We start from the raw sequence: 60,948 nt of genomic DNA on the forward strand, positions 1-60,948 counted from the left end.
GTGGGCCCCGCATATCTAGTGGGCCGGCCCTTTTGCCTGTTGACCGATCAAACGAGTGCATTCGCCCCGGCCCACATGCTTAGTGGGCCGGCCCATTTAAATTTTGACCAGTCAACCTTAGAGGTTAGGCCCGGCCCACGTAACTAATGGACCAGCCCAGCTGTATAGTTGACCGGTCAAACTAAGTCAGCTGGCCCGGCCCGCAAACTAAATGGGCCGGCCCGCTTAAGGCGTGGCAGGCCTCGTGTGGGCCTACCATCTACCACGGGGTTTCCGCCGGTTAACGTCGTTAACTGCCAGTTAACGGTGTCCGCCACGTGTCAGTTTGCATGACGTCAGCAGTCAACGAGCTCCCGAAAACACATCTGCAACGGTCCGATTTTCCGTGGCGGAAGGGCGCCCGAACGCGACGGACCGACAAAAACGTGGTAGGACTTTGCCTGACGCTGTTTGGACCACAGAACCCATATCGTCGGGTTAGGCCCAAAGGCGACAAAAAATGGCCCTTAGCGGACGATTTTGGGATGTTGTCTATTTGAACTTTTCTTGTAGTGGCTGGCTGTGTAAAAATGACAAATAAATATCTCTCAGAAGACATTTTGAAGCACCGAAAATTGTCGTTTTTAAACAAATAATAGAAAATGTCATTCTTTCACGAAAACTTGTTTCAAACATAAAATGTGCAGGTACAGCTAGATTTTTTAGTTTTTTTTAAATAAATATGTTTTTTGAATAATGGGTGTATCTACACTTATGAGTGAAAAATGCATTAATTAGTCTTAGGATCTTCGTATTTTACCGCATTGGTGCTCATCTATTATATTTGTTTCACATGATCTATGAAACAAAGAGGAGGATTTGCAACCAATGCAAAAGGGGCCATAATTGGGAGAAATATAGCTAAAGTTTTTCTAAAAACTTGATGTATAAAGTGAGAACCACCATCAGTAATTAAAAATATAGGTAGGAAAGATGATGTCCTTAAGCATTTTCATTGTTGTAGCATGGTCAGCACTTTTGTAGGAGTTTCTTCCACACATTAAAAATGTGATTATGCTTTGATGTGGAGGCCGGGAATGGTCCCATAAAGCTAAATCCCCATATATCAAATGTTTCAAGAGGTAGTGAATAATTCATAGACATTTCATTTCTCTTAGAAATAATTTCCACACATTGACAATTATCACAAGTTTTAACGTAAGTAGCACAATCTTTGAATAAAGTAGGCCAAAAAAAAAAGCCGGATTGTAATACCTTTGCAGCTATGTGGTCTCCCACATGGTGGCCTCCATATGGACTATCATGTCAATCTGTAATAATGCTTTGCTGCTCAAACTCAGATACAAAACGTATAATAATATCATCTACACTCTTCTTATAAATAAATAGATCACCCCAGAAATAATGTCTAAGATCATAGAATTTTTTTTTTCTTTGTTGGTAAGTAAAATGAGGTGGTATAACTTTTCAAACAATAAAATTAGAATAATCAGCTAACCATGGAGAATCTATTCTTGCACGTGACACATTAATATTTGCAAGTGTTCAATAGCAAAGCTATCATTAATAGGAGTGGATCTAACGGAATATTTTTCATTCTAGATAAATGATCAGCTACAGGATTATACTCGCCTTTCCTATCAACAATATACAAATCAAATTCTTTAAGTAATAAAATCAATCCAATAAGCCTATGCTTAGCATCTTTATTATTCATAAGATATTTAATAGTAGAGTGATCAGAGTGTACTATGACTTTAGAATCCACAATGCAAGATCTAAACTTATCACATGCAAATATCACACCTAAAAATTCATTTTTAGTAGTGCATAGTTTCTTTCGGCGCCATCAAGAATTTTACTAGCATAATATATGGCATTTATCTTCTTATCAACTCTTTGTCCTAACACAACATCTACCGCATAATCACTTGCATCACACATAATCTCAAAGGGTAATTTACAATTAGGTGGTTGAATTATAGGAGCACTTATCAAAGCATTCTTTAAAACATTAAAGGTCTCCAGACAATCATCATTAAAAGAGAATGGAACATACTTTTGCAAAAAAATGGTAAGAGGCTTCGATATTTTAGAGAAGTCTTTAATGAATCATCTATAAAAACCGGCATGCCCAAGAAAACTTCCTATACCTTTAATATCATGCGGGTATGGTAGCTTCTCTATGGCTTCTATCTTCGCGCGGTCCACTTCAATACCTCTTCCTGAAACTTGATGCCTGATACGTCTCAAACGTATCTATAATTTCTTATGTTCCATGCTAGTTTTATGACAATACTCACATGTTTTATATACACTTTATATCATATTTATGCATTTTCCAGCACTAACCTATTAACGAGATGTCGAAGCGCCATTTCCTGTTTTCTGCTGTTTTTGGTTTCAGAAATTCTACACACGAAATATTCTTGGAATTGGACGAAACAAAAGCCCAGGGTCTTATTTTCCACGGAGCTTTCTAGAAGACCGAAGGAGATATGGAGTGGCGCCACGAGGTGGTGACCCCACCAGGCGGCGCGGCCAGGAAGGGGGCGCGCCGCCCTAGGGTGTGGGCCCCTCGTGCGCCTCCCGACTCTGCCTCTTCGCCTATTTATTCCCTCCGTCGCGAAAACCCTATTACCGAGAGCCACGATACGAGAAAAGTTCCAAAGACGCCGCTGCCGCCAATCTCATCTCGGGGGATTCAGGAGATCGCCTCCGGCACCCTACCGGAGAGGGGAATCATCACCCGGAGGACTCTACATCACCATGATCGCCTCCGGACTGATGTGTGAGTAGTTCATCCTTGGACTATGGGTCCATAGCAGTAGCTAGATGGTTGTCTTCTCCTCTTGTGCTATCATGTTTAGATCTTGTGAGCTGCCTATCATGATCAAGACCGTCTATTTGTAATGCTACATGTTGTGTTTGTTGGGATCCGATGAATATGGAATACTATGTCAAGTTGATTATTGATCTATCATATATGTGTTGTTTATGATTTTGCATGCTCTCCGTTGCTAGTAGAGGCTCTGGCCAAGTTGATACTTGTGACTCCAAGATGGAGTATTTATGCTCGATAGTGGGTTCATGCCTCCATTGAATCTGGGACAGTGACATAAAATTCTAAGGTTATGGATGTGCTGTTGCCACTAGGGATAAAACAACAATGCTTTGTCTAAGGATATTTGTATTGTTTACATTACGCACAGTACTTAATGCAATTGTCTATTGTTTGCAATTTAATACTGGAAGGGGTGCGGATGCTAACCCGAAGGTGGACTTTTTAAGCATAGATGCATCCTGGATAGCGGTCTATGTTATTTGTCGTAATGCCCTAAGTAAATCCCATATTAGTCATCATGATATGTATGTGCATTGTTATGCCCTCTCTATTTGTCAACTGCCCAACTGTAATTTGTTCACCCAACATGCTATTTATCTTATTGGAGAGGCACCACTAGTGAATTGTGGACCCCGGTCCATTCTTTTACATCTGAATACAATCTACTGCAATCATTGTTTTCTGCTGTTCTTTGCAAACAAACATCATTCTCCACACCATACGTTTAATCCTTTGTTTACAGCAAGCCGGTGAGATTGACAACCTCACTGTTAAGTTGGGGCAAAGTATTTTGATTGTGTTGTGCAGGTTGCACGTTGGCGCCGGAATCCCTGGTGCTGCGCCGCACTATACTCCTTCACCAACAACCTTCACGTGGCCTTCATCTCCTACTGGTTCGATAACCTTGGTTTCTTACTGAGGGAAAACTTTTTGATGTACGCATCACACCTTCCTCTTGGGGTTCCCAACGGGCGTGTGCTTTACGCGTCATCAAGCTTTTTTTCTGGCGCCGTTGCCGGGGAGATCAAGACACGCTGCAAGGGGAGTCTCTCACATCCAATCTCTTTACTTTGTTTATTGTCTTGCTTTACTTTATTTTATTTTCTGTTTTGTTTGCTTTCTTTATATAAAAAACACAAAAAACTTAGTTACTTGCATTTACTTTATTTACCTTTTGTTTATTTCATCATGCTTTCCCCTAAGTTCACTCTGAAAGATATACCAGTAGGGCGTGGGTCTATCATTGGAAGAGATAATATAGAAGAATTCTTCACTCATGTTAGTACAGTTAAAGATTTTGAAGATAGACACTTGGTAGAACTTGCTCCTACTTATGAAATTGCTACTGCCTCTTTAGTACACATGTTGGAAGCTAGATTTGTTAATCTCAACCCTATAATGCAACATATGTTTCTTACACTCTGTGATATGGAAGAAGGAGAAAAGAAATATTTTCTTTTAAAAACCCTTCTTAAAGAATTTGGTGATGTAGCTAGAGAAGCTAGGAAAGTCTTTATTCAACATAAGATGCTTGGCTTCTATACCAATTTTGCAAATACCCTTGAAAAGATGGAAAAAGATAGACTAAAGTACACTAATAAAGTCAATTGTGAGGGGGAGATTAAAGTACCAATACCTTGTAAGCTCTTAGGAATGCATGAGGCACTAGAAAAGAATTTTGATTGGATTGTTCCTGAAAATTTATTTGAGGAGGATAGTAAGCCTAAAAGTAATGAAAGAGGAGCCTCTGAAACTTACATAGATAAGATACAATGCATTGTTGAGAAAGCTCCCAACTCCTATGTTGATGTTTCATCTCTTGATAATACTTGATTTACACTTTCTGCGCCTAGCTGAAAGGCGTTAAAGAAAAGTGCTTATGGGAGACAACCCATTATTTTACTTCTGCAATTTTTGTTTTATATTTGTGTCTTGGAAGTTGTTACTACTGTAGCAACCTCTCCTTATCTTTATTTTATTGCATTGTTGTGCCAAGTAAAGTCTTTGATAGTAAGGTTGATATTAGATTTGGATTTCTGCTCAGAAACAGATTTCTTGCTGTCACGAATTTGAGTAGATCTCTCTGTAGGTAACTCAGAAAAATCTGCGAAAAATCATGAGTATTCCTCAGATATGTACGCAACTTTCATTCAATTTGAGCTTCTTCATCTGAGCATGTTAATTGCCTCGAAAAAATTCGTCTTTACGGACTGTTCTGTTTTGACAGATTCTGCCTTTTATTTCACATTGCCTCTTTTACTGTGTTGAATGGATTTCTTTGTTCCATTAACTTTCAGTAGCTTTGGGTAATGTCCAGAAGTGTTAGGAATGATTGTGTCACCTCTGAACATGTGAATTTTTGATTATGCACTAACCCTCTAATGAGTTTGTTTTGAGTTTGGTGTGGAGGAAGTTTTCAAGGGTCAAGAGAGGAGGATGATATAATATGATCAAGAAGAGTGAAAAGTCTAAGCTTGGGGATGCCCCCGTGGTTCATCCCTGCATATTTCAAGAAGACTAAGCTTGGGGATGCCCAAGGCATCCCCTTCTTCATCGACAACTTATCAGGTCACCTCTAGTGAAACTATATTTTTATTTCGTCACATCTTATGTGCTTTACTTGGAGCGTCTGTATGTTTTTGTTTTTGTTTTTGTTTGAATAAAATTGGATCCTAGCATTCTTTGTGTGGGAGAAAAACACGCTCCGCTCGTTCATATGAACACTGGTGTTCTTAGCTTTACTTTGAATGTTCATGGCGAAGGTTGAAAACTGCTTCGTTCATTGCTATTTGGTTGGAAACAGAAAATGCTTCATGTGGTAATTGGTATATGGTCTTGAATAATTTGATACTTGGCAACTGTTTTGAGCTCTCAAATAGATCATGTTTAAGCTCTTGTATCATGTACTTTGAACCTATTAGTGGAGAATTACTGTAGAGCTTGTTGAAATTTGGTTTGCATGATTGGTCTCTCTAAAAAGTCTAGATATTTTCTGGTAAAAGTGTTTGAACAACAAGGAAGACAGTGTAGAGTCTTATAATGCTTGCAATCTGTTCTTATGTAAGTTTTGCTGTACCGGTTCATACTTGTATTTGCTTCAAACAACCTTGCTAGCCAAAGCCTTGTACTGAGAGGGAATGCTTCTCGTGCATCCAAAACCTATGCCATTTGTGTCCACCATACCTACCTACTATGTGGTATTTCTCTGCCATTCCAAAGTAAATTGCTTGCGTGCTACCTTTAAAACTTCATTCCTTGTCTTTGCAATACATAGCTCATGGGAAAATAGCCTTAAAAACTATTGTGGTAAAGAATATGTAGCTTATGTATCTTATTTCTTATAAGTTGCTTGTTGAGCGGTAACCATGTTTCTGGGGACGCCATCAACTATTACACTTTTGTTGAATATCATGTGAGTTGCCATGCATGTTCGTCTTGTCTGAAGTAAGGGTGATTTATCATGATTAAATGGTTTGAGTATGCATATTGTTATAGAAGAACATTGGGCCGCTAACCAAAGCCATGTATCATGGTGGAAGTTTCAGTTTGGACATTAATCCTCAATCTCTTATGAGAATATTATCTGTTGTTGAATGCTTAAGCATTAAAGAGGAGTCCATTATCTGTTTTCTATGTTTTCCCGGTATGGATGTCCTCAAGTTGAGATTTATCAAAAACGAGAAATCAAATGCGATCTATCTCCTTGGACCTTTGTACAGGCGGCATAGAGGTACCCCTTTGTGACACTTGGTTGAAACAAATGTAATGCAATGATAATCCATGGAAATCCAAGCTAATTAGGACAAGGTGCGAGCACTATTGGTATTCGATGCATGAGGCTTGCAACTTATAGGATGTCTTATGCATAACACATATGAATTATTACTATCGTTGACAAAATTGTTTCTATGTTTTCAAAATAAAAAGCTCTAGCACAAAGAGTAATCCCTGCTTCCCTCTGCAAAGGGCTTTTCTTTTACTTTATGTTCAGTCAGTTTACCTACTTCTTTCTATCTTAGAAGCAAACACTTGTGTCAACTGTGTGCATTGATTCCTACATACTTGCTTATTTGCATTCATCATATTACGTTGTGTTGACAGTTATCCATGAGATATACATGTTGAAGTTGAAAGCAACTGATGAAACTTATATCTTCCTTTGTAATTGCTTCAAAACCTTCTATTAAGAATTTATTGCTTTATGAGTTAACTCCTATGCAAGACTTATTGATGCTTGTCTTGAAAGTACTATTCATGAGAAGTCTTTGCAATATGATTCAGTTGTTTAGTCATTGTCTTTACCATTGCTTCGAATCACTTCATTCATCTCATATGCTTTACAATAGTATTGATCAAGATTATGATAGTAGCATGTCACTTCAGAAATTATCCTTATTATCGTTTACCTACTCGAGGGCGAGTAGGAACTAAGCTTGGGGATGCTTGATACGTCTCAAACGTCTATAATTTCTTATGTTCCATGCTAGTTTAATGACAATACTCACATGTTTTATATACACTTTATATCATATTTATGCATTTTCCGGCACTAACCTATTAACGAGATGCCGAAGCGCCAGTTCCTGTTTTCTGCTGTTTTTGGTTTCAGAAATCCTACACAGGAAATATTCTCGGAATTGGACGAAACAAAAGCCCGGTGTCTTATTTTCCATAGAGCTTTCAAGAAGACCGAAGGAGATACGGAGTGGGGCCACGAGGTGGCGACCCCACCAGGCGGCATGGCCAGGAAGGGGGGCGCGCCGCCCTAGGGTGTGGGCCCCTCGTGCGCCTCCCGACTCTGCCTCTTCGCCTATTTATTCCCTCCGTCGCGAAAACCCTATTACCGAGAGCCACGATACGAGAAAAGTTCCAGAGACGCCGCCGCCGCCAATCCCATCACGGGGGATTCAGGAGATCACCTCTGGCACCCTGCCGGAGAGGGGAATCATCACCCGGAGGACTCTACATCACCATGATCGCCTCCGGACTGATGTGTGAGTAGTTCATCCTTGGACTATGGGTCCATAGTAGTAGCTAGATGGTTGTCTTCTCCTCTTGTGCTATCATGTTTAGATCTTGTGAGCTGCCTATCATGATCAAGATCGTCTATTTGTAATGCTACATGTTGTGTTTGTTGGGATCCGATGAATATGGAATACTATGTCAAGTTGATTATTGATCTATCATATATATGTTGTTTATGATCTTGCATGCTCTCCGTTGCTAGTAGAGGCTCTGGCCAAGTTGATACTTGTGACTCCAAGAGGGAGTATTTATGCTCGATAGTGGGTTCATGCCTCCATTGAATCTGGGAGAGTGACAGAAAGTTCTAAGGTTATGGATGTGTTGTTGCCACTAGGGATAAAACAACAATGCTTTGTCTAAGGATATTTGTATTGTTTACATTACGCACAGTACTTAATGCAATTGTCTGTTGTTTGCAACTTAATACTGGAAGGGGTGCAGATGCTAACCTGAAGGTGGACTTTTTCAGCATAGATGCATCCTGGATAGCGGTCTATGTTATTTGTCGTAATGCCCTAAGTAAATCCCATATTAGTCATCATGATATGTATGTGCATTGTTATGCCCTCTCTATTTGTCAATTGCCCAACTGTAATTTGTTCACCCAACATGCTATTTATCTTATTGGAGAGACACCACTAGTGAACTGTGGACCCCGGTCCATTCTTTTACATCTGAATACAATCTACTGCAATCATTGTTCTCTGCTGTTCTTTGCAAACAAACATCATTCTCCACACCATACATTTAATCCTTTGTTTACAGCAAGCCGGTGAGATTGACAACCTCACTGTTAAGTTGGGGCAAAGTATTTTGATTGTGTTGTGCAGGTTCCACGTTGGCGCCGGAATCCCTGGTGTTGCGCCGCACTACACTCCTTCACCAACAACCTTCACGTGGCCTTCATCTCCTACTGTTTCGATAACCTTGGTTTCTTACTGAGGGAAAACTTGTTGTTGTACGCATCACACCTTCCTCTTGGGGTTCCCAACGGGCGTGTGCTTTACGCGTCATTACTACACCTTCCATTACCATAAAATGGCACTTCTCCAGTTTAGGACTAGGCGTTGATCCTCACACTACTGCAGAAATTTGTTAAGATTGAATAGGCAATTATCGAAAGAGCACTGGCTAGTAGGAAAAAGCCTACCTGTCGCGTGCCAATTTGGGCTACTAGCCACGGGTGGTGGCCCGTAGCTGGTAACTCGCTAGTGGTATTAGGTGCTAGTCGCGTGCAGGGCCAACACGTGGCTAGTACTACCAGTTTCCATCGTGTGCGCTCGACGACCTCTGCCACTAAGTTTATTGGCAGCGTGCAGAAGGCAAGCGACTAGTATTCAGCATCTACGCCGCTGCATATTGCTTCTAGCATATCCCCTAATTTACACAGCAAGCTGCAAACATATATAACCATTACCAATCAGCAACACATACACAAATATATAATGATGCCCTCGGTTCCTTAGTTGTGCTCAGTTTTCCCCAGCCTCTTAACTTTTCCTCAGTTTTCTCCTCCCTCTAGTTTGAAACCCCTCGGACGGGAGGGTTGCCGTCAGGTCAGAGGCCTTACCGTTACCGTTAATCTGACGGGTGGGGCTGCACAGAGGGCAGTTCCTCTCTGATCGTCTCGTGCTGATGGGTAGCTATCCATTTGTCGCTGATGCGTGGGCCGTTTTATTTCCTGATTGTATACGCGGTGCTGCCAATGACAAATGGGGCCGCTCTATAGGGCTGCCTCAGCCAATGACCAGTGGGGTCGTCTATTTTTCAGGAAAAGACATATATAACCGCTCTGTGTGGCTGCCGCAGCCAATGACCAGTGGGGTCGTCTATTTTTCAGGAAAAGACATATATTACCGCTCTGTGGGGCTGTCGCAGCCAATGACCAGTGGGGTCTTCTATTTATTTAGAGAAAATCATATATTCCCTCTCTGTGGGGTCTCCGCAGTCAATGACCACTGGGGTCGTCTATTTATTTAGAGAATATCATATAGAGCCACTCTGTGGGGCCGCCTCAGCCAATGGCAGGTGACTATTTTCGCAGCTTAATCTAAAGTGAATCTTATGCTAAACATGGTGCTTCCCGACGGTGACCTAGCAGTGGCGGCGAGCATAGCTGTTCTGACCATGCCGATATCGGCATCGTTTGGAGGCTGTGGTTCTCGAATCATGGTGGAAATTGCGATATAATTTTTTAAATGCATAATATATAGGAAAATAGCTAGATCTCTAAATCGATGCATATGAAGCTACATATATATTCTTGGTCATAATCCCCTTATCTAAAGGGGATGGATGCATGGCTTCACGTCGTCATCGCTTTCATCGTCAGTATCTTCGTCGTCCGAGTAGTAGTACTTCCTGCACATTGTTCCGTCGAACACCTTCACTGTAAGCTTATAGGAAGTGTACGAAGCAGCCGAAATCCACACCGTGCGCGATGGCGAAATTCTCCCAGCCCTTGTCGAGGTACATCCGGCCTTGACCGTCAAATAGGACCTCCACGGTCCAGAGACGAGGACCACCGTCAGCTGCTCGCAGATACACCTTAGCTGGCTCCTGGCCGTCAAGATAGTCCGCAAACTTTTTTGGGAGTGCCTGCAAAGAGATCGAGCGTTTGAAATTAAAGGTTTTTTAGAACATGCCCATAATTAATCACATGCATCATATATGTGGGAACGCGTACGTACCTTCTTGACCAAAGGGTCTTCATAGACGACGATGAAGAACTCCTCTATGATCAATGGCAGTGTTGACGGTGGTGGTGGCAATGATGATGATCCACCACCCCGGCCGCCCCTTCCCCTTCCCCTTCCGGTCCGCATCGAGACGTGGAAGCCATGACAATGGATCAAGTGTATGTGAACGAAGAAGAGAGAGGCAAAACCTATTGACACAAGGGATGGCCATTGTGGGTGTTTATAAGGGAGAGATGACCGTTGTAGGGGTTTACACAATAAATTAAGGAGGAGGTGACCGTTGTGGGGGTTTACACAATAAATTAAGGAGGACATGATCGTTGTGGGGGTAGTCATCTAGGTTTTGTGTTTAGTCAAACTTTTTAAACTTTGACCACATATATAGGAAAAAGTAGTAGCACTTATGACACTAATTTAGTATCCCGAGATTTGTTTTGAAATGTAGTTTCAAATTATACCAAAATCTCATCATATATTTGACTTAGTACAAAAGCTAAAAGTACACTTATTTGTGGACGGAGGGAGTATATCTCAACAAAAAAGTAATGCGGACTATCTTGACGGAAATGGAACTTCGTGATATAGTTTATCATTTTACCGTGAAAAGTAATGCCTAAAAGAAATTGTAATTCATGATAGTTTATCATTTTACCGTAATGGCTACAAGAAATCGGTGATTGTTCATCATTTTTTGCGTGGAAAGTAATGGCTACAAGAAATGGGTGATGGTGTATCATTTTTTGCGTGGAAAGTAATGGCTACAACAAATTGGTGATGGTGTATCATTTTTTGCGTGAAAAGTAATGGCTACAACAAATGGGTGATGGTGTATCATTTTTTGCGTGAAAGGTACAAATCGGTGATGGTTTATCATTTTTTGCGTGAAAAATAATGCCTAAAAGAGTTTATAATTTAGCTCGAGAAAAATAATGCAGAAAACCAACCTTTAGCGTACTGGGTAACCGCCCTTTAGCATACATAGAGGGTGGAAGCTAACCGCCGACAGAGAGAGAGAGGGTGGTGGCCCCGACCAGAGAGAGATAGGGGTTATCCTGCCCGTTAAATCATACGATCAACGGTCGGCGGACACGATCCGCGTGACATGGGCTAGACACAAAAAATGCTAGTATATGACTCGAGGGTATACCTGAGTATATCTAAATTTCTAGGGTTAGACTCGAGGACGCGTGTTGCGGTGCAGAAGTGGAAGACATGCCATTGTTGACGCGTGTCGCGGTGCAAACATGCACTAGTGGACGCGTAGGACGCGGATCGCATTTAGGACGCGTAAGCCCCTCTCTCCCTCCCTCTGCACACAGTACGTCTCATTCTCTCTCACGCACGAAACCACGCCTCTCATGTCCCATCAACTTCTCCAAATCGAAGGAAAAACCCCAACCGCCGTACGAGCCCTGCCGGCGATGGAGAAGAAGAATGCCCCGGCGGCCATCGCCCCCGAGCCCGTCGCCGCCGAGCCCGTCGCATCCGAGCCTGTCACCTCCGAGCCCGGCGCCTCCGAGCCCGTCGCCTCCGAGCCCGTCGCCTCCGAGCCCATCGCCTCCGAGCCCGTCGCCGACGAGCCCGTCGCCGCCGAGCCCGACGCCTCAGAGCCCGTCGCCTCCGAGGGCGGCGCATCCAAGCGCGGCGCCTCCGTGAGCTGGGCCTCTCTCATGGTGACGGATCACTTCACAAGATCGGCGAATGCTTACTGGCAAATGAGGAGTACGTGGACGCCTACTCTGCTATGAGGAAAGTCTGTAGAAATTGGCGCTCAGGTTTACCTGAGCCTGACGTGCACCTTCACGAATGGATCATGGTAGACCACGCCCTTCCACGAGCCGCTGAGTTCACCTTCCTCCAACTCGGCACATCCCGCTACGTCACCATAGATCTATCGGAAGTTCGTGCAAGGTTCAAATTTCTCAAAATTCCTCCATATCTATAGGGTTAATCTATTCTTATTTTCAATCTTAGTGTTGAATGTTATCTTCATCAATATATTTTAGATACTACTTCGTCGGCTTTTGCCGTGGCGTCATCGTGCTTGCCCAGAAGAACCCGCTGCACAAGATACGGCTTCCGAACCCACTCACAAAGGCATCGAACACTATGTTTGAGGCGCAGATGCCATCTGTTTTTCTGAATTCAGTCGCTGTAATCAAATCCCCGACTATGGTCTTCGTTTGCTCACATTACCCGAACGAAATTAGTTGGGTCGATGAGAGCACTCCAACTAAGGATATATATGAAGATAGGGGAGATGGAAGTTTTTCGATGGAGAACCATGGTTTGCGTTGCATTACCCCGTTCAATGGTGAACTGTATGCAATAGCTGTGGATAATTTTGAGTCCGAAAGAATAGTGTGCACCAATGTACTGATTGCAAAGCAGCCACATGAAACCTTGTCAAGATGGAGACACTAATTTCATTTCCACAACTTGGAAATGACAAGTTCTATCTTGTGAAGTCGGATGGTGATCTGCTGCTTGTGTTGTTGGACAACATGCTTTTGGAGTTCCAACCATTGGTGTACCGTGTGGACACTCAGAGCCGCTCTCTCCATCCGGTCAGTAACATTGGCAGTCATGCCTTCTTCGTGCATTATATCCGGTGTATCTCCGTTGACACCAGAGTGCACCCGACACTTCGACCTGGCTGCATCTACTACGCCGATTTGGGTTATATCAGAGAGTACATTCATGATACAAAGGCCTAGGATGAGTGGCCACGATATGTGGATAGAATGGGAAACTACGGTCTGAAAAATGAACACAGGCCATACCGTCTGGAGGATGTATTGGCCGCACACTGCAGATGGAAGAAGTTCAATGAATATTTCCTTGGGATAATGCACGAATGGGGCGACGAAGAAATATATGAGCAATGAGGAATCTTCTAGCTGGCCATACATTGCGTGCGTCTTGTATTTTTTTCAGCTTAGTTTGTCGTGAACATTAACAATGTTATTGGCTGCTTTTGGCTAATGTATGCAGTTTATGTATTATACTTAGTTTTCTGATTATGCTGCTGTGAATTTATCATATACTAGCTTCTAGATTTGCTGCCATATTGGGCAAAAAACGAGGGTCAAAAGGCATAAATAGAAGCTTCTCTAGATTTGATACTAATTTGGTGAAAAAGACAGAGAGAAAGAGGGGAAAAGGTGCTCTTAAAAGGGAAAATGCCAATTTGGGCCGAGAGAGACAAAACCCAGCTCCTGCTCACGTGCAACCAAACGCTATCTCGTCATGTCCCACGCGGTCCCTTTCTACCAGCCCCACGCGATGCGGGCCCACACGACACGGCCCCACACGTCAGCACGGAACGGTCAACTAAACGGGAATCCTGCCGTCTGAGCTGCTTCTGCGGGTTTCAAACAATAACTTGGGGAAAACTGAGGAAAAACTAAGGAGCTGGGGAAAACTGAGCACAACTAAGGAACCAAGGGCACGAAAATAGAAATCCCATATATAATAGCCAAGTAATCAAATCATTGATAACACTACAAACTCTTCGCAAGTGATCAATTCATTACATGCAGTGAGCATAATATATAGATCCAATAATTACACTAGCTAAAGCCTACCAGGCTAGTGACCAAGTCATTATATACAATGAGCACAATAGCAAAGTGACCAAATCACTCCTCCGGCTCCACGGGTGGGTAATGAACAACGACCACGTCGGAATCCCTTGGGTCGTGGAACTCATTATCAGATGAGGAGGCGTCGCTTCGTTGTTTGTAGTGGAAGAAGGTTTCCTGTATAGGACATCCAAGTAGAAATATAACTTAGTCCATGGCTCCATCCCATAGCGTTCTATCATCTCTTTCTAACTACTCCCGTGGAAATATGTTCGATTCTCCTTATTGGTGACTTCAACAACAAAGATCATGTCCGGTGTGGGTAGTGTGTTCTGTTGGATGATAACTTCAAACGTTCTCAATGGTTAATGTTTCTATGTATATGATCCATGAAGTCACGCTTTGTGCTACATGGGATACCCTAAACACAATTATGGAAGAAAAAACAATTAGATTAAGGATACAAGTCAATGCAACTATATATATATATATATGAACAAACTAACTAATTAAACTAAAACATACCGACCTAGTTTTATAATCCTCCTTGAAAAGAATATAAAACTTTTTATCCTTGCACTTATATTGTCCACAGTCTGCGCACCGCTGCCAATAAGCAGCCATTTGATGCATATATAACGTTGCGTATATATATATATTGTACCAAGAAAATCACATGGATGGGCCAGCGAGCCAAGTATGATGCACAACGTTTGTATATGTGCATATGACAAGGCTCGTTGACACCACCCCATGATCACTGCCAAAAAAACTAATCATCGGCCATATGGTAAAAAAAATACTAGCTAGCGATTTAAAATGATCAACTTCAAATAATATCTCATATATTTACATTAAACATAGAAATCACAGGGATGGGGGTCAGCGAGCCAAGTACGATGTACAAGATTTGTATTTGTGCATATGACAAAGCTCGCTGACACCATCCCATGATCACTGCAAAAAAAAATCATCGGCCATTACAAATATATCATACAAAATCTACATATAATAGCAAACAAGTTAAATATACAACAAATTAAATCTACATAGTAGCAAACAAATCAAATGTACAACAAATTAAATCTCCATGCTGTGTGTGATCTGATCCTAAGGCGAGCTCCTCGAAGATGTCTTATAAGCGCTAGCTAAAGAGCTATAATCATAATACATCTTCGAGAAGCTCTGCCATAGGAGCTTCCCACGGTCAATAGACGAAAATCTTCGCAAAAATTTGTGTTTTGGGAGAGTGTGACGGATACATACATATATATAGCATCAAAGTTGGTGCGTTTACACTATGCTTATCGTCTTATATAGTGTATCCATTGACGATATTGTGCGAATATAAAAAAGCAGATTGTAATGCGTTTGTTACGTGCGCACACTCACAAACATCAGTCGCATGCCCGAATTGAGCGTGCATCCACTAACAACGTACCTGTCGCGTGTCGTCATGTGTACCCGATGCTGGCATTTTTTTTGTCATCTGGAAAGGTGGTCCTCACGTACTAGTCGCGTGACGGTTCGGTGAACATGCTGCCATTACCGACTCACTAGTCGCGTGCGCGTTTTTCGGCCGCTGCTAAAAACAGCAGTCGCGTGCGCCCCTCAACGCCCGCTGCCATTAGTCGTGCCCTATAGCCATTTCCCTACTAGTGGAGGTATCATACACATAAAAATCATCCATACATATTTTCATAATCTTTTCAATATAATCAGCAAATATAGCATTCATGCATTTTTAAAAAGTAGCAGGAGCATTACATAAATCAAATGGCATTCTTCTATAACAAAAGTACCAAAGGGACAAGTAAAAGTGGTCTTTTCTTGATCATCTTTGTGCACATGAATTTGAGAAAACCAGAATAACCATCAAGATAGCAAAAATATGAATGCTCGGATAATATTTCTAGCATTTGATCAATAAATGAAAACCGATAGTGATTTTTACTAGTAGCTTTATTTAACTTTCTAAAATCAATGCACATTCTGTAACCAGTAAGAGTAAGTTGAGCTACAAGTTCATTTTCCTCATTTGGAACCACGGTGATTCCACCTTTCTTAGGTACACAATGAACAAGACTTACTTATTTACTAAGGATAAATAACACCAGATTTAGTGAGTTTAATTACCTCTTTTCTTACCACTTCTTTCATTTTTTGATGAAGGCGGCATTGATAATCAACACCGAGCTTTGCATCTTCTTCCAAATTAATCTTAGGAATGCATAAAGCGAGACTATTACCTTTTAGATCATCAAGTGAATAGCCAATAGCTGGCCTATGAGCACACAACACCTCAAGTAATTTTGTTTCTTCTTCTCCTGAAAGATTAGCACTAATAATAACAAGATATATTTTCTTCTCATCAAGGAATGCATATTTCATATCTTCAGGTAAAGGTTTCTATTTAAAGCTAGGATCCTCTTTAGGTGGTGGTAAAACTCCTAGATTATCAGGTGGAATATGCAATTGCAGTTGTGGTGGTTGTTGAGATAATATTTTTCCTAGTGTTTTTCTTTCTTCATTACTAAATAGCTCCTCTTGATTAAGTACATATCGTTTCACCGCGTCCGACGAAGCAACTACCACAGAAGCAAGAGTTTCCACTATATCTTTTTGAAATTTTTATTTTTATAAATGCTTATAAACTTTGAAAAATTAAATTCTAACCTTTCACCAGCATATTTAGTGAATACTTTCTCTTTTGGTAAACTAATTTTAGCACCCACAGTATGTAAGAAAGATCTACCAAATATAATAGGATAAAATGCATCTTGGGAGCAACCAAGTACAATAAAATCAGCATGTACTTAATCTTTCCTACTAATACCTCAACATCTTTTACCATACCAAGAGGAAAAATATACTCTTTATCAGCAAGTTGAATAGTTATATCTGTTTATTCCATGTGTATGAGATCAATGTCAGGCTTGATTTCAAAATATAGGGAATAGGGTATCACACTTAACCCATTTCTCAACTTTAGCAATATATGGAGAATTCTTAAAAAGTTCAACATAAACTTCAAATCCCTTCTTAGGAACATTTAAATGGTTAGCAAAAGATTTAGTAACTTCTACTAATATATGAGGATCAAGGCCAAACCTATTATTTAATTCTTCAAACAATATAGTAGTAGAGAAATTCTCTACACATGCATATTCATATTTAAAATTAGGTTGTTACCTTTGTCAAGATCCCATGCATCAGTATTATTAACAATAGTATCCAATAAATCCCTTGCTTCATGTTGAGTTCTATTAGTAAAACTCCCTTCAGATGAATTATCCAGAAAGTCCCTATGATGTGGGTAGCCTCACATATAAATTCATCAATATAAGACTATCAGAAATACCATGGTAAGGATTCTTACGGATGAGATCATTAAGTCTTCCCCAAGATTGAGCAATACTTTCTCCAAGATGAGGCCAAAACTTAGAAATATGACAGCGATCATCATAAGCTTCCTTAGGAGTATAGTATTTAAGATAGAAGGCGTTCCTCATACATTCCAAATCAAGACGACATTTTTCGTTCAGAGATGTAAACCGTAGGCGAGCATCACCATAAAGAAATAGATATAGTAATTTCCTCTTCACATCATCATGATGAATACCAGCTAAGTATAGATCTTCAATAGCATGTAAATGTCACATAGCAGTTTGACTTGTATCCCCTGTAAAAGTTAGTTTCATAGCGTTCTTGGCAATACCAATAGGAATTTGATATGCCACCTTAGCTTCAGGGGGTTTCTCATCATTCTCTTTAACAGAACGAACATATTCATATAAAGATAAGCGTATCTCATCACGGCTTGAAATACACATGATAAGAAAAATATTAAATAGCAAAAACAGTAAAAGCTTCCTTACCAAACCACTTACCAATAGCGTTATGCTTTTCGGCAACGGCGCCAGAAAAGTGTCTTCATGGCTCCCAAGTGTAAGAGATCAATTGTAGTACTTTTCAATAAGAAAGGTTGTTGAATCCACGAGGAGCTGAAGGTATTGGTTAGCGAAATTGACAAGAAAACAATAATAAAGATGTGGTAGCTTTTGGTTATTTGAGTGTATAGTTTGCAATAAAATAAAATGCAGAAAGTAAATAGCAATATGCAAATGCTCTCAATCATCAGCTCGATGACCCCCTCTCCAACCAGTTCTCCTTGGATTAGTCGTGCCCTTCACCATAGGCCCATCTTGGTGCTCACTTTATGTGCTATCATCGTCACCGCGGGTGAGGCACCACTGAACACCACATCGTTGTGGTGCCTCCAGATGAACCATAACCCTAGGATGGCCATCATCTAAATGTCACATCGGATTTGGCATGTCACGCTCTTGTTGGTCCACCATTCAGTGAGGCCCAATGCACACCGCCCATGCATGTGTCTGGCATCCACATATTCACTCCATAAGATGCCACTCTTGCAGATGGGGTATCATGCTTCCGGATCCACAGTGAAGTGAAACATGATGTGTGATAGGGTTGCACAGGGGGCATGCGGCTGGATGGGGCGGACCTCCCCAGCTAAGCATGTCGGTTGTCCATGTCCAACACCTATCCTCGGCCCATCAATCGCACAAAGAACTTGCAAGCCCTTCTAATCAATCTACCACCTTTTTCAATCATGTATATACGAGGATAATACAGACTAATACCTATGACCACAACCATGGGGAGACCCTTAATTAGTGGACATGCACGGCATACGATGGGATAAGGTAGTGGTCATGAGAGATATAAAACAGTCTGGAAGCATCCATTCAAGGAGCCTTGCCACCCACAAACATATATAAAATACAAAATCAATATTTCTAATCATCATACATATGCTAGTTGTTGACCCCCAACTCTCCGAGAATGCTTTACCGCCATTGAGTTGTTATCATTTGCAATGTCTCGTTTAATTTAGTTTATTTTATTTACTTTGTTTACAACTTCTCAAAAACTATCAGTGTTATCCTTGCTTTGGATATAAAGAGAACTTACAGGTACATTTAAGTGAAGGTATAACGAGAGGCGGTAACTATTACCAATCAGCTCCACCATGGATCCGATATTCTTACTTTTAGAAACTAGCTACACATGATTTGTAACCTTAGAGACATCAAACTACTCTTCGACATCACCATCATCAGCTCGCCGACCCCCTCTCCAAACAGCTCGCCTCGGATCAGTCATGCCATTCACCATAGGCACATCTTCTTGTTCACTTTATGCGCTATATATCATCGTCGCCGCAGATGAGGCACCACTGAACACCACATCGTTGTGGTGCCTCCGGATGAACCATAACCCTAGGATGACCATCATCTAGATGTCACATCGGATTTGGCATGTCATGCTCCTGTTGGTCCACCATTCAGTGAGGCACATGCATGTGTTCATGCATGTGTTCGGCATCCATAGATCCACTCCATAAGATACCACTCTTGCAGATGGGGTATCATGCTTCCGGAGACACAGTGAAGTGAAGCATGATGTGTGCTAGTGTCGCATAGGGTAGGGGACATGCGGCCGGATGGGGCGGACCTCGCCGGCCAAGCATGCCGGTTGTCCATGTCCAACACCTATCCTTGGCCATCAATCACACAAAGAACTTGCAAGCCCTTATAATGTTGGTGGCCTATGTGCTAAAAAGAAGCCAACTTGCATTTTTTGCCGCTCTGGAGCGGGGAGAAGTCAGAGCTGTATGTGCGGAGACACATGGAAATGATGATTCAACAAAGGGTGGCTTTGGCTGGCGGCATGCTAGATTTGACCTCCACCGTGATCGGTAAGTAGATGGTTGCCCAAAGTGAGGTCAAAGTCGTTAGTTCGGGTTCGACCTTCGATGGATGACGCCGACGACACTGCTAGTTAGCCTAACAGTTCGATCGCCTGCCTTCTGGTTCCCCGCGGTGGGTTCTCATGTTCCGTGGCACCCCGTGTATGCGTCTATCAATTTTGCCCTTGACCCCAAGAACAACTAGACGCAACTAAAAACAACACAAAAATTTATGGGAACCTTGAAGAAACACAACTGTTTGGCATCAATCAGACTACGCAGTTACAGAACTCAAGCTGCTTCTGACGATCGTTGCGGCAGCTTAAAGGATGTACCCAATCAACTGTTTGGCCACGGATCCTAGGTTGTCAGCGTGGCTGGAGGAGTCGCTGGTCTCCCCTGCGCGGCTGCGCCAGTGACGACTCGCGAAGCTGGATGGCGAGGCCGTCGGTGTGGTCGCTGTCTCCGCGTTGGACATGACTGACGGACTCGGGCTTGTACTCGGCCTCGGCATTGTCAGCGTCGTCGTCGTACTCACCCTCGTCGTCCTCCTCCATGGCGAGCTCGCACTTGAAGTAGTCAACGTCACCGAGGTATTCCGCTAGGCAGCACGGGTCGAATTCGCGCATCCCAAACGATATTCAGTTTTAAGAGTTGAACCCATGCGCCGGATCTTCTCGCAAGTCGGCCGGCAAGATGGCTCAGCGGCAGCGCACCTCGTTGCGGCGCTTTCGCCCCAGAGGCGACGTGCGAACTTGATGCGGACTTACCGCCCTTCCTACGGCTTCTTGCCGAACTGCGAGCCGCTTGCCTCGTGGTTATTCTTCGTCTTGCGCTACGACTAACCCTTCCCCATGGCATCGGTCGGGTGGATATGTCGGGCTCTGGTAATGACATGGTCGAGAAAATAGGCGCCACCAGCGGCCCTTAAAAAGGCTCGAACGTCACCTCGCCTTCAATACCCTGCCATTGAAACCGCTGCAATGTCGCCCACCAGCGCACGTGTGTGGAAGGCAATGCGTGCCATTAATGCGACGCAAAAAGCTGCAACGCACCGCCCATTAGTTATGTCGTTGAAAACGAAGCATCTATATCGCTGCCAAGCGAACCCGTGCGAGAAGACGTCCGCCCCCAAACGCATTCACGGAGCATTTTTGGGCCACGTTTGCGTCTGGATGGACAGGTCGAACATTATGCGTCGGGCCACTGGGCTGGAGTACAGACGCATTTTTCGACCACGTCGCGCCGCTAGAGATGCCCTTACAACTAATTTTGGCAAAGGGTTGGCTGGTTATTACTCAGTTGGCGGCGATGCAAAATATATAGAAGTTCAGCCAGTTGCCACATTTCTTATCCGTTTCCTTTTGTTTTCTTGAGAATATAAGAAAATATGAACGCAGATTTGTGCACATGAGCACCAGTACTTTTGATTTGTGAAATATTTAAAAGTTGTACTTCTATGTTTCAAAAAATCATAAAATTTATTCCACAAATACATACACATTTCATGAATACTCATGCAAAGTTTTGGTAGAAATTATGTTGTGTTTTGAGCTACACTAAAAAAAATTATGACTGTGTATAGGGATAATTGTATTTTCAGCTAGAGTAAAAACAAATTTATGGTTGTGTATAGTGACAATTTTGTCAGGAATTTGTCTTTTTTATATAGTTCATAATACAACATAATTTCCTCCGAAATTTCTACAGTACATTCAGAAGATTCCTAAGCATGTGCAATTAAGCTCAGATTTTTTAAATCCTAGAAATATGTTTTTCAAAAACCAGGAACACCTGATGCTCATGTGCCAAAATCACTTTTCAAAAATAATTGGTACAATTTTTGCTAGTGATATTGATATCTATTTTTATGAAAAAGAGACACTGCAAGTTACCCGCAACAGTGAATCGTGACGAACAAATTAAGGTCAGCCAGAACAAAAATGAGTGTGGACAGTTTATTCAAGGAGGCAAAGTTTTCATATCAACAATTTTCATGTTTATGTATTCTTTATTTGAGACCATTCTGAGGACATGAAATTCAATTTTCGGAAATAAAACTGCCATTTGTCCTCCACTTTTATGCCAAACTTGAAGATGGAAACCACCTGCAAAACCTAAAACACAAAGAAAACCAACAATTAGCAATTATGACCAATAAAGATCATAAATAGGTTATACATATGTAAGAACATATACAAAATCAATGACCAAAGTGGACCAAAAACACCATCTGCTAGTTTTTTTCTAAAAATCAAAAAACATATTTAAATTTTCAAAAAAAACTGTTTTTTTCTTTTAGGTATCTACTAAATTACCCTTGACTGAATTGGCTGAGCCTAAATATTCCTCCAACACTACTCCTTTCTCATAGCTACAGCTCAAAGCTAGAGCTTCTCACCATCTCGCTACAACTCCCTTGGCGACCCTAGGACCAACAGGGACAACTCAGTTTGAGGAATGCTTATTCTAGACTGCATTCCGCAAAAAAAGGGAGGGCACTCTCATCTTTCCGGGCAAGCCAGTTCAGTTCCTTTCTAGTAGCAAGAGATCCCATATCACATTAGGTAAAGGGATTACCTAATTAGTTCGACACATCGTGTATAAAGAGAATCGAACCCATGTCCTCGTGGACAAGCCACATGCAGGGAAACTTGCAATTGTGGTTCTGGCCGGAGACCCCGGTATACTGCACTAATATGTGTAGGTCCCTGTAATTCGAGTGAGAAAAACACCATCTGCTAGTTTTTTTTCGAAAAAATCAAAAATACATATTTAAATTTTCAAAAAATCTGATTTTCTTGTACATGCACATAAGGGTGACTAGAACTCTAGAAATCATCTTTATGTCTAACAAAATTTAAAAAAAATATTAGAAATTTTAAACTTTTAAATAGCTTCAGTTTTTTTTAAACACCAAACTCACTGAAGCTTAGGATCCAAAACGGCGCACTTGCCAGCCAGTTGCTACTATTTCATTATTTTTCGAGGATATAAAAAAAAATTGATACAGTGTTTGCCAGTGCTATTGATTTTCTTTTTATGAGAAAAGAAAAGTTTGTAAGTTACCTGCAAAACGGAATCATAAAGAATTAAAAGCCAGCCAGCCAGATCCAAAGAACTCGAGGGAATAGCACTTTACACCATATGTTGGGGCTAAAGTTGGACAAAATCACAACTTCAGTTTTCTTTTGCACAAAACACCACTTTTTCATGCAATTCTTTGCAGAGAACACAATAGTACTAATTAGGATGCCTAATAGGCCATTAACATATTGGGGCCCACCTCTAGAAGACCAAGTCATGCTCAACCTTTACTCAATGCGACCGACCCGTCTGTGCTCCCACCTGTTCCACTCGATACGAAACCCTTGACACGGGTGGCCACCCACACCAGGGCTCCGACGACCCAGCGAGTTGAATTGACCTCTTTTTTAGTTGAGTTATGGTTGAACCAAAGTTCAATTGGGCACAACAATAACCAGCTTTTATCTTTGTTTAGGCTGGAGGAAAATTTTGACAGATCAGAACACCAGTCCCAGTGAAATGCAAGAAAAGACCACCTCTCAATGCAAATGCCAAAAGTACCGTGGCGGCACGCTGGCCAGGCGACACGTGGAGGTTGCCGCCATAGCCAGTGGCGGTAGGCCTTGCCGCCATAGGGGAATCATGCAATCCATTTTCTGTACAAACATAGTGTCTACCGGAGCTGATAGTAAAATAATAGTACCGAGAGCATGGAAATTAGAGGAGTCAGCCTACGAATCAATTAGAGCTGTCAGGCAGCGGTGGTAGGGCCCACCCACCGACGGAGCGTCTAAAGGCAGGCCACCAACCCAACGTACCGCCATTCCCGGTGGCGGCAGGAGCCTGCCTCCACAGCCGGTGGCGCCATGCGCCACACGTCGCCTGGCTAGCGTGTCGCCACGTTAGTTTTCGCATATGCACTGAGAGTTGGTCTTTTCTAGCATTTCACTGGGGCATGTGGTCTGATCTGCCAAAATTTTGGCTAGAGGATCATGCTGATGTTCCGTTCAATGGATAGGAGATGATGGGCAATATGAATCTGTTTTCTAGATTTCTACAAACTGTTGTGCTACATATTTGTGGTTAACTCCTTGATAAATTTCAGCAGACCAGTCGAGTCACATTAAGCTTGGCTTGGGCTCTTGAAGGTGGGCCCCCAATTACTTAATGGCCTATTAGGCTCTCTAATTAGTACTATTGTGTTCTCTGCCAACAATTGATGAAAAAGTGGTGTTCTCTGCAAAATAAAACGGAAGTTATGGTTTTGTGCAACTTTAGCCCCAACATGTGGTGTGAAGTGCTATTCCCTCAAAGAACTCAGCTAGATGGGTGGACTTAGACAAGGATGCGCACCAAAATGATGCAGTCTGCCAAACTGGTCAATGAACTTTTATTATAAACTTCTATCAAGTATTGACAAAAAGTGCCATGCAGTCGTATTTGATTGACCAAGTCTTGACAACAAATATGACATGAAGTCTTATCTCATTGACTTCAGTATTGACAAAAATGTCATGAAGCCGTATTTGAATGACTAAGTCTTGCCAATAAATGAATGTGGACAGTTCATATATAGAGAGAAAAAGAAGAAAAGGCAAGCAGCCTTCCATGAACTGGTAAAGTTGAGCATCCTCTGCAACCAACGCCGAACTGCCAAGCTACTTCCTTCTCTCTGGCAATGGTGGTCACCGGATATTCTTCCTTGCCCGTGCTGTTTCTCCTCACGAGTGTCGTCGCCAATGGTCAACCAGTCTCCGAGGCCAACGCCGACCACCTTGCGCTGGTGTCCTTCAAGACGCTAATAACCAGCGACCCGTCGTCGGCGCTGGCCTCATGGGGCGGCAACCGGTCGCTCCCTCTGTGCCGCTGGCGCGGCGTGACGTGCGGCATGCAGGGGCGCCGTCGCGGCCGTGTCGTGGCGCTGGATCTCAGCAACCTCGGCCTTTCAGGTGCCATTGCCCCTTCAGTAGGCAACCTCACTTACCTGAGAGCGCTCCAGCTTCCCATGAACCGTCTCGACGGTGCCATACCATCAGAGCTTGGCCGTCTCCTCGAGCTCAGGCATGTCAACCTGAGCTTCAACTCCCTTGAAGGTGGCATCCCGGCATCCTTGTCACGGTGCCAGCAACTCGAGAACATAAGCCTGGCACACAACAACCTCACCGGAGGAATATCTCCAGACATGGGTGATTGGCCCAGCCTGCGCCTTGTCGAGATGCATTACAACATGCTTGATGGCCCCATGCCCCGCTCGTTAGGCTCGCTGCACGGCCTCGAGGTTCTTCATCTCTCCAACAACAAACTCACAGGAACGATCCCTTTGGAGATTGGCAACCTCACCGATCTAGTAAGCCTAAACCTCAACTACAATCACTTGTCAGGTTCACTTCCTTCTTCTCTCCGTAACCTCCAGAGAATCGAGAATTTGCAAGTCAGGGGGAATCAACTCACAGGGCTAATTCCATCATTCTTGGGAAACCTCTCGACGTTAACTATTCTTAATCTTGGAACCAACAAATTTGAAGGGGATATTGTGCCATTACAAGCACTGTCATCGTTGACTGCCCTTGTTTTGCAAGAAAATAAACTTCATGGTGGCCTCCCTTCCTGGATAGGAAACCTCACCTCACTGACATACCTAAGCTTGGGAGGAAATAGCTTAACTGGGAGTATTCCTGAATCATTAGGGAACCTTCATGTGTTATCTGGTCTTGTTCTTGCAGAGAACAATTTCACAGGTAGCATTCCTTCCTCGCTCGGAAACCTTCGTGCTCTTTCTGACCTCTACCTAGACAAGAATCAGCTCACTGGACAAGTTCCTACTTCCATTTTCAACATGTCCTCTCTCAGCTTATTTAATGTACAATTCAACCAGCTAACTGGATCATTACCAACTGCGAAGGATGTCAACTTTCCAGTACTTGGCATATTTAATGCAGGGGAAAATATGTTTCATGGTGCTATTCCACCTTGGCTGTGCAACTGTTCTATGCTTACCAAAATCGGAGTAGAAGCGAATATGATTTCAGGAACAGTCCCGCCTTGTCTTGGAGATAGCCTGAAAAGTTTATCAATCCTGACCCTTGGACAAAATCAGCTACTGGCAAATGAAGATCATAATGGTTGGGACTTCATGTCCGGTTTGACCAACAGCAGCCATCTGAGGGTTTTAGATTTCAGCAGCAACAAATTTCGGGGCGTGCTACCAAATTCAGTAGCCAATCTTTCTACAGAATTGCAGGCTTTCAACATAGCTAACAACATGATAAGTGGCAATATTCCTGAAGGCATCGGGAACCTTGTTAATTTATCCTATCTTATGATGAACATCAATTCTTTTGAGGGTACTATTCCTTCCTCTCTTGGTAGACTCCAGAGGCTGAGCTTCTTAGACCTCGGTACAAACAAACTCTCAGGGCAAATTCCACCAACCCTTGGCAATCTCACACTACTTAATAAACTCTATCTTGGATCAAACTCACTTAGTGGACCTGTTCCATCCAGTCTTAGGAGTTGTCCTTTACAACTATTGGATGTTCAGCACAATAAGCTGAGCGGTCCGATTCCAAAGGAAGTCTTTCTCATATCTACCTTATCTAACTTCATGCACTTCCAAAGCAACTTGTTTAGTGGGTCAGTACCACTGGAAATCGGAAGCTTGACACACATTACAGAGATCGATTTGTCTAATAATCAATTTTCTGGTGAGATTCCTGCCTCTATTGGTGATTCCCAAAGCCTGCAATTTTTAAGAATGCAAAGGAACTTCCTTCAAGGCGGAATCCCAGCATCAATTGGGCTGCTAAAAGGCCTTCAAATACTTGATCTTTCACATAACAACTTGTCAGGAGGAATTCCTGAGTTTCTTGGGAGTATGAAAGGCCTCAGTAGTTTGAATCTGTCATTCAACCACTTTGAAGGTGAAGTCCCAAAAGAGGGAATATTTCTTGATGTGAACGCTACCGCCATTGATGGGAATCAAGGACTGTGCGGGGGGATCCCTGGAATGAAGCTGTATCCGTGTTCCACCCACACCACCAAGAAACAGTCTTTGAAGCTTATCATGATAATCTCCATTAGCGCTGCAGTTCTATTGCTTATCGTCCTCTCAGCATTGTTTGCTTTCTGGTACAGAAAGAACAAGTCACAACAAACTAACTCAGACTTGTCACTCCTCAATGACTTACATATCAGAGTATCTTATGCTGAATTAGTCAATGCAACAAATGGTTTTGCTTCTGAGAACCTCCTCGGAGTAGGAAGCTTTGGGTCCGTGTACAAGGGAAGAATGATGCTCCATGACAAACAAGTCATTGTTGCTGTTAAAGTGCTTAATCTCCGACAGCGTGGGGCTTCTCAAAGTTTTGTTGCAGAATGTGAGACTCTGAGATGTGTTCGGCATCGAAACCTTGTGAAGATCTTGACAGTCTGCTCAAGTATGGATTTTCATGGCCAGGATTTCAAGGCTCTAGTGTATGAATTCCTACCACATGGAAATTTAGACCAATGGATACACAAACCTCTTGAGCAAAATGATGAATACGAGGTTACTCATGTTGGTGATTTTGGGCTCAGCAGAAGGATCAGCATTGCCATTGATGTGGCTTCTGCGCTTGACTATCTTCACCAACACAGGCCATTGCCAGTTATTCACTGTGATCTCAAGCCAAGCAACATTCTACTTGATAGTAACATGGTTGCTCATGTTGGTGATTTTGGGCTTGCAAGAGCCCTGCATCAAGACCAGAGCAATTTGTTAGAGAAATCAAGTGGCTGGGCTACAATGAGAGGAACGATCGGATATGCTGCTCCAGGTATGCTTCCAGGCGCCTAGCCACACCAATCCATATCTCTATTGTACCCCCAAAATATCAAAAGTGCACCATAATATAAATGTGTATTCATAGCTGTCTTAAATCTATACTCATATATAGCATACCAATATCAGGTCATAGCAACCGTTGGATCTTTCTAATCAGACGGCTCATATTTAACACTTTAAACTAGAAGACTAGGTAGCAACATATAAGTTATTGGATAGGACTGCAAGGCTGCAGCCTCAGATCATAGAACCGTTATTAGAAAAACAAACAGGAAATGAAACGGCAAGTAAATCAAAGCGCGTTGTAAATAAATACTCCATCGCTTAGTCTAACGCTGAGTCTAAGCCGTATTAAGTTTGACTAAGACTAAGATGAGCGATTTCAGAAATTGAGTGAGCATTTTTTTGGTACTCCCTCCATATAGGTTTATTAGTCTTATCCGTAGCCCTAGGTTATTAATTTGACAAGCAAAATATGAGGTATATATTACAAAAAAATATATCACTAGAAACTTTAGATGTTATATTTGCTGATGGTACCTTTGTGTGTTATATAATTTATACCTACAAAAAAAAGTGTGTTATATAATTTATATTGTATAGGTCAAATTAGCGACCTAGGTACACTCGCAGAATTAATAAACCGAACACGCATAGCACGTGCCATTTACTAGTTCAGATAATACAAATTCTTAAACTTTTCTTAGATAATATAAATGCTTAAAACTGTTCAATGTTTTTAGTTCTTTGTTTTGATGATTGCAGAGTATGGTTTGGGCAATGAAGTTTCAATCCTGGGTGATGTATATAGCTATGGGGTACTACTACTTGAGATGTTTACAGGAAAAAGACCAACAGACAGCGAGTTTGGAGAAGCTCTAGGTCTTCACAAATATGTTCAGATGGCACTTCCAAACAAGGTGATTGATATTGCGGATTACCAGTTATTATCAAAGAACATGGATGGAGATGTAAGCACCCCAAACCCTGACATACGGGGAGATATAAGAATTGCTTGCATCACTTCAGTTCTGCATATTGGAGTTTCATGTTCAAAGGAAAATCCAACAGACCGCATGCAAATTGGAGATGCTTTGAAAGAGTTGCTGACAATAAGAGACAGGTTTCAGATGCATCTTTCCAGTATGCAATTGTCAAGTAACTGATGGATGGGAACTTGGAAGGTCCTTACGGATATGAATCTATGATCTAGAAGATACTATATATTCAAATGAGGCACTGCAGGTCTTCAGGCTCCAGCACCGCTATGGCCACTATAGTAGTATAGTGGCTTGTACTAGCGCTATTCTACAAATAAACTTTCAAGTTTAATATGACCTTATTAGTTCATGAAATATTGTTGCCATCTTCAATTCTTGATAGTTACTGCAATACTTAAGATAGGCACAGAAACATGTTATCCTAATGCATATAAGTCATTTTACTTCAAATTGTGTGACTTAATTTTGTATTTCTAATTGTGCCCATTCTATGCCGCTACTCACTTTAAAAAAAATTGGTTGCTACACACATGTATACTTTTTGCAAGTAAAGAATATGGAGTACTAATGTATTATTATACATGTATGTTAACCATTTGCCAGCAGGAAGCATTATGAAATTCCATGTTTCGCAGTATTTTGAAAGTGTTTGATGTTCATAACAGGGAAAAAAATACTGTACCACACCACAATTAATTTTCGCTTGTGTTTTAGATGGTTGTGTTTGATTACACCTAGTGACTTACAGCACGTTCAGTTTTGTCAAAACCTGAGATCCCCCTCTTAACACAAATGCATTAGCTATGGCATGCACAAAGATATAAAGTTCTCATGTAAAAGGTACAATATAGATGGCACTGCCAGATCAAGTTGAAAACATTTCAGATCAACGACTACTGTCACAAACTAAGAATGGCAAAAAAAAGGACCTGGTTCTAACAACACTAACGATATGCAAATTGCATCTATCAATTTGATTTTCCGTGCTGGGACATTTTGTCAAGAAAATAACAGAGCGTCCTACTAGAACATACAATTAGTTGTTCAGAGGAAAAATCACAGGTTCTAGCAACATAAGGGATATGACAATGGCTGTTGCATTTTTTTTTATCAATACATTTGCGCTAGATCGATTGCATGACATGACACTGTCCTTTTAAGCTTTGGCATAATTGTTTTCAGTAAATATTCTTCTGAAAAGGAAGAGCCTACTACTAGAGCATACAAATTCAATGCTAGTAAATCTGTACCGATGAGTTTTCACAAGGAAATTTAATGGCACAGTTAGCCATACATGCAACACATGACCAATCTATGTATCATCCAGCTAAACAATGAATAGAATAGCATCCTTACCGTAAGCTGCTGCACTTACCACATCACATCATTCTACTAGAGTGGGAAGAAGGAACCAGTATTTTTAAGTAGTTTCTTTTCTCTTTAGTGAGAATTAATTTAGTTTGAACCCCCCCCCCCCCCCCCCCCCCTCTGAACTTATTTTCTACCATACTCTACTTGATTGCTAACCCTGCCGAGGAATGCATTTATGAACGCGTCAAAATCCATCTAAATTCTCGATGTGGGACTAAAGAAACTCAGGTACATTTCGTCTTACCTGAAGTCCTGAAGAGCCGGTGCGCCTCCAACCGGCTCGGGGATCTATGACGGCGCCGTCCCATTCGGTCGCTGCCGATGCATGGCTCCTCCTCTTCCCGTATCCTGCCCGGACGAGGACGGCGTCCTCGAGCTAACCTTCCAATTCGCTGCGCGGTGCCGCGGAAATCCGGCGAGAAGCCGCGGATGGGGGAGTGGAGAAATTTGGAGGAGGAGGATTTCAGCGCCGGCGACGTTCGAAGTGGGCAAGACGAAGATGCTGTTCGTTACTGGATGCCAACCTTCGCGCTAGCTGTGCCGCGGCCCACTAGTGTTTTGTCATTTTATAATATTTTAATTGAGGAGTCCCCTCTAAATTATTATTATATTCGCAAACATGTCTCAATATAAGTGCATCTAAAAAAAAATCTGCAACAGGTAACTTAAAACGGGGAGTATTATTTCTTGGTTGAGACACAATCGCCGGCATTAAGCTAGTCTTCATGGTCTAAGAACATGAAGAATTAGTCAAGTTATACATTATTCGGTGATACCGAGTAGGCAATCACATGAACATTCGCTGTCTCGTACTATTTACTTCACAAATATAAGGCGTTCAGGCTTTTTTGAAATCTAATTTGGTCTAAGAATTAGTTAAGAGTACATTATTCGGTGATACAGAGCAGGCAATCGGACATGATTGAAATGATTCATCCCAGACTATTTAACAAACCGTCGCTACGCGGACATGATTAAAGCGTAGTGAGGATTTCATCAGGGACACTATATGGAGCAAGACCAACATGCAGCTAACGGGATCTACTTCCCTTCAGCCGACGAGCCAACGAGGACGAGGAGAGGAAGGTACGGCTTTTCCAGATCGTCGTCTTCAGAAAAACACGCACGAGCATCCGCCGCCTCAACTCTAGTTGCCTCCAGTTCATTCTTCTTCATAGATCGGTTCCCCTTTCTCTGATCGGCTTTGCTGGCGTCGGGAGAAGTGGGGAACCTGATCTATGTGTGAAATTTTCAATAAAAGTATTGTATTCATTACATTATGTTAGGATTTTGGTAGTCGCCTTCTTGTTGGTTTTCCCTCAATGGAGATAACATCGTCTGCAATAAGTGATCTTCGGCCTTTCGTTCGACGACGAGATCTTCTTTCCGCCATCCATGGTGGTGTTGAACGATCACAATTTTCTAGGTATGGGCATTCAGATCTTGCTTCGCGATCGATTTTGGATCTTGACCTGTCAATTCTGTCACTCTGTCTTGCACAGGACCCCAAGCCATTTTCTGTTTCTTTCCAGCCCCCTGAGCTTCAGCAGTCCATCAAAAACTGGCATGATGTCCTCTGGCAAGTGGAGTTATTCTGCAATAGCTTCTTCCATTCTCTCAGCAAAGGACTGTCCCTCATCCTGCCAGAAACTTGTGATTTCAGACTTCACACCCTCATCAGCACTACTGTAATCATCCTAGATGAATTGTCCATCTGTTCCTATGGCCCCCTTCTCCAACAACAACTTGTACACTTCACTCCCAGGAAGCACTTCTCCCTAAACCTCATTTGCCATCGGCCACTTCTATGTGACAGATATGTTTTTGAGGACATATTGTAAAAAAAAAGTTATTGGTTCCACTGTTTAAAGGACTCCAAGCAAACGTCCGGTGCGGATTGGATCCGACGCCGGCTCAGCTTCCTTTCCGTTCCCGCTGTCCCCTCCCCTGCACCAACACGCCAGTCTCGGCCAAACCCTCGCCGCCCTATGGCCGCCGCCGGCGTTGCCGGGGCCCCGGCCGCCGCCCCGCAGCCTCCGCGCCAGTTCAAACTAGACCCCCAAAGCGAGCTCCGCGTGGAGGTGCTCCCTGACGCGCCCCTCCGCGTGCGCCTCGTCTCCGGCACGGCGGAGATCTTCGGGACCGAGCTTCCCCCCGAGGGCTGGGTCCCCGTCCCGCCCCGCTCCAAGATCGCTGTGAGTGCGCCCTCCCCCATCCCCCACGATAGCCCACCCACCTAGCTCAGCTTTATTTACCGTCGCCGCACGGTACTGACTCGCCATCTCTGTTCTATCTGACGAATTAGATTTTCACGTGGCACGGCGCGACGCTGGAGCTGGACGGGCTTTGCGAGAGCGAGTACACCTCCGACGAGGTGAGGCGGCGTTCCATTCTCTCCCTCTGTCAAAAAACATATTCGGTTTCCTTTCTTGTAATTCGAGGTTCTTGAATATGTTGTCGTGATGAGGTTCTTGAATTTGAGTGTAGACGCCGATGGTGATTTATGTCAACACGCACGCCATCCTTGACGCGCGGAGGGGGGCGGCGAGGGCTGCCACGGCACAGGAGGGCGACTCCAAGGCCTCGCAGGTGACTGCTCTTGTTCCACCCTGTTTTGTTGTTTAAGCATATATAATTGCTGGATAGGTAAGGTGAACAGTCCATAATAGAGGCAAAGTTTGGTTCTTTCTTGCTGGATAGCATGTTTTAATATGAATGTTGAAACCCGGGAAACAGTGTGAAAAAAAAAGGCTGTGACCAATTGTTATCTTTGGACCGAATCAGTGAATATTGCTACTCTTGGTTATTTAGGGACCCCGAGTGATTGTCGTGGGGCCATCCGATTCTGGAAAAAGCACTCTGTGCAAGATGCTCCTTAGCTGGGCTGCCAAACAGGGATGGAAGCCTACATATGTGGATTTAGATATCGGCCAGGGCTCCATAACCATACCTGGATGCATTTCTGCTACACCGATTGAGAAGCCTATAGATATAGTTGATGGGATTCCTTTGGAGATGCCGCTTGCATACTTCTATGGCCATCCAAATCCAAGGTAACTTGCTAGCTTGTCTTGGCGCTTCTTGTCACTGCTCTATTTATGAAGCCTCTTTTCTTTTCTGTTCGACTGTTTTGACGTCTCTGCATTGCTTTATGCTGCCAATAGTATAAATCCAGATGTTTATAAAGCTCTTATGAAAGAGCTAGCTCAAACATTGGAGACACAGTTTTCTGGAAATGCTGAATCTAGGGCAGCGGGTATGATTATTAACACTATGGGGTGGGTTGAAGGCCTTGGGTTTGAGGTAAATATTTTTTTTCCAAACTGTAATATGCCATTTGGATAAAAACGTTGTGGCTAATATTATGTGCTAACATAAGATAATTCCATTTGTGCTGTGCAGTTAATTAATAGTGCAATTGAAACCTTCAAAGCTGATGTAGTGCTTGTATTGGGACAGGCAAGTGCTAGTATATTGTTATGCTCAGTTTCAATGTTACTAGTTTACTCTTTAGTCCTGTAGATAACTCAACATTCATTTCACCATAGTCTTGTAGATAACTCAACTTGATATTTTTTTAAGCTTGTAATAGTGTGTTAACTGCAATATGTTTAGCTTGACTCTTGCTATCCGAGATTACTCTGCAATATTTTTAGCTTGATAATAGTGTGCTAACTGCTGAATCTTTTGCTATTATAACATTGTCAGACCTAGCACTTTGTCATAGTTACTGTAATCCAGGCATTAACTCTATCCTTTTCACGAGGAGGGAGATCAGGGAATAACATCCAACTAATGGTACTTTAGATGTAGCACCCTGTTTTTAAAACTATCATCAACATCAGTATATAGTACATACTTTATTCACGTATGAAACTGTTCTGCTGAGTTTATGAAATATTTAGTTGAACAAAGGTAAATCTAGGTTTAAAAAAGCCTCAACAGCCGAGAAATAATGAAATCACCATTGCAATTCCTAATTCAGCCCGGAGAGGTTCTTGCTTGACAGCTTGTGTTTATACCAACTAACAGAGTTTGCATTATACAAAACCAAAGCCACATGGATGCAGAACTGCATATATCATTAAAATAAACCATTTAGTAAGATTAACTTGTAATCTTATCCTATCATAGTAATGGTAATACAGATGTTAGGTTCGAAATGTGGAGTCGTTAGTTAACATGATACCAAATGGTCCTGAAGCTTAGAATGATCTGATTTGTCTGCTGCAGGAGAAACTCTGGAAGATGTTAAAAGATGCTGTAGGAAGTAAACCCAACATCAATGTTGTAAAACTTCATAAATCAGAGGGTGTTGTCCCAAGGAATTCAAAATATCGCCAAAAGGCCAGAAGCTCCCGTATCAAGGTAAATTGTTCGTTCTATTGGCGGCCCTTAGTGTCCCTGATTTTGTTGCTTAAAAAGATATCTTAGTTGGCATGTTTGTCTTGATTTGCTAAAGCTGAATCCTAATTTCTTGGTTGCAGGAGTACTTTTATGGGATTGCAAATGATCTGGCACCACATTCAAATATAGTCAACTTCAGTGACGTTTCTGTTTACAGAATTGGTAGCGGGCATCAAGCTCCTCGGTCAGCATTACCAATCGGTGCAGAGCCTGTGACAGACCCGACTCGGCTTATTGCTGTCAATATCAGCACAGATATGGTCCATACAGTGCTTGCTGTTTCTTATGCGAAGGAACCGGATGAAATAATTTCGAGGTAATACCAACTGTCGTTCTGCAAGATAGTAATCAGGTGTTACAACCACCATGTGCTGCAAAAGTGGCCCTAACTAGAAGTAGATCACAAAGGTCGAAAGACTGAACAATTGCTCATGTTACACGTTAAAATTGAACCATAAATCATTAAATCATACCCAGCTATAGAAATTGTTCATGTATTTATCTAGTGACTTGCTTCATTGTCATGCAAACTTTTCATCTCGTGGTAAATCAACAACTGCTATTGCTGTAGATCTGCGTAGTCATGCCTTGTCAAAACGTAGTACATAACAGCAGTGGCGGAGCCAGCCCGTACATGGAGCCTGGGCAGAGTAACAAAGGCAGCTAGCTGATGGGCATTTGCCCATGGTACTGCTAATAAATTTCATCCATGTCATAGATTACACAAAGATTCCTAGGCAGAGTCCGGGTACCTGCCCGGGGCCGCCAGGAGCTAGCTCCGCCACTGCATAGGCTATTGTTTAGAAGTTACTTTGCATAGTCATGTGTGTTTACTCACTGCCACAATTTAAAACATTATTACAACATCCTTTCTGTAGTCTGTAATTCCTTTTTTTAGTAGAAGTGTATTTACATTTGTAGAGAATACATTTGCTTAGCAACCTAACACAAAATCCTGTGCAGCAACGTTGCTGGGTTCATCCACGTCACTGATGTTGACATCCAAAGGTACATCAACACCATGAAATGACTCCTGACTTCTGCTCCAGTTCCTTGCATTCTCCAGTGGGACTTAACACTCCGCATTTCAGGAAGAAGCTGACGTACATCGCACCTTGCCCGGGGGACCTGCCAAGCAGGCTGTTAATCGCGAGCTCCTTGACATGGTACGAGGCTTGATCTAGTTGGAGGTCAAATACTCGAGTATTTAAGTTTGGGCAGTTAACTTGACAGCTGTAGATGCTGCTGGGCAGTTTACTAGCAGGCCCTTGTAACGCTCAAATGTATTCGAACTGCTAACTGGAACAGTGTAATGGCAAGTGGCTTCTTGATTTAACCTGAGTTTGTGGTTGACATGGTCACACGGAATGTTCTTTATACCGTTGGGTATGATAGTTCGATCAACAGGAGGCTGATGTGCTTTCATTATTAGTCTGTAAAACTAAGGTATATAAAGTCCATCTCAATAAAACTGATTTTCCTTCAAATTTGTCTGTCTCCAACTAAACAAACTATCATCTAAAAATAGCTCAACCCAATATGGCTATAATAAATATGCTCCCAAGATGCAACATAGCTTTTGTCGCTTGAAAGATTTCCCATCAACAAATCACAACTATTTCATCAATAAATCAAGTGGTTTCTTGATTTAACCTGAGTTTGTGGTTGACATGGTCACATGGAATGTTCTTTGTCTTGTACCATTGGGTATGATAGTTCGATCAACAGGAGGCTGATGTGCTTTCTTTACACTCTAAAACTAAGATATATAAAGTCCATCTCAATAAAAAAATGGTTGTCCCTTCAAAATTTTCTGTCTCCAACTAAACAAAGTATCATCTAAAAATAGCTAAACCCAACATGGCTATCATAAATATGCTGCCAAGATGCAAAACATAGCTTTTGTCACTTGAAAGATTTCCCATCAATAGAGCATCAGACACACGGGATCACAACTATTTCATTAACACAAACAAATGCTGAGAGGACACAGGTATGCATCCTATTTAGACCGGAATAAAAGAGCAACAGAGGCTATCGTAAATCCTAATTCAGCCTCCCTTCAAATTTGCACCAACAATAAAAAAGGGAAGCACATTGGGGAAAAGAACTCAGGGCATGCAACTTTTAACATCATGTGAAGATCGAGGAGCAGCAAACAAAATCTCCATACAAAAGAATTAATTGACATACAGCCCGGGCTCACAAAACCCGTATCTAAGGACATAAAATCTACAACCCCCGACGCTGCGGAGAGGAGGCACCAAGACCAGTAAGTTAAACTGTCAACACCACATTTACAAAAAGTAGTCGGGGGTCTTGCGTGTGGTGTCGGGCTCGATTTGCCGAGGTGCAGGGTCAAACTGGAGGAAGTTATGATCCATGTTTTCACCGATCTCAAGAATTGCAGCCATGTTACCACATCGGTAACAGTAGTTTGGTGCGCTGAAGACTGTCACGACATTCTTATCCTGCATGAGGAAACCACAAGACAGTAAGTAACGTTGTATACAAAAGCAAGCAGACGACTATAAACCACATAATGCAGGAAATGCATGAAAACACAATCATGGCCATCACTTTAATAACCACAATGGCTCTTAGGGTCATGCGTACAACAAAGCAAGCAAGCTAACCAATGCTCTTTGAAGGCTTTCTTCTACTTCCGAGCCGAAAGAAAAATGAATCAAAATTTTCACCACACTTCTTTGCCCATGAAGACAAAGTTTCAGTTATTCCTTGTTATGTTCCCTAATATCTTTCTGGTCATATGTTCAAAACAGGATGCAGGATTGAAGACAAAATATTTTACTGAAAACCATTGGAGCAAAACCTGCCATGTGACCCTGTTGGATGCAGGATTGGGCTTATATGTTCCCACTACTCTACACCTGTCTATGTTTCCTTACATACGCGATATGGATCTCAGTTATCTACACAGGTTGGCTGTGATCTGCAGTGAACCCACTGCCACACACCACTCGGAATATCACAGACAATGTTAAGTAGATATGGTTCCGTCAGAAACTTAGACAAACTCCTATCTATTTTTCTTTTATGAGAGGCTGTCGGTATGTTCAGGAAAATGTAAACGCCTCATGCATCAGTTCACAATTTAACACAATCAACGAGTGAACTGGTATGCACTACTAATTAACTCCTAGTCTTCTATAAGACTAACCAAAGAGCTGTACAATCTCAGATTCCATGCTCCCTAAGAGTGCAGTTATTAGCAACTGTGCTTTGATTTGTTGATATGCAAACAGCTTTGTCACAACTACTTTGTTCAGATCTTTCAGAAGGTATTTTAGCCAGTGACTAGAACTGGTCAAATTAATCACAATAGGATATTACTTTTGGCAATATTGTGTTCAGAAAACCAACCTGACACCAATTGAATCCTTCCATTACAAGTTGATGGGCCCTTGATATGAGAGAGAGGCCATTCGTATGGTTGAACTGCTGAGCAATATCTTGCCCAAATGTATAACCTGCTCCTCTTGGTGAAATCCCCCACCCACATCTGTCGTCTGGATCAGACCACAGCAGATCACACATAGGGCCTTCATGAGGAACCTGCAAGTATAATGAGAAATATGTTATATTAGGCCGAGAATGAACATTGCGGAGTGTAGTTCAGTTTTATTCCACACAAGCGTGGAGCTTGAGGACCCACTAGATGCTAGCTAAGAGGCGACAAGGCAGACATGTTGGAGAGAGAGCAGATAACAGGAGACACTACTTCGACACAAACTCTTTATACAGATAAGCTCTTTCCTAACAAAAACTAGCTAATATAATACAAACTGGGCACATACTAATTCTAAGAAATCCAGCAGATATTTTCAGGCTTTATCCCAACTAATAGGGCATTGGTTGCTGTTAGGCTGTTACCATGATGTGGTCTAATCTGCTAGTGTTTGGGCATGATAGGGAATTCCCCACATAACAGTACCATAGATTAGACCCAACAGATATCATCGACATCCTTTATAAGCGCAACAATTTTGATAATCATCAAGCTGTGAACAACAGGTGTGTGTTACCATTATACACAGCTATCATGGTCAATAACTCAGCATTACAAATGGTAGAGCTCTAAATCCTCGAAAGAGAAATCTTCTTTCAACTAGATCAAAGTCTTGCCGAATTCATACACAAGTTTTTCCAAATTCACATCTATACTATGCAAAACACGCATCAATCGATGCAGAGGCTGGGGCTTTTGCTCCATTTCGAAAACAAAAATACTATGCAAAATAAATGACAAATAAAGTAATATACGAGATTTAAATTTCTTATTGCCACCTTGTTCAAATAGAACAAAGTCTTGCTGAATTCATACCTAAGTTCTTTCGAAATTCACATCTATATGATTCAAAACAAATTACAAGTAAATTAATATACCAGAGAACAACTTTCTTTGCATATACCTTCCTAGGTAATATAATTGGCAAAGATCACAGGTAAACACTCGTGCATGGCATGCCTCTGAATGAAAAACAAGAAAAGAAGACTACTTCATAACAAATTTGTTGCTTACCTCCTGTATGCGATCAAGAGCACGAATGTTATCTAATGTATCCAATGATGGAGAGAGACCGCCATGCAGGCAGAATACCTACGATATGAATGTTTCCCATATGTCAAGGCATATATAAAATAAACATGTATTGGTCATAATCAAAAATACTTGAATAACGAACCTGGTTTTCTATAAGAGCCGTGAGAGGCAAATAATCAAACAAGTCTGTAAAGTGTTTCCATACATTCGCATTTCCATATTTTCTTAAGCACTCATCATAGAAGCCATATCTGCAACAAAATAGTCAATGTCAAGAGCTATGTTGTAGAGAATATGTTGATGAATAGCTTGTCAAAGCCACACTGTGCACAAGAAAGGTGCAGTCAAACCTTTCTAACTTTGACAATGAATAAAAAAATTGATTTGTAAGACAGAAGTGGTATTAACATAGTTTTCACGAAATTTCCACAAACTTCTACTAGCATATCTATAAAAAAAAGTAGCAATCAAACAGCATAAAGGTTGATATTGTAGCCATTGAGGTTCTGGCTGGAAGTTTTGCTGTCACCAACCACATAAATATGTCTAGAAAATAGGTAGATCATAGCTGTATCTTACCAACAATAAGACCAAACATGTTTACTACTTTAGTTCAGCACATACAGCTAACTTTACGAGCAAGCTCGTGCCCACATAATTCATCAACACATTTTGTTGGGTTGTACTACTTTTTAGTGTTCTACAATAATAACTGGAATTCCGCTACCGCTCGATAGTCGTTACTTTGTATAAGAAAGTACTCTCTCATGGGCTGAAATCAGCAATTATGCACACAAAATATCAAAAATCCAGAAGGGCAATAGACTCACACTTGGGTGATTTGTCTGCTCTCATGATTTCCTCTCAATATTGTAATTCTGTCTCTGTAGCGAACTTTCAACGCCACTAACAGTGAAACAGTCTCCACCGAGTAGTAGCCACGATCTGCAGTAAGAGCAACACGACAAAATTATCCAAATTAGTGTTAGGGAAGGCAACACAATAGGGTGCATCTAATGCTATAGATAGAAAGAAGAAGAAAAGGCGTCTCGCGGGCTACACAGATCATTAGATTTCCCTTTTGTCAACAAAATGCGTTGTCTGCTATCAGCACATATAATTGCCAAGATAATCGTGTGTCGTTATGCCTTGTACAAATAATAAAGATCAGCACATAAAGAACAGACCAACACATCCAATAGACTGTGCTGGACTTGTTTTCTTGCATCCCTCATGTACCTGGTATCATTTAATGAGAATTCGTATCGTCTTGTTATCTACAAGCTTATTATCACGGTTAGTTATGTATCTAGAGAAAAAAAAACTCCTACAAAACCCTTAATAAAAGCTTGGTCCAAAAAGACACGCCACGGGAGCCTACAGAACTGATGGAAGCTACATACGTAACCAGCACAAACCCGCTTGCAACGAATTTCCATGGCAGGATCTAAAAGGAGCCCTCTTTTTTTTAGTCCCTACAGACAGATCGAAGAAATCAACAAGCCTCGGGTAGAGTTCCGCACCTACGTAGTCGCCCATGAAGAGGTAGTTTGTGTCGGGCGACTCGCCGCCGATGCGGAAGAGCTCGATGAGGTCGTAGAACTGGCCGTGGATGTCGCCGCAGACGGTGACGGGGCACCTGACGGGCTGCACGTTCCACTCCTCCATGAGGATGGCCTTGGCCTGCTCGCAGAGCCCCTTGACCTCCGCCTCCGGCAGGTGCTTGCACTCGCGCAGCTGCGCGATCTGCCGGTCCAGATCCCCGTGCGGCGGCATCTCGCCCGCCGGGAGCCGGGGGACGGGCTCCGGCGCGCGCGCGCTCGCCGGCGAGGGGGGTGAGCGGCGAGGCCGAGGCTAGGGTTTGCGTGGGGATCGGCGGGGGAGGAGGGAGGGTGTGGAGCAGCTCAAGCCTCCATTTTTTGTGCTTTGTTTTATACGGAGGAAGAAAGAGATTTTTTCTTCGCCTCCGACGCTCGCAAGCGCGGTACAGTAGAGGACGACCAGGTTGCTGCCTTGTGATGATGTCTTTGCGAATTCATGGTTTGGGGATGGTCAGAATGTAATTGGGTCAGCAAAGGTGAGCTGGTCAAAAAAAAAAAAGACCAGATATACGCTGCGGACCACCAAAATGAGCAAGGCGTCTCCAGCGGCCGATACAAATGGGTCCGCGTGGTAAAAAGAAATTTACGTTGGGATGACGTCCTCAATGTTCCCCTTCCAATTATGGCGGTCGTTTAGGGCATCTCCAACCGGGAGACCCAAACTAAAAAAAACGGACACTCCAGCGTCCGGTTGGGTAAAAACGTGTCACAACACGCAGACCTAAATGCAAAACGGATGGCCATTAAAGTCCGGAGCGACCCAAACCCGACGTAAATTTGGGCGGACTTTGCGTCTGTGGCTCGGGACGTCCGTTTATATCCACCCAACCCCACACCTTCTCTCTCCTCTGTCTCCTTTTTCCAATGGAGATGACCGGCATAGCCACCGGATTTTGGCTGGCCTGGCCAACTGCCGCCGTCGCTGACTCTTCACTTTTTTTCATCCATGTCGGAAGTTGCCGCTGCCAAAACGAGCTCCGGCGGCAAAGCTCGTCGACGACGACGCGCAGGGGCGGGGACGGCGGCGAACGGGGCGAGGAACAGGGCCGCGCCCACGGCGGCGAGAAACAGGGCCGCTGTAATATCCCAGGTATTGGGGTTACAAAAATAGAGGAAACAGATGTGTGCATTGCATTCATGCATAGAAAATCTGGGGAATTTTCGCGCTTTAAAGTAAAACAGTCACAGTAACTGAAGTTTCACAACCTTGGTGGAATTGAAGTAGCTCATCAAGTCAAGCGCTATAAACCTCAATGTGACTTTGATAAAACCTTGTTTGGGTAGGGATGATTTGATCTAAGGGGTTAGATCAAATGGAACTAATAATCAACACAACAACACTTTACTCAATGATCAATTGCTTGATCTTATAAAAGATCATAACATGGAATTCCTTGCCATAACATATGAACCTACAATTAATTGGAAATCAAGTAATAATAATTGGAGAAACTATTCTTCACTTATCTTCTCTATGTCTTAAACTAGATCATGGTAGCGCGCGTTGCCGCGCCCGTCCGTTTTGTTGAAGATTAATTTTCATTTTGACATTAAATTATATAGGAATTTCAGTACTTAATAAATACGGTTAAGACATCATCAGATGTGCCTATCCATTTCCATTTTGAAAGAACAATATGAGCTCATATGACACATTGAAATTGTGGGTATAATAGCCTGTTGTATCATGATGAACATATTGGACCTTAAAAGCTGTTATCAAATCTGAGGAAAATCTTATTGAACACAAAATATATTTTGCTTACAACCTTCCATGAAAAAAAATACAAAGCAAATTGACAAAAAATAATTATGTTCTACTAAAAATTACATCAGCTCGTGATCCAACAAAAACATTCAAACAGCCTGTGTTATCCATATATGTTCAATTGGTCTTACTATCCAACAACAGCAACTCGATCATCACAAATGACAAAAATCTCCGTATCGAGCCGACTCGATCATCAATGCCAACTCTGCGTTCAACAGATTGTCCACGGCCAAGACCGCAAGTTGATACCTACTTTGTCATGAGTAAATAGATGTAAGTAATGTTTTACTTTTGTTACCCACACACATTTTGATTAGAAGTTTGCAGGATGAATCTCAACTGGGAGCATCAATAACTTACAAATTTGAAAACAATATGAGATCTGATCGCAGACCAAAATATGTGGACTATAAAGCCATGCAAAATTATCAACATTGTGAAAGGAAAGGGAACTCCTCTACTCCATCCGATCCATAAATAAGTTTCATGGTTTACTAAGGCGGCCGGTAGTACAAATTTGAACGAAGACCATGACAGTTATTATGGATCGTAGGGAGTAGAAAAAAGGTATCATGCACAAACCTACAATTCATGAAGTAAGACCAGATTCTAACTTCGTTCCAAATAGTGAAGTTTCCGTTAACGACATCCTCACAGTTTAGGTATATGTGAAAGCAAATATATAAACATTAGTTGTACTCATAAAATAGCAGAAACAACTAAAAAGTAATACACGCAATCAAACCAAGATTTTCAGATAATATCTTTTTAATACATGGAAATAAGAGTGCTAGGTGCAGGGGAAGTTTAAAATGCATGAACTGCAAAAAGAGAAGAATGATGCAAGACTTTTATTGTGGTATTTTGTAACAAACTAACACCAGTTTTAAAAATTGGAAGGAACACTTGCTCGTGGATATATTTTCAGAAGGCTAACTATATTTATCCAAACTAACACCAGTCTTCTTGTCAAAATAGCAGTTTTCAGGAAAATAAGCTAGCCTATCGCCACTGAAGTGTTTTCTAATAGTTGTTTCCCCATATCATACTAAACTTGAGGGCAAGGATATACCTAAGATATTATACTGAACCCTTTACCATAGTTGATAGCTTTTCTGGTGTTAAGTAATATAAATATATAGATTGAGTTGATAGTCTCGCAACTCCCCAGTCTCGTAAATTGACCAAAACAGCAGAAGAACAACTGAAAGCATGCTGATGCGTATCAACGTCACCTGCACTTTAGAATTTTTATTTTATTTTTTTAGGATAAATAAGAAAAAGGTGCACGATCTTGATGAATTACTTCTGAATAAATTTAGACCAAGAGCTTAATAGAATCGATCCTCTATGGCCCTTCCCTATTGGGAGAATACAATCCTTCGTTAATCCCTTTTATCGAGTCTCAGATGCATGTTACATGGATCTGGGAGTCTAATATGAGTAATGCCCATTATTGATGAACTGGAACTTCTTTAACTTCGAAGCAGTCAGAGACAAACCATATATTAGCCATGTTTGTAATTAACATCTATTTGTTTGAAGAAAATATATATGTGTAAATCTTAGAAGGAACCATAATGTTTGACAGAAATGCCAGAACGTGCGATATCTATGATACGAAGTCACACCAAGAAAGATGCATTGAGCTAAGAATATATTACCTTTCTTCCAGTGTTGTGCAAACATATATCAATATATAGGTGATCACACCAGGATGTCTCATATCCGCAAGAAGGCAAAGTTTGGTTACTGGGCAGCTAAGTCAGAAGAGGTTGACTCTAACCACAGACCTATTCAATGATGACACATCATTGATCACAAATGGAAAGATCAATCATTATGTGAGACGAGAAAACTCATTTCAGAAAGCTGGAAGGGAAAACATAGTACTGGTGATTGATGGAAGACTAAACTCAATTAAAGTCTGAAATGATAGCACTGCTACCGATAGCTGGAATGCTAGTAGAAATAAAAATAGATAAATGATATTGTTGTGGCATCAATTCCATTCGTGAGAAGAGAACATGGTAGCATACTATACTCCATAGGCTAGCATCTTTTGGTTTGGAATGCCTTGTTCTTGAAGAATCCTTGAAGTGGATTATCATTCTGAAATTCCTTGATATGCATAGAACTGATAAGCGCATTCAATCTACTCTACTCTGTTGATTGAACATAGCTACAGAGGAACTCTTTGTTTTTATAGGCATGTCCGCTTTCAATAAGATATAAACCATAAGCAGTTGCATGCCAATAAGGTGAGCAACACGAGTTTCAGAATCATGAGAAAACAGTACATTTCCTCTGTCACACACCAAGCATAAACAAATATTTTGTGGAAATCTTAGTGTAATAAAGTATTAAATTGCAAATAAGAATAAAAGGCGGAGATAAACAAACCTTTCATATAATCATGTCGCTGCTTTGACGGTAAATGAGAGCCTTCATGTATCGGCATCATGCACCTTCACTATCACACCTAACATTAACACACACACAAAAACATAGAGTGCCATCATCCTCGGCCAAGGTGAAGGCGATCGGAGATGCTTGAACAACGAAACAAGTTAGGCCTATGTTTGAAAGTATTAACAATAGCAATTTTTTACATAGTGCTAATATGGTGCACTTAGAATAAACATAGAAATACTATTTGAGCATGGCTATATATACCGAACACTTTAAATATTAAATACAATTTGAATAGGGATCAACACATGGTCTATTTTAAAAATCGATCCTCATAATACAAATACTTACTGAGAGCTGATACAATGCTAATATACCATACACCTAGTAAAGAGCTATTGCAGAGATTGTAGCAAGATATACATACACGATAGATGAGTGCTACTCCTCGCACATGTGCAGGGAAGGCTTTACCGGCATGGATGTAGAGCGGAAGCACCGCTGCCGTTTTAGACAGAAGTGCGCATGGGGATGCCGTGTCAACAGGTCTGCCCCGTTAAAGATAAAAGTCGGGGGAGCGGGAGATTGGCAACTGAAGTCTCCGCCGTCTTCCAGTTTGACTCGCGCTCCCCTCTTGTGCCAATCCTCTCATCTTCCTCCCCGTTTGTCCGGCACGGAGCAGGGTTGGGAGGCGGCTTAGGGAGGTAGCGTTGTGGAGACGGAGGAGAGGGTTGAGCCACCACATAGACATAGCCAGGTGCCGACCGGCGTCTCGGCGATGAGGACGGCGGCGGTGGCTTAGCCCTAGGCTGACATCGACAAGCATCTCTCGCAAGGATTGGTCGTTGATTACTCCAGTTGACGCTAGACGGGCTGTTGTGGTTGCAGCCCGTTTACAGGTATTCTCGGCTCGATTAATAAGAAAAAGCCTAACTCAACCTTCGGAGTAGAAGCCCTTCAACGTGTGGCCGGCCTTTTTGACGCGAATCGACGATGGAACTAACTCAAGTAACGTTTCGGTATGTCGGAAAGATCTGAACTGTTCGAACGTTAGATCCAACGGTGCAGAGTCCAAAATCGATGTGGAGGCTCCTAGCTAGGTGAGTTTTACTGTTACTCAATTAATCCATGCTCTTACCATAAACTCTATGATACCCATTCTACTTTAATCTTGGAAACAAGACAAGGAGATCCAACTAAGGAATATAATTCTTCTCGATTCCAAATTATTAAGCATCCAACCTAGAGAGGTGAGAGTTCTATTATAATTATTAGAGAAGCAATAACAAACTTTGAGCTAAACCTTGGATATACATTCAAGTATTCAAATCATCATCTTTAAGAGGAAACCCTAGGATGTTATTCAAGACAATTCCTAGAGAGATAAACCATTTATATTTAACATAGACATTGATGATCACATCAATCTCTATAGAGCCTAACCTCAGCTTAATATTAAAGTCCTTCCCAAATGAGTGAGACCATTCATACTAATCCAAGCTTTACCTATTTAAGAATAAAGGACAACCGTTGAACTAAAGTGTGAGGAATAACCATTTCATCTTGGAGTGGTGAGATAACCAAATATCACATGGAATAATACCATCTCCATGAATTGATAAAGTAAGGAGGAGATTAATTCAATCAAGATAATCAAGTGAAGTTTTAGACTAGATACCTATGGAGATATTGTGAACACACCATAAACCCTAGAATAACTATTCCTAGATGAGAGAACCCAAGCTATGGTGCTACACTCAAGTTAGTTGAGGCAACACTTGAATTTGTGGGAGAGAACTGTCCATATACCCAGATGAGTATATCAACATGGCTCAAGTAAGACCCTAACAGAATATCTCAGACATTCTCCTGGGATATAAACTTTAGAGGCAAACATAGTAGGCCCATCCTAGAAAGTGAATTAGAAGTATTATACCTTAGTTGATCAAGACAATATTGGATCTTAGAAGTGAGAAACTTAACTCAGGAGAGATACCTTAAGAAGCCAAACCTTGATCATTATAAATTGAGTAATGATCATAAACCCTAAGAACTTGAGGTAAGGATATTAAGAACAAGTGGATCATGCCTAATCCATGATCATGCTTTGGAGAAATAGGAGAAGAATCCAAATGCTAACACTTATATGATTAGTAGATATTATTCACCACATGAAATCATGGGGAGATCACTAATAAGCAGCCCTAGACTTATATCTCAATCCCAACTTGTGAATCACTTGGTGATCATAAGTAGAAACCTACCACATCTACATTCCACTTATTCTTCACCTAAGAAACATAAGAAAACCTTAGAGTAAACTCCCTACTTAATATGGTGAGAAACCATCCATCCATATGACCAAAGTTAACTATAAAAAGAACTATAACCACTTTAATTACTTTCTTAATAGATCGAGGATATAAAAGAAGTTAATAGAAATAAGATAGAACCCATTCTCAGATCCTTAGTAACTAGAGGAGCACATGAAATATTAAGCCAGTAATTATATTATCATACATAAGTGGAGATTAAAACATAGGCCATATTTGAGATTCAAACCATGTGCAATTAGGAGAATATGATTAGAACCCTAATTTGTCATTAATTGAATCCTATGCTTCAATTATTAAACATAAGAGACACCCAATGCTAAACCCTATAATTAAACCTATGTGTGGTTATCAACCACTTATCCTTATAATTAAAACCAAACCATAATGAGAGTAGTATCTACTCTAGGTATTTCAAGGTATTAGTACTAGACCTGAGAAGGGAGTTACAATAGAACTTACAAGACCTTAAATATTAATAAGACATCTTATCAAGCCTAACAAAATATTCTTAGAGCCAAGAGAGGGATAAATTGAATTATCATCATTAAGAACATTACTTAAAAAGTTAACCATATTCAAATGCAAGTGTACAAACAATATGGTTAAACACATAATCAAGATCCACTCATAATTCTATCATGAAAAAGAAAGCAAGTTAGAATTAATCATACAAGAAAAAGGGGCTTAAAGTGAGTGCCTAAAATCATATGTAATTAAAAATTGCAATAAAGTTCACATATGTGAAATGATTATTCAAAAACAATACAGTAATACAATGACTCTTGTATTAATCCTCATGAAAGCCAAATTGTTAAACACCTGCAAAACAAACAAGAATTCAAATGTGAATTAAAACAGATTACAAAATAGAAAATGAAAACAGAAAATAAAACAGAAAAAGAAAAGAGGAGAAAAGGAGAAAAAGACTTACCAGGCTCACCTGGCCGCCACAACCCATCACCACAGCCCAGCAAGCAGCCACGATGGCAGCCCAGCCCAACCCGTATAACTCTTCGCTGGATAAGATCGAAGAGGAGCTCACCGTCTTCGTCTTCGCTTGCGTCGACGCACGGCAGCTCGCCACCGAGATGGAGAGGCCACGTCCCGTGGTCGTCGCCGCCGTTTCTGACCAGCAGCACACTCGGGAGGCAGTATAAAACGCGTGGAAGCTCCCAAATCGACTCCCTTTCGCCTCCATCGTCCGAATTTCCGAAACCCTAGCCTCAGACCTCTGCTCGCCGCCGGCGATTGAGGTAGCCCCGAGCCTCGCCGAGGATACCTCCAGCACCACCATCCTCTCCTCGTTCTCCTCGTCATCGCGTGCTTGCGGGGAGGACCTGGTGATGATGAATTCGACCCTCTTCTCCGACTACCGCCGCCACGGCCATGGACGACATCGTCGCCGTCCGGCCACCTCTGCCCCAACGGAGCACACCATCGCGCTCCTGGTAAGCTGGGGATCCTCCTAAGCTTTCTATTGCATCAAATCGGCGACCGTAGCCTCCTCGCCATATGTGCCTGTGTCCGCCGCCGCGGTGTCTCTTCGTCGAGCTTGCTCCGGTGGTCAATAGCGGGTGGCGCGACCACCAGTCGACGTCCCTTAACGCACTGAATTGAATAGGCATAGTATTCCGTCCGTGCGAGCGCCGAATCGCCGGCGCCAAACTCGCCTGGCCGCCGGCCGGCCACTGCAGCGCCACCTCGGCAATTTTGACCTTGGTCAAAAGCCACGTGGTGGCTGATGTGTCTCTGGCCCACTGGTCAGTGACCATATAGGTAGTTTAACCCGGTACAAGTAGTATTTTTAGTTTAATTCAAATCCAATAATACCCGCAACTTCAAATAATTATAGAAAATTCATAAAAACTCAGAAACATAAATATAAGATATTAAAATTCTTATAAAAGTAAACTCTATCAAATAAAAATATAAAATGAAATTTTTATTTAATAAAAATTCAATTATTTAATACTTGTTAATTAAGCCTTTTCCTTTAATTCAAAATGCAATTAAAATTCAATAAATAAGAAAATTTCCCAAATTAAATAAAACAAGTAAATACATGAAGAAAACAATAAAACTAAATTTCCTTATTTGTTATTTTGTTAAATCTTTATTAGAGAGATTTAAACCCTGATTAATAATTACCCTAATTATTAATTTCTTAAAAATAATAAAATGCCAAATTTAATATTATTTTTATTTCCAAGTTACTGATAACTTCAACTTTAAAATGAAGTTATTAATCATAGAACTACATGGTAAATAGCAAACCATAATTCCATATGAAATGATATTACAACCTTATCATTTCATGTGACTCCTAAAACCCTAATTCCATTAGGAACCCTAGCTCCGCTATTTTATGGGTAAACCCTAAATGGTTTCCAAACCTAAACCCCAAGTAACATGTGATCATGTCACTTCATTAGTTATCATAAATTCATATCTAGTAACTAAATACTAGTTCAAATCCACATAAAATATGGGAACCCTATCACTACTAATTAGCATCCCATGTGTTCATCTTCATCAGACTTAGATAATCAAGTAGGGTCAACCAAGTGAAAACCCTAGATCCTATTACCAAATCCATCATCCTTGTTTATCCCTATTTAGCATCACACCATTGTGATGAACCCTAATAGCAACCATACCTATTATTTTACATTACATAAACCTGTTCCACTAAACCCTACTAGTGTGAGATACTTATGAACCATCCTATTTAGGAACCAACCATTCTCCACTTAGAGATCCAATAGCTAAAACAAGACAACCTCAACCTTGATTGTTATACTTCTTATTATTTAAGAAGTATGTTCTTCAAAAGTTATTCTTTTGAAGTAAATAGGTAGTAGTCATCAACCCTGCCTTATAAGGACCTATAAACCCTAGCTAGCTCTCACCAATAAGATGAACCAATCTTGATAGCAACCTTGTAGGAATAATTGCTTAGAATGCCAGGCTTAACTCAACCTTACAAGCCTTGGTGTTGATGAATCCAACTAGGTTGTGATCCATCTACTACTTACTCCAGAAAACAATTAGAACCATGGAAAACCATAGAACCCCACAAACCTAATTATCATACTTGTTCTTTATTAAAGAACATGTTCTTCAAAAGTTATTCTTTTGAAGTATATGATAATTAATCATTAACCATGCCATCTAGCACTAAAACTGACAACTGTTCTATACATGTTAACATTATGCCAATTATCATTCTTTGTGTGCTCAATTGATTACTATGCTTTATTATCTACCTGTTTATGATACCAAGTAATCACAATTGAATAAGAACCTTGTATGTGAATCACTCTAAAAGTGCAACACACTTTGAACTAATCATTATAACTCACTAATCCTAAATCATCGGGGTTAGGTCACGTTTAGAATGATTGCATCTCATACTTATGCATTATTGCATCCTTGGCAATCTTTTAAACATCGTCCTTACCGGACGATGATGCTATTTCAGAATTTGGAGTTATTACGTATCGAAGACCTTGCCTGCATAATCTTGCAGTCAAGAAAGGCAAGTTCATCACTTGCTCATGCCATTCGAGTATTTTTATCAAATTACTTGCAAAGTACTATGTTTATCACTATTGCATAAAAACCAAAACCACTATTTTCATAACTATGAATATGACTATGTGGTGGGCAATGGAACCATGGATTGTGTTGATATGGTGGAGGTTCCATTGCAAGGGTTTATATCCATCTAGGATTAAACAACAAATGTCGTCCAGTGATTCTTGTGCCGTAATACCCGTGTTAACCATAAGATCCGGAGTGGCACGGAGTAGTCAAAAGTGTTTCCACCTCTCGTTCATCAACGGATGTGCATTACCGGGTGCACTTGATCTCGAGAGACAAGATGCAGGGGTGGGAACCCGTAGAAGTCCCAACGGTAATGTGGTCTATGATGGGTTGCAACTGCCGGCGTAGGAATGTATGGTAGAGCCCTGCATTGTCGTCGTGGTCGGGGTCCACCCTGAAATATATGGGAATAATGGGACCGGCGTGGACCCAGGGTCGGAGATTGCAGCAACGGGTGGGTGTTCGAGGTAGCGGAGGAACATGATTGGCTAGACCTTATACCGGGCCTCACACCATAGGAAGTGTGGACGGGGAAATTGCCCGGTTGGCACCAAGGTTAAGATCTCTTATGGGTAAAGCAACACACCTCTGCAGAGTGTAACGAATCGTGACCTGTCACTCCCTCTTCCGGGATATGGAACTGCGAACGCAGCCGGAAAGGAGCTCCATGAAGTTCTAGTAAACCGGTGAAGGCTGACGGACATAGTTCTTCTGAATAAAAGCAACCTTTTGAAGAAATGGTTATGAAAACTTGCATTGGTATTAGACTTTCTGGTCTAATGCCGTAGCTAGTGCATTAAACACCTCTTTCCTATAATGAACTTGTTGAGTACGCTCGTACTCATCCCACTCTTAAATCCCCTGCTTAGATATGGAGGCATCGACGGAGGATCTACAGTGCAACTCGAAGGCCGAGGAGTCAACAACTACTTCAAGAGATAGGACCCTGTCAGAGGAGTCAGATACCACATCCAACAAGGAGAAAACCTAGTTTAGCCATAGAAGGGAACTAGCTTCCTAAACCTAGCTCCTATTTAGCTAGAATCTATTCACAGCCCCTATAGCTAGTCAAATACTCCACAAATAGAGTTCGTGATAGGATTAGACTATGAGTCGTTCTTCTGGAGTTTATTTGCAGATTTACCTCATTGTAAAGTAGGAGGCTGTGCTGATCTTATGTAACAAAGTCTGTATGTAATTCTATAGACATGCCCTGGACCCGCATATGTTTCTGTTGTACCACTCTGAGCGATATAATACTAGTGGAACGGTGTTTCATTGGTGTTATATCAGACTTGCATACTACACCATGCAGTGGTATGCCGGGTCACCACAGCCGCGCCCACGGTGGCGAGGAACAGGGCCGCGCCCACGGCGGCGAACGGGGCCGCGCGCCCAAGGCGGCGGACGGGGCCGCGCCCGCGTCGAGCTTGGACCGCGCCCGCGTCAAGCTTGGGCAGCGCCCGCCACGGCTGCGCCGTCGCCGGCCTCGCCACGCCGCACAGGGGCTCGCGCCGGGCTCGCCCGCCACGGCCCCGCCCTCGCCGCCCTCGCCCGCTGTGCCGAGCCCCGCGCCTCCTCGCTCCGGCCACGGCGTGCCCCGCCATCGCCCCGCGCATCCTCGCTCCGGCCACGGGCGCGCCACGCCGCGTCGTCTGGCCGCGCGGTGGCTCTCCTGCGGCGCGCCGTCTGAGCCATCCGGCACCGCGTCGTCCCGAACCGGCGGGAGCGCTGTGGCGCACGCTGCGCGCCTAGGTGGGCATCTCCGACGCGGGGCGGGCGTCGGCAGCCACGGGCGCACGGACGCGAGCGAAGGTGGTCGTGGCGAGGATGGGGGCCGCGCGCCCACGGCGGCGACGAACGGGGCCGCGCCGCGGCGGCGAACGGCTGCGGCAAAGCCGCGTGCGCCGGGCCGTGTCGCGGCGGGGCGGAGGTCGCCGGGCCGTAGCAGGGTGGGGGCGGACATCGCCGGGGCGGGGACTGATACGCGTACAGCACGGGTCCGTTGGGAACCCCAAGAGGAAGGTGTGCTGCGTACAGCGGCAAGTTTTCCCTCAGTATGAAACCAAGGTTTATCGAACCAGTAGGAGCCAAGAAGCACGTTGAAGGTTGATGGCGGCGGGATGTAGTGCGACGCAACACCAGAGATTCCGGCGCCAACGTGGAACCTGCACAACACAACCAAAGTACTTTGCCCCAACGAAACAGCGAGGTTGTCAATCTCACCGGCTTGCTGTAACAAAGGATTAGATGTATAGTGTGGATGATGATTGTTTGCAGAAAACAGAGAACGATTGCAAGAGATTGTATTTCAGTATAGAGAATTGGACCGGGGTCCACAGTTCACTAGAGGTGTCTCTCCCATAAGATAAACAGCATGTTGGGTGAACAAATTACAGTTGGGCAATTGACAAATAAAGAGGGCATGACCATGCACATACATATTATGATGAGTATTGTGAGATTTAATTGGGCATTACGACAAAGTACATAGACCGCTATCCAGCATGCATCTATGCCTAAAAAGTCCACCTTCAGGTTATCATCCGAACCCCCTCCAGTATTAAGTTGCTAACAACAGACAATTGCATTAAGTATTGCGCGTAATGTAATCAGTAACTACATCCTTGAACATAGCACCAATGTTTTATCCCTAGTGGCAACAACACATCCATAATCTTAGAGATTTGTCACTTCCCAGATTCACGGAGACATGAACCCACTATCGAGCATAAATACTCCCTCTTGGAGTTACAAGCATCTACTTGGCCAGAGCATCTACTAGTAACGGAGAGCATGCAAGATCATAAACAGCACATAGATATAACTTTGATAATCAACATAACAAGTATTCTCTACTCATCGGATCCCAACAAACGCAACATATAGAATTACAGATAGATGATCTTGATCATGTTAGGCAGCTCACAAGATCCAACAATGAAGCACAATGGGGAGAAGACAACCATCTAGCTACTGCTATGGACCCATAGTCCAGGGGTAGACTACTCACACATCACTCCGGAGGCGACCATGGCGGCGTAGAGTCCTCCGGGGAGATGATTCCCCTCTCCGGCGGGTGCCGAGGCGATCTCCTGAATCCCCCCGAGATGGGATTGGCGGCGGCGGCGTCTCTGGAAGGTTTTCCGTATCGTGGCTCTCGGTACTGGGGGTTTCGCGATGGAGGTTTTAAGTAGGCGGAAGGGCAGGTCAGGGGGCCACACGAGGGCCCCACACCACAGGTCGGCGCGGCCAAGGGCCAGGCCGCGCCGCCCTAGGGTTTGGCCGCCTCGTGGCCCCACTTCGTCTCCTCTTCGGTCTTCTGGAAGCTTCGTGGCAAAATAGGACCCTGGGCGTTGATTTCGTCCAATTCCGAGAATATTTCTTTACTAGGATTTCTGAAACCAAAAACAGCAAAACAAAGAATCGGCACTTCGGCATCTTGTTAATAGGTTAGTTCCAGAAAATGCACGAATATGACATAAAGTGTGCATAAAACATGTAGATATCATCAATAATGTGGCATGGAACACAAGAAATTATCGATACGTCGGAGACGTATCAGCATCCCCAAGCTTAGTTCTGCTCGTCCCGAGCAGGTAAAACGATAACAAAGATAATTTCTGGAGTGACATGCCATCATAACCTTGATCATACTATTTGTAAAGCATATGTAGTGAATGCAGCGATCAAAACAATGTATATGACATGAGTAAACAAGTGAATCATATAGCAAAGACTTTTCATGAATAGCACTTTAAGACAAGCATCAATAAGTCTTGCATAAGAGTTAACTCATAAAGCAATAAATCAAAGTAAATGTATTGAAGCAACACAAAGGAAGATTAAGTTTCAGCGGTTGCTTTCAACTCATCACATGTATATCTCATGGATATTGTCAACATAGAGTAATATAATAAGTGCAATATGCAAGTATGTAGGAATCAATGCACAGTTCACACAAGTATTTGCTTCTTGAGGTGGAGAGAAATAGGTGAACTGACTCAACAATGAAAGTAAAAGAATGGTCCTCCATAGAGGAAAAGCATCGATTGCTATATTTGTGCTAGAGCTTTGATTTTGAAAACATGAAACAATTTTGTCAACGGTAGTAATAAAGCATATGTATCATGTAAATTATATCTTACAAGTTGCAAGCCTCATGCATAGTATACTAATAGTGCCCGCACCTTGTCCTAATTAGCTTGGACTACCGGATCATCGCAATACACATGTTTTAACCAAGTATCACAAAGGGGTACCTCTATGCCGCCTGTACAAAGGTCTAAGGAGAAAGCTCGCATTGGATTTCTCGCTATTGATTATTCTCAACTTAAACATCCATACCGGGACAACATAGACAACAGATAATGGACTCCTCTTTTATGCATAAGCATGTGGCAACAATTATTATTCTCATATGAGATTGAGGATATACGTCCAAAACTGAAACTTCCACCATGGATCATGGCTTTAGTTAGCGGCCCAATGTTCTTCTCTAACAATATGCATGCTTAACCATAAGGTGGTAGATCTCTCTTACTTCAGACAAGATGGACATGCATAGCAACTCACATGATATTCAACAAAGAATAGTTGATGGCGTCCCCAGAAACATGGTTATCGCACAACAAGCAACTTAATAAGAGATAAAGTGCATAAGTACATATTCAATACCACAATAGTTTTTAAGCTATTTGTCCCATGAGCTATATATTGCAAAGGTGAATGATGGAATTTTAAAGGTAGCACTCAAGCAATTTACTTTGGAATGGCGGAGAAATACCATGTAGTAGGTAGGTATGGTGGACACAAATGGCATAGCGGTTGGCTCAAGGATTTTGGATGCATGAGAAGTATTCCCTCTCGATACAAGGTTTAGGCTAGCAAGGTTATTTGAAACAAACACAAGGATGAAGCGGTGCAGCAAAACTCACATAAAAGACATATTGAAAACATTATAAGACTCTACACCGTCTTCCTTGTTGTTCAAACTCAATACTAGAAATTATCTAGACCTTAGAGAGACCAAATATGCAAACCAAATTTTAGCATGCTCTATGTATTTCTTCATTAATGGGTGCAAAGTATATGATGCAAGAGCTTAAACATGAGCACAACAATTGCCAAGTATCACATTATCCAAGACATTATAGCAATTTACTACATGTATCATTTTCCAATTCCAACCATATAACAATTTAACGAAGGAGAAACTTCGCCATGAATACTATGAGTAGAGCCTAAGGACATACTTGTCCATATGCTACAGCGGAGCGCGTCTCTCTCCCACAAAGTGAATGCTAGGATCCATTTTATTCAAACAAAACAAAAACAAAAACAAACCGACGCTCCAAGAAAAGCACATAAGATGTGATGGAATAAAAATATAGTTTCAGGGGAGGAACCTGATAATGTTGTCGATGAAGAAGGGGATGCCTTGGGCATCCCCAAGCTTAGACGCTTGAGTCTTCTTGATATATGCAGGGGTGAACCACCGGGGCATCCCCAAGCTTAGAGCTTTCACTCTCCTTGATCATGTTGTATCATCTCCCTCTCTTGATCCTTGAAAACTTCCTCCACACCAAAATTAGAACAACTCATTAGAGGGTTAGTGCACAATAAAAATTAACATGTTCAGAGGTGACATAATCATTCTTAACACTTCTGGACATTGCATAAAGCTATTGGACATTAATGGATCAAAGAAATTCATCCAACATAGCAAAAGAGGCAATGCGAAATAAAAGGCAGAATCTGTCAAAACAGAACAGTTCGTATTGACGAATTTTATCGAGGCACCAGACTTGCTCAAATGAAAATGCCCAAATTGAATGAAAGTTGCGTACATATCTGAGGATCACTCACGTAAATTGGCATAATTTTCTGAGTTACCTACAGAGAAAACAGCCCAGATTAGTGACAGCAAAGAAATCTGTTTCTGCGCAGTAATCCAAATCTAGTATGAACTTTACTATCAACGACTTTACTTGGCACAACAAAACACAAAACTAAGATAAGGAGAGGTTGCTACAGTAGTAAACAACTTCCAAGACACAAAATAAAAACAAAGTACTGTAGTAAAAACATGGGTTGTCTCCCATAAGCGCTTTTCTTTAACGCCTTTCAGCTAGGCGCAGAAAGTGTGTATCAAGTGTTATCAAGAGATGGTGCATCGTTATCATGAGCTCCCCCATCCGTAGTGGTACTAAGGGCTTTGTCAATTTTAGGCCTATAATAATACTTCTTTGGTTTAGGCACTTTAGAGACATACATAAACTTTTGCTCCTTACCCACATAAGGTTTCTCCATATATTTAAGAGAAGAAAATGTTGAACCCAAGGTTCCCATAGCTTTTTCAAGTTCGTCAATCCTATTGCTTTGATCATCATGGACAACACAAGTTCCTAGGACACTAATTCTTTCATCAATTCCTCCCAAGGATTTATCGAGTTCATCAGTTTTATCAAGTAACATTTCCAATTTAGCTTCTATACTTGGAAAAATTTTCTCTATGGTTTCCAATTTTTTCATAACATCTTCAAGAGAGATTTCAGTTTTAACTTCATCGACAGGGGGTATTCCAAATAGACTCTCGATAATGCAGCTAGCTTCTAATGCAGGAGTACTTAGGAAGTTACCCTTCGCGAGACTATCAAGAACATACTTATTCCAGCTAGAGATACCAACATAAAAATTCCTGAGTAGGATAGTGGTGGAGTGTTTCTTAATGCACCTATTATGAGCATCACTAATTCTATACCAAGCATCTCTTAAACATTCTCCCCCTCGTTGCTTAAAAGTACGAACTTCAACTTCAGGATTACTCATTTTAGCAACAGTAAATAAAGCAAACTAGATAAAGTAAATGCAAGTAACTAATTTTTTTTTTGTGTATTTTTGATATAGCAAACAAGATAGCAAATAAAGTAAAACTAGCAACTAATTTTTTTGTATTTTGATTTAGTGCAGCAAACAAAGTAGTAAATAAAACTAAGCAAGACAAAAACAAAGTAAAAAGATTGGGATGTGGAGACTCCCCTTGCAGCGTGTCTTGATCTCCCCGGCAACGGCGCCAGAAAAAGAGCTTGATACGCGTACAACACGCGTCCGTTGGGAACCCCAAGAGGAAGGTGTGATGCGTACAGCGGCAAGTTTTCCCTCAGTATGAAACCAAGGTTTATCGAACCAGTAGGAGCCAAGAAGCACGTTGAAGGTTGATGGCGGCGGGATGTAGTGCGGCGCAACACCAGAGATTCCGGCGCCAACGTGGAACCTGCACAACACAACCAAAGTACTTTGCCCCAACGAAACAGCGAGGTTGTCAATCTCACCGGCTTGCTGTAACAAAGGATTAGATGTATAGTGTGGATGATGATTGTTTGCGTAAAAACAAGAGAACAAGATTGTGCAAGAGATTGTATTTCAGTATAGAGAATTGGACCGGGGTCCACAATTCACTAGAGGTGTCTCTCCCATAAGATAAACAGCATGTTGGGTGAACAAATTACAGTTGGGCAATTGACAAATAAAGAGGGCATGACCATGCACATACATATTATGATGAGTATTGTGAGATTTAATTGGGCATTACGACAAAGTACATAGACCGCTATCCAGCATGCATCTATGCCTAAAAAGTCCACCTTCAGGTTATCATCCGAACCCCCTCCAGTATTAAGTTGCTAACAACAGACAATTGCATTAAGTATTGCGCGTAATGTAATCAGTAACTACATCCTTGAACATAGCACCAATGTTTTATCCCTAGTGGCAACAAGACATCCATAATCTTAGAGATTTGCCACTTCCCTGCATTCACGGAGACATGAACCCACTATCGAGCATAAATACTCCCTCTTGGAGTTACAAGCATCTACTTGGCCAGAGCATCTACTAGTAACGGAGAGCATGCAAGATCATAAACAACACATAGATATAACTTTGATAATCAACATAACAAGTATTCTCTATTCATCAGATCCCAACAAACGCAACATATAGAATTACAGATAGATGATCTTGATCATGTTAGGCAGCTCACAAGATCCAACAATGAAGCACAATGGGGAGAAGACAACCATCTAGCTACTGCTATGGACCCATAGTCCAGGGGTAGACTACTCACACATCACTCCGGAGGTGACCATGGCGGCGTAGAGTCCTCCGGGAGATGATTCCCCTCTCCGGCAGGGTGCCGGAGGCGATCTCCTGAATCCCCCGAGATGGGATTGGCATCGGCGGCGTCTCTGGAAGGTTTTCCGTATCGTGGCTCTCGGTACTGGGGGTTTCGCGATGGAGGCTTTAAGTAGGCGGAAGGGCAGGTCAGGGGGCCACACGAGGGCCCCACACCACAGGTCGGCGCGGCCAAGGGCCAGGCCGCGCCGCCCTAGGGTTTGGCCGCCTCGTGGCCCCACTTCGTCTCCTCTTCGGTCTTCTGGAAGCTTCGTGGCAAAATAGGACCCTGGGCGTTGATTTCGTCCAATTCCGAGAATATTTCTTTACTAGGATTTCTGAAACCAAAAACAGCAGAAAACAACAACTGTCACTTCGGCATCTTGTTAATAGGTTAGTTCCAGAAAATGCACGAATATGACATAAAGTGTGCATAAAACATGTAGATATCATCAATAATGTGGCATGGAACACAAGAAATTATCGATACGTCGGAGACGTATCAGGGACGGAGGCGAACGAGGCCGGGGCTCGCTGGGGCTCGACAGGGTGGAGCCCACCTGGTTCTTTGCCAAGTAGTACTAGTGTGGCTGGGAAGAGGAACAGTGATTTGGGTCTCGTTGGGGACAAAAAAAAGTCACGGACGTTCTCGTCTGTCCGCGTCTTCGCAGGCCGACCCAAACAACCAAAATCGGACGACCTAATACGTCTGTTTGGGTCGTAGCGTTGGAGCCGTGCGGATCGCGGATCGTGATGCTGCTGATACGTCCATTTTGCATCACTATTTTATATCATAATTTGCTGTTATTCATTGATATATTTCATGTTTGGAGATGATACTTATGTTATTTCATCTATTTTGCATGTTTCATGATTATTGGAGGATCGCGCACCGGAGTCAGGATTCTGCTGGAAAAAGCGCCGTCAGAATGCAATATTTCGGAAGATCAACAATTGACGGAAATTATATGAAAATTCCTATTTTTCCAGAAGACGAAGGGAGCCAGAAGGGGGAGCCGAGGAGGGCCGCCGTGGGCCCACCTCACAGGCCGGCGCGGGCCAAGGCCTGGCCGCGCCGCCTTGTGGGGAGGGGGCCCACAGCCCCCTCTGGCCTCCTCTCCTTCGCGTATTTCTTCGTCCCGAAAACCTAAGCTCCAGGGGGATAGTCGCGAAGAGACACAGCCGCCTCTGCGGGGCGGAGAACACCAGAGAGAAAAGAGCTCTCCGGCAGGCTGAGATCCGCCGGGGAAATTCCCTCCCGGAGGGGGAAATCGATGCCATCGTCACCGTCATCGAGCTGGACATCATCTCCATCACCATCGTCATCATCTACATCATCATCACCGCCGTCTCCACCGCTGCACATCGTCACCGCTGTAACAATTCGGGTTGGATCTTGATTGTTTGATAGGGGAAACTCTCCCGATGTTGATTTCTACTTGTTATTGATACTATTGAGTGAAACCATTGAACCAAGGTTTATGTTCAGATTGTTATTCATCATCATATCACCTCTGATCATGTTCCATATGATGTCTCGTGAGTAGTTCGTTTAGTTCCTGAGGACATGGGTGAAGTCTAAATGTTAGTAGTGAATTATGGTTGAGTAATATTCAATGTTATGATATTTAAGTTGTGGTGTTATTCTTCTAGTGGTGTCATGTGAACGTCGACTACATGACACTTCACCTTTATGGGCCTAGGGGAATGCATCTTGTACTCGTTTGCCAATTGCGGGGTTGCCGGAGTGACAAAACCTCGAACCCCGTTGGTATATCGATGCAGGAGGGATAGCAGGATCTCAGAGTTTAAGGCTGTGGTTAGATTTATCTTAATTACTTTCTTGTAGTTGCGGATGCTTGCAAGGGGTATAATCACAAGTATGTATTAGTCCTAGGAAGGGCGGTGCATTAGCATAGGTTTACC

At 42.3% G+C, this 60,948-nt stretch overlaps 3 protein-coding genes and 1 long non-coding RNA gene across 4 annotated transcripts; 2 read left to right on the forward strand and 2 right to left on the reverse strand.

Moving 5' to 3' along the window:
* Positions 1-24,634: 24,634 nt before the first annotated feature.
* LOC127307727 (receptor kinase-like protein Xa21) lies at positions 24,635-29,416 on the forward strand. The gene is made up of 2 exons (XM_071821875.1): positions 24,635-27,770; positions 28,544-29,416. The coding sequence occupies exons 1-2, from the start codon at positions 24,635-24,637 to the stop codon at positions 28,942-28,944; spliced, it is 3,537 nt and encodes a 1,178-aa protein (XP_071677976.1). The 3' UTR covers positions 28,945-29,416.
* A 2,615-nt stretch (positions 29,417-32,031) lies between these two features.
* Positions 32,032-35,893, forward strand: LOC127307728 (protein CLP1 homolog). Its single transcript, XM_051338490.1, has 10 exons — positions 32,032-32,345; positions 32,456-32,524; positions 32,638-32,739; positions 32,962-33,203; positions 33,315-33,453; positions 33,553-33,609; positions 34,384-34,518; positions 34,638-34,873; positions 35,521-35,565; positions 35,649-35,893. Exons 1-10 carry the CDS (start codon positions 32,139-32,141, stop codon positions 35,734-35,736), a joined length of 1,320 nt encoding a protein of 439 aa, XP_051194450.1. The 5' UTR covers positions 32,032-32,138; the 3' UTR covers positions 35,737-35,893.
* A 761-nt stretch (positions 35,894-36,654) lies between these two features.
* LOC127307729 (serine/threonine-protein phosphatase PP2A-3 catalytic subunit) lies at positions 36,655-41,084 on the reverse strand. Its single transcript, XM_051338491.2, has 6 exons — positions 40,645-41,084; positions 39,952-40,066; positions 39,264-39,372; positions 39,101-39,178; positions 37,942-38,133; positions 36,655-37,028 (listed from the first exon to the last, which is right to left on the reverse strand). Exons 1-6 carry the CDS (start codon positions 40,895-40,897, stop codon positions 36,855-36,857), a joined length of 921 nt encoding a protein of 306 aa, XP_051194451.1. The 5' UTR covers positions 40,898-41,084; the 3' UTR covers positions 36,655-36,854.
* Positions 41,085-42,457: 1,373 nt separating this feature from the next.
* Positions 42,458-45,774, reverse strand: LOC127309597 (uncharacterized). The gene is made up of 3 exons (XR_007857236.2): positions 44,897-45,774; positions 44,158-44,286; positions 42,458-42,742 (listed from the first exon to the last, which is right to left on the reverse strand). It is a non-coding gene; the product is annotated as an uncharacterized lncRNA (long non-coding RNA).
* Between the last annotated feature and the right edge of the window lie 15,174 nt (positions 45,775-60,948).

Source organism: Lolium perenne, chromosome 6 (assembly GCF_019359855.2).
Source record: "Lolium perenne isolate Kyuss_39 chromosome 6, Kyuss_2.0, whole genome shotgun sequence".
Classification (NCBI taxonomy): Eukaryota; Viridiplantae; Streptophyta; class Magnoliopsida; order Poales; family Poaceae; genus Lolium; species Lolium perenne.

What these genes read in the sequence shown, in the direction of transcription:
- LOC127307727 (XM_071821875.1), top strand. Translation starts at nt 24,635, where the DNA reads ATGGTGGTCACCGGATATTCTTCCTTGCCCGTGCTGTTTCTCCTCACG. An exon ending in GATCGGATATGCTGCTCCAG is followed by an intron (nt 27,771 to 28,543) that starts GTATGCTTCCAG and finishes TGATGATTGCAG; the next exon opens with AGTATGGTTTGGGCAATGAA.
- LOC127307728 (XM_051338490.1), top strand. Translation starts at nt 32,139, where the DNA reads ATGGCCGCCGCCGGCGTTGCCGGGGCCCCGGCCGCCGCCCCGCAGCCT. An exon ending in CCAGAAGCTCCCGTATCAAG is followed by an intron (nt 34,519 to 34,637) that starts GTAAATTGTTCG and finishes TCTTGGTTGCAG; the next exon opens with GAGTACTTTTATGGGATTGC. An exon ending in ACTGATGTTGACATCCAAAG is followed by an intron (nt 35,566 to 35,648) that starts GTACATCAACAC and finishes TCCGCATTTCAG; the next exon opens with GAAGAAGCTGACGTACATCG.
- LOC127307729 (XM_051338491.2), bottom strand. Translation starts at nt 40,897, where the DNA reads ATGCCGCCGCACGGGGATCTGGACCGGCAGATCGCGCAGCTGCGCGAG. An exon ending in CTTCATGGGCGACTACGTAG is followed by an intron (nt 40,067 to 40,644) that starts GTGCGGAACTCT and finishes CTCTTACTGCAG; the next exon opens with ATCGTGGCTACTACTCGGTG. An exon ending in CTCTTGATCGCATACAGGAG is followed by an intron (nt 38,134 to 39,100) that starts GTAAGCAACAAA and finishes TTATACTTGCAG; the next exon opens with GTTCCTCATGAAGGCCCTAT.